Source organism: Lolium rigidum, chromosome 3, assembly GCF_022539505.1.
Source record: "Lolium rigidum isolate FL_2022 chromosome 3, APGP_CSIRO_Lrig_0.1, whole genome shotgun sequence".
Classification (NCBI taxonomy): Eukaryota; Viridiplantae; Streptophyta; class Magnoliopsida; order Poales; family Poaceae; genus Lolium; species Lolium rigidum.
The window spans coordinates 138,109,490-138,181,578 of NC_061510.1; the positions used below are offsets into that span (position 1 = coordinate 138,109,490).

The 72,089-nt window shown below is 46.1% G+C and overlaps 2 protein-coding genes across 2 annotated transcripts; both read right to left on the reverse strand.

Moving 5' to 3' along the window:
- Nucleotides 1–2,224: 2,224 nt before the first annotated feature.
- On the reverse strand, nucleotides 2,225–15,158 carry LOC124702384 (ABC transporter B family member 25, mitochondrial-like). The gene is made up of 20 exons (XM_047234523.1): nucleotides 14,880–15,158; nucleotides 14,061–14,273; nucleotides 13,323–13,509; nucleotides 13,091–13,152; nucleotides 12,717–12,760; nucleotides 11,682–11,784; nucleotides 11,421–11,528; nucleotides 11,197–11,280; nucleotides 11,040–11,100; nucleotides 10,534–10,679; nucleotides 10,219–10,335; nucleotides 10,019–10,104; nucleotides 5,351–5,439; nucleotides 4,410–4,465; nucleotides 4,195–4,275; nucleotides 3,854–3,919; nucleotides 3,666–3,758; nucleotides 3,499–3,563; nucleotides 2,873–3,008; nucleotides 2,225–2,647 (listed from the first exon to the last, which is right to left on the reverse strand). Exons 1-20 carry the CDS (start codon nucleotides 15,141–15,143, stop codon nucleotides 2,504–2,506), a joined length of 2,205 nt encoding a protein of 734 aa, XP_047090479.1. The 5' UTR covers nucleotides 15,144–15,158; the 3' UTR covers nucleotides 2,225–2,503.
- A 22,239-nt stretch (nucleotides 15,159–37,397) lies between these two features.
- LOC124698280 (protein PIN-LIKES 6-like) lies at nucleotides 37,398–40,012 on the reverse strand. Its single transcript, XM_047230779.1, has 11 exons — nucleotides 39,992–40,012; nucleotides 39,698–39,882; nucleotides 39,354–39,433; nucleotides 39,036–39,160; nucleotides 38,826–38,947; nucleotides 38,550–38,741; nucleotides 38,356–38,430; nucleotides 38,126–38,226; nucleotides 37,965–38,017; nucleotides 37,655–37,849; nucleotides 37,398–37,559 (listed from the first exon to the last, which is right to left on the reverse strand). The coding sequence occupies exons 2-11, from the start codon at nucleotides 39,869–39,871 to the stop codon at nucleotides 37,438–37,440; spliced, it is 1,239 nt and encodes a 412-aa protein (XP_047086735.1). The 5' UTR covers nucleotides 39,872–39,882; nucleotides 39,992–40,012; the 3' UTR covers nucleotides 37,398–37,437.
- Nucleotides 40,013–72,089: the final 32,077 nt, after the last annotated feature.

A 72,089-nucleotide genomic window follows, 5' to 3' on the forward strand; every position in this document is an offset into this window, starting at 1 on the left:
CCACACAATCCCTAGTTTGGGTGCGAGGGAAGTTTCAGCTCCTCCCAACCGCCACCGCCAACGATCTGCGTGCCCTCACCTTCCTCTGCGCCGCTGTCGTCCGATTTCTCCATGATGAGTCTCGAATCGACCTAGCCGGCCGCCGTTGCTAGCTCGCAGGCGCCGCCACCCTCTCCCGCGGTCGCCGGAGCTTCCGTTGCTCCACCAACGACCCCGGTGACCCCTACGACCCCAGCAGAGGTAGCTACCACGGTCTCATCGACGAGCGTGGTGAAACGGTGGCGCACGGGAACGGATGTGGTCCCGCAATCCGGTGCCGCGGCGGCCACCGGTGATGTCCCGGCGGTGGCAACGAAGCCGAAGGCATCCCGTGCCAGACCGATGAATTCGGCGCCCAAAAGGATGAAAGTGAAGGCGTCGACGAGCCGTGGTGCCCTGTCTCTGTTCCCCTCCCCGCCAATGCCGCCGCCACCACCGGAAGCCACCGCGAACGTCGCCCAGGACGTGCTCAACGACGGGTCAACAAGGTACACATCAACTCTTCCTCGGTTTTTTATTGCGAGTAGATATTGAGGTCGCGTACTGTTAGGAACGAGAACACCTCGTACATGGAGATGTTGGACGAGGTGAACATGAACCCACTCCCTCCGTTCGACGCTGGGATGGGCGGAGATGAGGACGACGGCGGGGACGAATGGGAAGAAGGGGAAGAAGATGAAGGGGACGAGGGTGTGGTCGAGGTGGAGGCCGATGGAAATAGGAGGAAGAGGCGGCCCAACAACTACACGGAAATTGAAGACGCCACCTTGTGTCGAGCTTGGGCCGCCGGGGATGGATGCAGTCTCCGACACCGATCAAATAGGGAAGCGCTATTGGCAACACATCGAGGATAAGTTCCATAAACTGATGCCGCGCGTTCGCCATCCTATCGATCGCATGTACCGATCCCTCCAAGAACGTTGTGACGCGATCAAACCGGCCTGCAGCTAGTGGGCAGCAGCAATGGACCAAGTGGTGTCCAATCCTCCTAGCGGCGCAACTGCGGACGAATATGTGAGTGCATAATTGGTTTGTACAATTGTAGTTTCGCTTTGGTGACATATTGACGATTTGTTGTTTGGTTTTGCAATTGTAGGACCGCATTGCCGATGCGAGGTACAAACATGGCCGACAGCAAGGGAAAGAGCTTCACCATGCGTCATTGCTTTGATGTGCTTCAACACCTCCCCAAGTGGCAATTGAGGGACGAAGAAGTTGCACCTAAGAAAGCTGCAATGGTTACGCTCGACAACACCGAGGACGAGAAGGAGGGCCCGAACGCTGACAAGCCGGAGGGAAACAAGAAGGCCAAGGAGAGGCTCAAACTCGAGGGGGGGCTGCATTGTTGAGGGACAAGTTTGATCAAATGATGAAGTACAAGGAGGTGATAGCGGCCAAGACTTTGAAGACCAAGCTTGTCATCATCGATAGGAAGAAGGAGGTGAGCCTTGCCAAGGTTGAAGCCAACCGAGAGGAAGCAAGGAACAAGGCCAAGTTGGAGGAGATGAGGATCAATGTGAAGAAGGCGAAAGCAATGAAACAACTATTGGCCGAAGAGAGGGAGAGCATGATGATGAATACCAAGGACATGAATGAGCAACAACTGGAGTGGTGGAAGGAGGCCTCGGCGGAGATCACGGCAAGACGAAGACTAGCTCGTGAAGAGGCAACTGGTGGTGGCTCGGTGACTCCTGGAGGTGGTGGCAATGATGGTCACGGCGGGCCAACCTCGGTTTGATGCTGGCGGTGAGAGGAAATGGTGAACTATGAACTATTTGCTTTGATTGTATCATTTGATGTCTGCACTATAAACTATGCATGAATTGTTTGCATTTGATTGTGTCATTTGTTTGATCATATGTAAAGTTTTTAATAAACCTTATTTTTACGGGTTCGAAAGCCGCTGACGCAGAACAGAGTGTAAACCAAAACTGTAAATTCTATTTTACAGTTTTGGCTATCTAGCTTGCCATCTTCCATAACTGCAATGAAGTCAAACCAAACAAAATGGGAAACGTCTGTTATGTTTTCCATTAGGTCGTTTACCATCTAGCTGGCCAACTACCATCACTGCAATGAAATCAAACCAAACAAAATAGTAAACAACGCTATACGCAAGTTTTAGAGGTCCCTAACTGAAGTAATTGAGCACTACATTTAGCTGCCTGCCAGCCTGATGCACCAGTGGAAACAATGAATATTTACTAGGATTATTCCACGTGCCAAAAATGTTGCTACATTGACATGGACATATGCCAGGATTGTTAGGTATTTCTATAGGAAAATTTTGCTTTTCGATCTCTCAGAAATGGAAGAATTTTCCCGTCGACTGTTAATCTCTGTTCCATCATATCTAAAATCTTCAGGACTCATTTACAAAAAGCAGATCAGAAGAAAACAACTTTTCATTCTAATACGGCTGTATATTTTCCCATGGGAAAGGAAAAAAACATATGGGGGTCTATCAAACTTCTAAGCTGACAGCAGCAGCATCATTAACTTCACTGTTGTTCTGCTGTGACCACAGTTCGGCATATCGGCCACCCTTTGACAGAAGAAAATCATGTGGTCCCTGTTCCACTACTGTTCCATTCTCCAAGACGATGATCTGAAAATCAATCGAAACATTACTTATGTACGAATTACGCAAGTGATGATTTCCAGTATATCAATTCAAAGCACACGGAGTTTAGCCCATAACATTAAGAAAATCAATTTCACATTCAGTTGCAACAGCGTCCTTGGGCTGTCAACCTGGCTTGTCATTACGATATATTCACGTTATTTTTACCAATAGATATATGAGTTCATCTATGTACACAAATGTGAATACCTCGTCGCATAGCGATGCAGTTGTGAGTCGGTGAGCGATAAAAATTGAGGTACGGTCGATGGATAAAGACATCAGAGAATTCAAAATTGATGCTTCAGTAGTGCTATCAAGTGCGCTTGTAGCTTCATCACATAACCTGGTAAAAATCAGACAAGAAAATCAAGTCAATAAGGGGAAGGGGAACTGGATAAACCCATTATTTGCACATGAAATCTCGTTTCATAAGTATCTGAAATCAGTTCAAACTTCAAAACGATTTAGCAGGCCTAACTTTGACTCATACAGTATTAGCTTTAATACCGCATGAAAGCTCAGAGCTGCAGTTTATTATGCATGCGCAAGCTCAGGTTGAAAGCAATTAACTAATAATACTAGCAAATTACTCTGTCTACATAATTAGGTTGGCTTTCGCATGATCCATTTAAGGTATTTCCTATAACGCGCAAATTAATTATTCTTAAAAGTAAAGATAAACCCGCGCAAATTAATTATGCTTCAGTCCCATCACGGAACCCGACACTGCTGACAAGAAGCTACTAGTACTACCTATTATCTCGATACTGACAACCTTTAGTAAGGCAAGTTCTCAGGCAAAACTGAAATACAAATGTGTGAGAGAAACTCACAGAATGGAAGGCTCCTTCAAGAATACACGAGCAATCGACACTCGTTGTTTCTCACCACCACTTAACTGCAAAAACCCCAAAACCATAGTTTTTGAAATATGCTGAGCTGTTGTATATAGAATAACAGGTTAAGACCTGATTTTGCACAAAACAAGACCTTGTCTTACCTTCAATCCACGCTCTCCGACAACTGTGTCATACTTGTCAGGAAAGTTCATGATTGTATCATGGATAGAAGCACGTCGAGCAGCATCATAAACCTGTATGGAAAATTGGAAGAAGAAAAACATTAATTTTCCCCAACAACACATATGACTGTGCTATAACTCCCCTATGCATTGGAAGAAAACCTTACCTCTTCATCATTTGCTGATAACCGCCCATATTGTATATTATGCTTAATTGTGTCATTGAAAAGTACCTGCAATGGCAATTAATGGTATAAGCTTGGTTCTGTTTGAAAACCAAATTCAATCTACTACAAGATTTTATGACACTGAGGAAAATTAGCATATTTGGTTGAATCATCTATTAGAACTTTTATTGTGTTAAATAAATTCCTTGTCACACATGTAGTAAAATACAGTTTGTTTCCTCCTTCTAAGGTAAACCATATAGGAAAACATATCCTATAGCACGATTTATCCTGTGGTGCAATGTAAAGTGTTGACAGAGAATAGAGAATCAGGACGTAACCGTATCCTGTGGTACAACACCAAGAGATTTCCGAAGACTCTCCAGTGTGACACCCTGGATGTCTTGCCCATCAACTCGTATCTGCCAGGAAGAAAGAACAGAAGGCATCACAAGAATGAAAACATTTGAAGTACATCAGAATGTTGAGACCATAACATAGGCATCAATTCATCAGCAACACATAAAAAGGGAGTTTGATGATTCTCTGTTCTTACAGATCCCGAAGTTGTATCAAAAAATCTGAAGAGAAGTCTAAGTATGGTTGACTTTCCTGCAGAAGAAAGGGCTGGTTAATGAACTGTCACTTACCAAGAAGTAACAGCTCTTTATGGCTCATATTAAAGCAAGATTAAAGAACATGTGCTGTCAATCCAGTAGACAAGATATGGACCACATACAATGCAGAAGCAAAAGCTACAACAATGATAGCTTTCAACTTTCATCTTGTAAACCTTACAAGACACTTAGTACGTACCAAAAAGAACATACTGGCTTCAGCGCGCCATTTTATTGGAGAGGCTTACAGGCCCTAAGAAAAATGTGCACCCATTACTGGAAAACTTGATACCCTTTGTTCAAGACTTTTCTTCCTATTTGCCAATGACTACATGCCATGTTAAAAAATTAAGCATTGGCCAATGTCTACGCTTTCATTACTGATGTTGATATGCGAAGACCTTACACTGAAAAGATAGTGATATTGATGTTGTCTGCCCTACTACGAGTTCTTGCTAGTGTACTTACAAGTACAAAATCACTAAACGCTCTTGCTAATCACACCTGACCTGAGACATATCTCGCATTTGCACGTCTAGAGAAGTACTGCAGAAATAGACAATCCAGTTAACCCTACACAGAAGTTATGTTGATGGTAACAACTAACAATTAGTATCAACCCGTATATATCATCTAGAGGAGTAGAGGTGTATAAGGGGACTCGAGAGGAGCTTCTAATTCCAAGAACTTCAATAGATTCACGAACTAATCTCTATTATTCAAAAGAGGCCAAAATTATTATGGTATCCAACAAAAAGAGCTACAGATCTACAAAAATGGGATGCTAACAACTTTACATCACACCACACAACGAATGAGGTCCATGACTTCGAATGATATATTTTGGTAACATAACGTAAATAAGAAGATTTATTTTTACCGCTGCCACTAGTTCCAACAATTGCCACACTTTTTCCTGCCGGTACAGAGAAAGAGACCCCGTCAAGAATCTTCCTTTCTGGTACATACCTGGAAGAAATCAAATCTTTGAGCTACTAATAAATATGACCTTGAATCATATTGTTCAACAGCCTATAGTGCATTCCAGATCTGATTTAAATGTACTGATTTCTGTTAGTTAAGGTACATCCTAATATGCATAGTACCTGTTTTTCAGAATTTAGGTAATTAAAATATGTTAGAATTAGTAGCTGTGTATGTTCAAATCCTTAACAAACCAGAACCCGAACAGCAACGTTTAACCAGATGACATGAAACAAGAGTTACTTGTCAGATGATCCAAGTTGTTAATATATCACCTGTTTGAGATCTTTGGAGATGGCAGCTGAGGTGATTAGAGGAATTCAAATATTATATAGATCATAGATAAAGGAAATCACTAAATTTAGATGGCCTAGAACCACTTCATTGCTACGGCCTCCTCAAACGCGCCGCCGCCCACAGCTGAACGACGGGCGCACGTGCAGGTTCTCCGCACGCTCGGCATCGTGGGCACCAACCAGGTGATCACTGCGGCTGAGATGAAGGCCTTCGACGACGTCTTCGCCGCTCCGATCCCACTCGCCGTCCTCACGGCCATTGCCGCTCTGGTCGACAGGCAGCTCCCTGCTTCCCTGGGCTCCCCCATGCCGTCCGATGCGCCGATCACGGCTTAGTTGTGCTACACATTCCCTGTCGATCTCGTCTTAATGGATTTAGGCCTTAAGATTGTTGTTTGGAATGTCCGTGGTCTCAACGCCCGCGCACGCAGAATCGCGATCCGCACTCTCCTCGCCACCACCGATGCATCCATCGTGTGCTTCCAGGAGACGAAAATGGAGTTGATTCATAGGAACATTGTACTCGAGACGCTTGGCTCCGAGTTCGACGACTACGTCTACCTGCCGGCGGAGGGCACCCGTGGGGGCATCTTGCTCGCCTGGAGGACCAGAGAGGTGACCGTCACCGATCCGATGTTCACAGCGAACGCGCTGAGCGCCAAGGTCCGCACGCCCACGACCACGGCAGCCCCCTGGTGGATCACCGTAGTTTACGGACCACAGGACGATGCCGCCAAGATTACATTCCTTCAGGAACTGCGTGACATCCGCGCCGACTGTACCGGGCCATGGATGCTCTGTGGAGACTTTAACCTCATCTACAAGGACGATGACAAGAGCAATGGGAACCTTGACAGGCGCATGATGGGGCGCTTTCGCCGGCTGTTAAACGATCTCTCTCTCAAAGAGGTTTACCTCAATGGGAGGCGATACACATGGTCAAACGAGCAATCTCCGCCGACCCTTGTCCACCTCGACCGCGTGCTTTGCACCGTCGACTGGGAGGAGCAGCACAGCCACTGCCACCTGCGTTGCATTGCATCTGTGGTCTCTGATCATAGCCCGCTACTCCTCGACTGCTCCCCCTTACCGCCAACCCACCGCCGATTCCACTTCGAGGACTTTTGGACTAGCCTTGATGGATTCGAGACCACTGTCGCGATGGCATGGCAGTCCGTCGAGGATAGAGATCCCTTCCGACGCTTGGTCTTGCGCTTGCAGGCCACGGCGCGATGCCTCACGAGCTGGAGTGCCCGCTCCGTTGGCAGCATAAGAGATAAACTCGCCATCTCCAGGGTGTTGCTGCTCAAATTTGACAAAGCCCAGGAGGACCGGCAGCTTACCGCGCAGGAGGAGTGGCTGCGCAATGCGATTAAGCGAGGTTATTTGGGCCTGGCTTCCCTGGAACGGACGGTCGCGCGTCAGCGTGCCCGGATTGCGGCCCTGAAGGACGGCGATGCCAATACCTCGTTTTTCCATCGGCAGTGCTCTTACCGCAGGCAGAAGAACAGGATACACGCCCTGGACGTCAATGGCACGGTGCTCACCGACCCAGCTCACATGGCAGAGGCTGCGTTCCAACACTTCGACGGGCTTCTGGGCACGGACATGAGCCGCGATTGCACTCTTCACCTCCAGGACCTGATCGAGCCTGACGCCACCCTGGATTGCCTCGAGGCCCCCTTCGGCGAGGAGGAAATCTGGCAGGCCGTTAAACGCCTGCCCGCGCGCAAGGCACCTGGCCCAGACGGATTTACGGCCGAGTTCCTGCGCGCTTGCTGGACCATTGTTAAGCATGACATTGTCGCTGCATTCCAACAGCTCTACGAGATGCGCGGGCGCGGGTTTGCCCAGCTGAACCAGGCATTGCTCACGTTGCTGCCCAAACATGCCGGCGCCAGCACGCTACGCAACTACCGGCCCATCAGCCTCATACACCTCGTGGCCAAGCTCTTCGCCAAAGTCCTCGCCCTGCGCCTCGCCCCCAAGCTCGACCAGCTCGTCAGCCCCATCCAGAACGCGTTCATCGCCGGCAGAGCCTACACGACAACTTCGTCCCGGTTCGCCGCAGCGCTCGCCCGCCGCACCAACCGAGCCCACGTCTGCTCATCAAGCTTGACCTGGCCCGCGCCTTCGACTCCCCGTCATGGCCCTTCCTCTTCGAGGCGCTTCGGCAATATGGCTTCGGTGATCGCTTCTTGGAGTGGCTGGCCGTGCTCCTAGCCTCCGCCGACACCGCAGTCTTGATCAACGGCGACCCCGGTCCGCCAATCCGGCACCGCCGTGGCTTACGCCAGGGAGACCCGCCGTCCCCACGCCTGTTCGTCCTCGCTGTTGATACCCTCGGACGGCTATTCCGCCGCGCCACCGAGCTCGGAGTGCTACGCCGGCTACACCCACGCCGCGTGCTACCATCGATATCGCTCTACGCCGACGACGTCATTCTGTTCTGCCACCCGCTTCGGGAGGAGATCGAGGCCGTCAAGGCCATGCTCGAGCTCTTTGGCCGCGCGTCGGGTCTGCACGTCAATTACGGCAAGAGCACGGCCACACTCATACGCTGTGCCCCAGAGGAGGCGGCGCCGGCCATCGCCCTGCTGGACTGCCCTGTCGCCGAGCTGCCCATCACCTACCTAGGCATTCCGCTCACCATCCGCAAGCCCACGAGTGGACAACTGCAGCCCATGGTGGACAAGGTGGCAAGCAGATTACCCACTTGGAAGGCCGGCCTCATGGGCAAGGCTGGCCGCCTCGCCTTGGTGAAATCCGTCCTGGGTGCGATCCCTATTCACCAGCTGCTTGTCCTGGCTCCATCCAAGAAGATCCTCAAGCTCATCGTCAAGATTGAGCGAGGCTTCCTCTGGTCGGGACGCGCGGCCGCCAATGGCGGGCACCGCCATGTCAATTGGCAGCGCGTCGCCCGTCCCTCGCCTACGGTGGCCTGGGGGTCCATGACCTGGAGAGAACCAGCATGTCCCTGCGCTTACGCTAGCTATGGCTGAGCAGAACGGACGGCCGGCGTGCCTGGCATGGCCTGGAGCTTCAATTCTCCGACCAAGAACAGGCCCTGTTCTTCGCTTCCACGACTATGATCCTCGGCAATGGCCGCGACGCCAAGTTTTGGGATGACCGATGGATTGAGGGCTCGGTGCGTGAGATCGCGTCATCGCTGTTCAAGTGCATACCAAAAAGACGCCGCAAATCCCGCACCGTCGCCGATGGACTGCAGGGAAACACTTGGGCCACAGACATACACGGCAACCTGGGTATCCAAGAGATCGGCGAATACCTACTCCTTTGGCGAAGGATCGAGGGCACGATGCTCAGGCGGTGAGCCGGATCGGCTCAACTGGAAGTGGACTGCCTCGGGAGTATATTCTGCCAAATCAGCCTACATGGCCACTTTCCACGGGTCCACGGCGTGCCCCGCGGCCAATTTCATCTGGCGCACCTGGGCGCCCCAGAAGGTCAAATTCTTCCTCTGGCTGGCCCTCCAAGATCGCTGCTGGACCGCGGAAAGGCTTGCTCGAAGAGGGCTGCAGCACCACCCCAGATGCCTGCTTTGCGACCAGCTGCCTGAGACTATGCATCATCTTCTGCTGGAGTGCCCGTTTGCCAAGCAAGTTTGGCATGAGGTGCTCTCCTGGCTTAGGATGACATGTAGGATCCCTGGCGCCGAGGACGCTTCGCTCAGTGACTGGATGGCAAAGGTCAAGCCTGCACTCCCAAAGCCGCTTCGGAAAGGGTTCGCATCAGCCTCCTTGCTCATACCATGGATGCTCTGGAAGCACAGAAACGACTGCGTGTTTGACAGGGCCCAGCCATCGACGCAGACACTGCTCGCCAACATCAAGGAAGAAGCTTGTCTCTGGGCAAGGGCAGGTGCTCTAGGACTGAGAGCCGTCCTTCCAACCAGCTGGGATGTGCACTAGGCATACCATCCCCTACCCTGTATCACCGTCTCCTAGGAGATTTGTAATTACAACTCTTTCTTTTCAATGAAATGAAGCGCAAAGGTCCTTTGCGTTTTCTCGAAAAAAAAATATATTCACTGCTGAAAGAAGCTTAAGGAAAGGAAAAAAAATACTCTACAGAATATATCTGAGAGCTCTCCCATTTTTCCAAAGGAAACAAAATTGTACTAGAAAAAATAGTACAAGCTAATTGTCTGTCAGTGGTGTAAAAATAAGCTCCTTGGTGCTCAGCTGCTTTGAAATTGGTACTTGTTGGCTTCCTTTTGGAAATTTATAACAGAGGACAAAACTTACCCAAAATGCACGTTCTCAAATTCAATGCATCCTCCCTTGAACTGCAAAGGTTTTGCATGAGGCTCATCCTTTATTCCAGGTTTTTCCTAAAAAGACGCAAAGAATAGTTCTGAGATTTCCGATACCATGATTTAAGGATAAATTAAAACTACATTCCATTAGGCACTAGGCAGTATGAGTCTATGACTACAAAGTTTTACCTCGAGCAACTGAAACATATTCTTCATGTCAATAAGGCTTTGTCTAGATTCTCGATAGACACTACCAAGGAAGTTCAGAGGCAGTGAGAGCTGGAATAGAAGTCCATTAACCATGACCTGAAAAGCAGAAAACCAAAAAGAACTGTAGGTTCATATCAAGTCATTGGTAAATTAATTTTATTTTCCAGTGAAACATTTTCACTTCTAACAATTTTTTCCTATCAATAACCTGAGGTAATATTGTCCCAATGTGTAGTGATCTAAGAATGAAACGGCAGAAAATACAAAACGCTAATGGTTGGCATGGAAAATTACCAAATCACCAACAGTCAGAGCACCACTCATCACACCATATGAGCTCAAAACCATTGCTGTGGATAATGCTGAGCTAAATATAACACTTTGCCCAAAATTCAGGTAGGCAAGGCTACTTTGGGTTTTCAGTGCAGCATCCTCATAATCTGAGTACATTGTAAAACGGAGTAGTTAATACATCAAACATATCTAATAAAATTAACTTGCCAACGTTAATAGCCAGTTAAGATTCACTTCACATTGGAGCATAACTTGATATTTTGTTCTGACACATTGTAAGTATTAATCTTATTTCAAAAAATCAACATACACAGATGCAAACCATAGACATCACAATTTTTCCATATGTATCAAACTGTAATGTTCAGTGTTTGTAGTTTTTGTATGAAAGGTGATCACATATTTAACGCCAGGTTATCAAATAGGTGAACAAAAAACATATACAGCTGTGCACTTCAAGTCTATGATAACACTTGTCACAAGAATGAATCGATATATGTTCTCACTCTTTAAATATTTGTCGTACTTCTGAACTTCAAATTTCTCATTGTTGAAGTATTTGACAGTCTGTACACAAGCAAATTAAGATTGGTAAGAAGATGCTAGAATTAATGGGTAAAAAAGCGGACCAGACACCAGTGTAATGGACAACCATGGGATGACCTCATAATTCAGAAGGGAGTCAACTGACACTGTACTAGAAGCATTATCAGCTTTATTCATGGCTTGCCTGAACTTAGTCCGCCACTGTCATAATGAAAACATACAGCAATGAGGAATCCGGTAATGTATGATAGGAAAGACATCATTACATAGATAGATTGACATATTTGAAAGCAAGAAGATCCTAAGATTGCAGATGTGATGACAGAGTACAGCGTTCACACCTGTGTTATAGCCAAAGTGAAAGCAATATAAGTAGCAACTGAAACTGAAGTAATCCAAGCAAAACTGGAACCATAGCTGTAGGCAAGTATACTTGACACCATACCAATCTGTAAATAAGAAGCAGAAACATAAGGAAAACAGAGCTCACACGAAGGCCCAGAGAATATGTGACATAAATTACCAAAGCAACTGACAACAATATTATGGGCAATATGCGCAACTGATGAACAGTAACAGCTGGGGGCAGTAATTGCGAGCACCTCTATTATTGTGGGAACAATATTGAACACCATCACTGTAAGAATGTAACTTATTGCGCGGCTGCCTCGGTCAATTATGCGATTTAGAGCTCCAGTTTCCCGGCTGAAACACATAAACAGGGAAGGAAACATAAAAAAATATACTTAAAATGATCTCCATCTGGTAAGCATCCAATCTCAGCAACTATATAACAACAACAAGTGTTGACATCTAATAGCTTGTTTTCGGCACTGATTTACAGGATGTAATACAAGCAGCTGCTGGACCTTAGGCCCGATTAACAGCTGGAAGGGAGGCACCTTACTGGTGTGGGTGCACAGCTAACCAGGAAAGGTAGCATGGGTACGGAAAGAGGAGGGTTAAGAGACTTCTTATTGGCTGTTTGATTGTATTACAAAATGAGTGCAGCTTATATAGAGGATAGAGCAGGCTTCTACAAGACAAAGCAGGATTTAACCTGCTAGTTAAACTACAAAATACAAGGAAAAATCTAATATGCTTAAACTAATTTGGAAGGAAATGGGCAGTGGACTGATCTCCTACAGCGACTCTCTTTTATGCCTGAGCTCCCCATGTGCCATCCTGGCCCACAGCTTATATGGAAGTTCCCACATAACAGTACCACTTGAGTTGATAGCTCTGAAAAGAGTACAGTCCTAAGGAAACTAGATCGATGGGGGAGGAGCCACATGGCATTTCATTAAGGAGAATGGTGCAACATCACCGAAAGTGCGTGTACCAGCACTCGAACTCGGGTGGCCCGGATGGGTGGGAAGGCATCAGCCCCTCCCCCACCACTAGGCTCATAAGAGTACAGTTCTAAGAGTATCATCATCCCATACACGTCTAAATTATATACCAAGTCAAAGCAGTCAAGCCATCTAATGCATTGTTTAACCATCTACATTACTTGTAATGCTTTTGCCATAAAATGTATATTGTGTGTCAGCTAAATAGGTAATGTACTCAATCAATGAAACAGAGAAAACATCAAAGCAGGCATGATGGCATGAATACGAGCATTTCCAGAGTACCTTAGATGATAACGCAGATCAAGCTCGTGCAAGTGAAAAAATACCTGCAACACAGAGTTAAGGAACTAAGTTAATATTTGAAGTGCCTGCAGATTAACATCGTAACAGTTGCACAGCATCACGCAACCAACAACTGGAAGTGGATACAAATATCCAAATGCTACTTACAGTAACCTTCTATTCTTATTAACGGATTTATGAAGATATATAGGAGAACAACAACGTTGCGAGCAAAAAAAAAAAAAACTGTACTCCATTCAACATACATTCATACTGTGTTGAAATATCTGAAACTGTGGATAGTTTCAACCAGAAAATAACTAAACAACCTCACCACAAAGTGGTATGATGGAAATTAAAGGTCCAACATTTACCGTTCTGGAGACTGACCGGATGGCTCTCAAGGTCACTTTAGAAAATAAAGCATTGCGCAGTTCTGAAAACAGAGAATTTACCTCGATGAATAAATCATAGTTGTATATGTTTTAACATGAGAGCAGAAAAAGAATCTCGGAAATGCATATCTCATGCTCATTAAATGAGTTTCTTTCAGCAGTTTTCAGGCATAAAAGAACGTTGATATACAACTTTTGTAACAAAATTTACCTGTACAAGCTGAGACTCCTGACCGTGCAATACCATATCCAATCAGAACTGCTGCTGGGCTTGCAAAGAGAGCCAACAGGGTTGCATTAGCATTTGTAAACGATGCCAGTGAGGCTTCAGCGCCGCCAATGGCTGCAAGCCAATCGATAGCAAGCTTAAACAAGAAAGGCACTTGAACATTTATAACCTGGTGTTCATTACAAACAGAAACGGTCAGGTGACAAAGTCAAAAGCTTCATGTAATTATGGCATATATCATAATACCATGGGCAATATTCTTCCTTTGATTTCAGAGAGATTATAGTTAACTGTTTGAGGCTTTGTTGAGCTATTAAACAAGAATAAAACTCCTAGGTTGTATTTTGTTTTAGAAAGAAATACACATCCAAAAAATATATTCTATCTGGATTTATTAAATTACATCAGAATAGATCAAAAGTGTCACTTGTGCAAATAAAACAGGAGAATATCAGTTCATTATGAGTTATGCAAATGCTCTGCATTCCAAAAGAAGCGATGTAAGGAGATTACCAATCATGTGCCTACGTCAAGATTGACAATGATAGCTTCTATGGAAAAAGCTTTAGCCCAAATAGGAATGCAAAACATACTGCAGATTACTAGTCCTTGATGGGTATAACAGATAACAAAATACTTTGCCAGTAAAAGTAGGTTGCATGATCTTCCTTAGCTCAAACGGTAGCTGTATAGGTTACAAATTTTACAAGTAGCATTTACCTTTGCGCCAACTAAGAGGCCCAATGACAACACAAGCCTGAAGCGGAAATCAGGGCTATCATTCAGCATCAGGTACTTCCAAAGGCTTCGAAGGATCTGTGAGTCTGCTATCTGATCGTCGATGTCCTTCTTCGGGGTATCTTTACGCACGTTGCCATCAGCCGGCTTCCCAACTGTCGCAGCATTGGCAGATGTGGAGAATGCATGCCCTCTCTACAAACTTATTAAGAGTCACAAACCATATTTGACAAAGAAAAAACTTCTATTAAGAAAAGTAACAGAATAAACATATCAAACATTTTGTTATTTCTATAATCACTGACGTTATGAACCAGCCACAATAACACTTTCACAGAAATATCAGAATAAGTGAAAAGAGACAATACTTTCACCACACTTGTACTTCATTTTGTGCTTTGATAGATTATTAAACCAGAAACAGAGTTTCTCAAGTAATTTTCTTTTCTCTTAAAGGAGTGTAGCTCCCGATTACATTGATGAAATCAACAAAACAACATAATATAGATATAAGGCTAGATTAGAATGGTGTTTCTAAATTCTTCCCTGTGCAACCACTAGACTAATGAACAGCTCACAGTGATTATATCAGCTGCGATTCATTATTTCAGAGTACAGGTGCTTCATTTTTTATGTGTTAAAGCAGTAAAGCTATTGACCAATCACCGACTGTTTTACTAGGAAATTCTCACTTGTTTCAGTAAAACAAGCGATATCGCAGAAAGCAAGACACTAGCATCCACTACATTTCCTATGCATCTCAGCACCGAAACTAACACGGCCGAGGTGAGAGCACGTTACCGGGTCGCGGGGAGACCGCGGCGGGTAGGTGGAGTCCGGCAGCAGGCAGTTGAGGCGGCCGAAGGGGGCGCCTCTCCCAGTCCCAGGGATACAGTTTGGTCCGGGGCCTCCGAGGTGAGGACTAGTGAGAGGCTTCGGGACGGGCGGCCCGTTGGTTCCGTCGAGCCGCCGCAATAGACAAGAGGCGGCGGCCGCCGTGGAGGGTTGGAGGCGGGAGCCGCGTAGGAGGTGCCTCGCGGCGAGTATGCGGGAGGAAGGCCGCATGGCGCTCACCGGCGACGGCGTCGGCGACGCTTATGGATGGAGGAGGAGGAGCAGTCAAGCGTGGAGGCGGGGTTGGAGTTGGACTCCCTGTCCCTGACCCCTGTGGCGAGAAAGGGAGAGAAGGGTCTTTTCCCCCTTTCTCTGTGTTGTTCGTTTATACCCTTTTATTTCTCATCGTTTCGCCCCTCTTTCTGTGTGCCAGAGTGTGTTAAAACCTTGAAATGCCATGATTCAACGCACCTGGACGGATGAACTTTTTTTTTCTTATAAAAAAATATGTTAATATAGTATTAAGAACGGCGGTAACATAATACTACCTGTGTCGTCTATAAAAGGATGTTGAAAATTTATCTAAATTTTAAATTTATCTAGATATTTTTTGGTGTATATTTACATTCGAAGTTGGACAAATCTTCAATATATCTTTATGGATGAAGGAAATAGAAGTAATCAAAACATCGATGATGCACACAATAAAAAAGAAATCAAAAGAAAAGGTCGGATGAAGTGATTAACAACTTGAAGCAACATCTTTTTTTTAGAGAGCGACTTGAAGCAGCATCAAACAACCACCACTAATAACAACACTAAAATTGCGAAAGTGGTTATCCACTGGCAACGCCTCAAGAAAAGAAACAATGGTCAAGTATCGTCGCGCTCGATCTAACCACCACCGGTCCCCCCCCCCCCCCCCCCCCCAAAAAAAAGGTAGTGGCTAGAAGCCCACCATTAGCAGGTACAACCAATGAACATTCAGACCTAGGGATTTCACCCCAAAGACTAAGAAATGGTAAGCGCCACCAAAAGCAAAGGCATCATGTGTTGTCGATCACACTGCTACAAAGCACTAATCAGTAGGCACATATTCATTGTGCACACGATCACGTGGACATCGCCGGGAAAGCGAAAGAGTGTTCGCACAATGTTGTTGTCTAGCATCCCTTCACCTCATCCTTTGTGAACACGTCCAGGGAGGCTTGCAGCCGTGGTCTTTACACGAACATCAACACATGAACGAAGAACGACTATGTTGGTTTAAAGGAATTTCATAAAAACAAATTGGAGAGTCTATTTTTCATAGAAAATTTGCATGTAGAGTTTATTTTGTTTTGTAAGATTAATACTTAATATTTTTTATGGTCTACTTTGTATAAAACTTTATAGAAAAATATTCTTATGTCCAAACCCATGAAAAAATGTCCTTTATTTCAAGAAACACGCAATCCTTCAGAATCACGCATGTGTTTAATTTCCCTCCATGGCACACGTATTGAACTCATCTGTGTTTGAAAATACTATGAACCAAACATGCCCTCGATATTGTTAATGAAATAGCTAAAGTGTACCAAATTCCAAATTCAGTCAAACAAATTATCATATTTTGATAGCATTATGCTTTGTGTGAGCAAGGATTCACTAGTAGCAAGGGTGGATGACAGTATTGGCGCCTCCAAGTGAAAAAACATGGTTATCCCTTTTGGCCTTAGATGGACTTTGGAAATCCGCAACTTCTAGTGGCCTATGTGACCATTGTTACAAACCTACGAAGAACTTGTGACGTCAACAGACATGGTTACAATCTATGCATGGTACATGCTATCCTACCCAGTAGTCAAGCGGTGTTCTTGCTTTGGGTAGTACCATGAAAAGAAAAAAATGATTCTTATCATCCGACAATTCCATCTAATGGTTTGCGCAAGAAAAGTAGGGCTTCTCCACTCCTCCTTCTCCCTTTTTGTCATGATGTCTATGACCTCGACCTCTCCCCTTCCGCTAGTCCAACAAGTTCGGTCATTTCTCTTCTAGTCGGCCACACAACCACCTCCTATTTCTCCTTCGTGATATGTACATTTGCCCCTTTGCTGCATATAGATGCATGAAAGACCACCTATATCGACTAGAGGAGTGGACATGCGATTATCAAATATTTAGGTGAAACTTGACACTTTTTATCAATTTTTTTGCATGGCTGTCTAAAACACCCTATGCATGCACAACTACAAGTCTAAAACTTGCAAAAAAAAAGTAGATTATAAAAAACTAAAAGAGCTAGGGAGAAATCGCCAACCCAAAGATGTATCCCAGCATTTCAGATAGTTAGCGCTATTGTACGTCCTTGTTGAAGAAGGCTATAACAATATAATCCTTGATAAAGAGACGAACCTATTGTCCTTAAGCTAGGACACCAAGTCCATGATCAACCACTAAGATGTGGTTTTTAAACGTAGTAGGTGATCACCGATACTACGTCTCGAACGTATCTATAATTTTTGATGCTCCATGCTTGTTTTACACCAATTCATATGTGTTTTGTTTACACTTCATTGCACTTTCACATGATTTTTGGCACTAACCTATTAACAAGATGTCAAAGTGTCAGTTCCATGTGTTTCTGCTGTTTTTGTATTTCAGAAAAGTTGTGCATGAAATATTCTTGGAATTGGACGAAATAAAAGCCGAAGTCAATATTTTACCGAAACGAAGACGAAGTCCGGAGGGGGGACGAAGAGGCGCACCAGGGCGCCCACACCACCCCTAGGCGTGACCTAGGACTAGCCCGCGCCTAGGGCAGGTGTGGGGCCCACAGTCGCCCCACCGACCTGAATCCTCCACCTATTTATACATCTTCTCGGGAAAACCCTGGATACCTGAGCCTCCATCCACGAAAAGTTTTGTCGCAGCCGCCATTGCCGAACCCAACTTGGGGGGTTCTCAAGCTCTTCCCGGCACCCTACCGGAGGGGGAAATCATCGCCGAAGGCATCTACATCGCCATGCCCGCCTCCGAAGTGATGCATGAGTAGTTCATCCCTGGACTATGGGTCCATATCAGTAGCTAGATGGTTGTCTTCTCCACCTTGTGCTTCATGTATCGACTTCTGAGCTGCTCTACATGATCAAGATCATCTTTATGTAATCCTCTATGTTTGGTTTGCTGGGATCCGATGAATGTTGAATATTATGTTAAGATTGATTATATATTCATGTCATATGTTATTTGTGATCTTGCATGCTCTCTGTTGCTAGTAGAAACTATGGCCAAGTGGATACTTGTAACTCCAAGAGGGGGTATTTATGCTCGATAGTAGGTTCATGTCTCTAGTTTTCTGGGAGAGTGACTTATAACTTCTAAGGTTGTAGATGTGCTATTGCTACTAGGGATAACCCAATAATGTTTTATCCGAGGGTAACTCTATTGTTTACTTTACACACATTGCTTAATTCGATAGTCTGTTGCTTGCAACTTTATACTTGAAGGGGTGCGGACGCTAACCTGAAAGTGGATTATTAGTCATAGACGCAGTTAGATTATGGTCTATGTATTATGTTGTGATGCCCAATACCAAATTATCATAATAATCATCTTGTCATGTATCGATCGATATTCTGTCAATTGCCCAGCTGTAATTTGTTCATCCAACATGCTATTTCTTTATGGAGAGACACCTCTAGTGAACTGTGGACCCCGGTCCTATTTCCTTTACTGATAAATTCAACTGCAATCATGTTCTGTTTACTTTCCGCAAGCATCTTCTTCCATTCGATACGTCTAATCCTTTGTGTTCAGCAAACCGGTGAGATTGACAACCTCACTATAAGTTGGGGCAAAGTATTTCGGTTGTGTTGTGTGTAGGTTTCACGTTGTTGCTGACGCCGGTAGTGCGTCCTGCCACTAGTCAGCCAGCAACACCTTCAGAAGTCACGCCTTTCTCATACTGATCGACTAAACCTTGGTTTCGTATTGAGGGAAAACTTGCTGATGTGCTCTTCACACCTTCCTCTTAGGGTTTCCCAACAGCGTGTCTACGTACTACGAGTGCACGCCAGCAAGACTTTTTCTGGTGCCGCTGCCGGGGAGAAAGAGAATTTCTGCAAGGGGAGTCTCTCATCTCCAATCTCTTTACTTTGGTATAGTTTGCTTAGTTTACTTTATTTTGTTCTTGTTTGCTTTATTATATCAAAAACACAAATTATTTAGTTTACTTTTATAGTTTTCTTTTATATCTAAAACACAAAAAAATTATTTTCTATTATAGTTGTTATTTCTGTTGCTTAGTTTAATTTTGCTAAAATGTCTGCTCCTGTTATTATGTCGCCTGAGGAGATGATTTTCACTTTCAGACAAGGGAGTGAGGTGAGTTTCAAAGACGCTTGGTCTAGAATTAATAGTTCTTACATTAAAACTGAACCGAGAATGACTTCAAGTTTGCTCCTTAGTAGATTTTATTTCGGTCTTATTCTGCGTTATAGATATGCTTTGGATACAATAGCTGGAGGAGAATTCCTTCTCTGTGATGGATATCAAGATTTTAATGCCATAAAAAAATTAATTACAACATATAGCTCACCTAGTAATTTTTATTCATCCCTTGTGAGCATTTTTAATAAATTAAACACTCTTTAGACAAATACAACTAGACTTGACGAATGTTATAGCATGCTTAGGGAGAAGTGTGATCAAGTTCCAGTAAATTCTGAACCCACAAATTGGCTCCCTTCATTGAAAGTTGATATAGGTGGTGAAATTTTTTACGCTCGTTGTGATATTATGTTTGAATTTTGCCTTATGTCTAGAGATATTTACGAGTCTTTAAATCTCTGGGGACTTTCTAAGGGAGGAGAAGAAATATCTCTTACCAATAATTTTGGTATATTACCCCTTGGAATTGCTGATGGAGTGTGATGCGTGTAGTTGACACGTCCGTTGGGAACCCCAAGAGGAAGGTGTGATGCGCACAGCGGCAAGTTTCCCTCAGTAAGAAACCAAGGTTTAATCGAACCAGTAGGAGTCAAGAAGCACGTTGAAGGTTGATGGCGGCGAGATGTAGTGCGGCGCAACACCGAGATTCCGGCGCCAACGTGGAACCTGCACAACACAACCAAAGTACTTTGCCCCAACGAAACGAGTGAGGTTGTCAATCTCACCGGCTTGCCGTAACAAAGGATTAACCGTATTGTGTGGAAGATGATTGTTTGCGAGAGAAAACGGTAAAAGCAAGTATTGCGGCAGATTTGTATTTCGGTATTAAAGAATGGACCGGGGTCCACGGTTCACTAGAGGTGTCTCTCCCATAAGATAAAAGCATGTTGGGTGAACAAATTACGGTCGGGCAATTGACAAATAGAGAGAGCATAACAATGCACATACATGACATGATAAGTATAGTGAGATTTAATTGGGCATTACGACAAAGTACATAGACCGCCATCCAACTGCATCTATGCCTAAAAAGTCCACCTTCGAGGTTATCATCCGAACCCCTCCGGTATTAAGTTGCTAACAACGGACAATTGCATTAAGTATGGTGCGTAATGTAATCAACAACTACATCCTCGGACATAGCGCCAATGTTTTATCCCTAGTGGCAACGAGCACAACACAACCTTAGAACTTTACGTCACTTGTCCCGAGTGTCAATGCGGGCATGAACCCACTATCGAGCATAAGTACTCCCTCTTGGAGTTAAAAGTAAAAACTTGGCCGAGCCTCTACTAGAAACGGAGAGCATGCAAGATCATAAACAACACATGTATAATAACTTGATAATTAACATGACATAGTATTCTCTATCCATCGGATCCCGACAAACGCAACATATAGAATTACGGATAGATGATCTTGATCATGTTAGGCAGCTCACAAGATCCAACAATGAAGCACAATGAGGAGAAGACAACCATCTAGCTACTGCTATGGACCCATAGTCCGGGGGTGAACTACTCACTCATCACTCCGGAGGCGACCATGGCGGTGTAGAGTCCTCCGGGAGATGATTCCCCTCTCCGGCAGGGTGCCGGAGGCGATCTCCTGGATCCCCCGAGATGGGATCGGCGGCGGCGGCGTCTCAGTAAGGTTTTCCGTATCGTGGCTCTCGGTACTGGGGGTTTTGTAGGATAACGTTGCATAGAAAACAAAAAATTTCCTACCGCGAACACGCAATCCAAGCCTAGATGCAATCTAGAAGACGGTAGCAACGAGGGGGTATCGAGTCTCACCCTTGAAGAGATTCCAAAGCCTACAAGATGAGGCTCTTGTTGCTGCGGTAGACGTTCACTTGCCGCTTGCAAAAGCGCGTAGAAGATCTTGATCACGATCGGTTCCGGCGCCACGAACGGGCGGCACCTCCGTACTCGGTCACACGTTCGGTTGTTGATGAAGACGACGTCCACCTCCCGTTCCGGCGGGCAGCGGAAGTAGTAGCTCCTCTTGAATCCGACGGCACGACGGCGTGGTGTCGGTGGCGGTGAAGAAGTCCGGCGGAGCTTCGCTAAACTACGCGGACTATATGGAGGAGAAGGGGCGGCTAGGGTTTGGGAGGGGTGGCCGGCCACTCTATGGGGGCGGCCAGCTTGTGGTCTTTGGGGTGGCCGGCCCCCTCCCTTGGCCCCTCATTATATAGGTGGATCCCAAGTGTTGGTGTCCAAGTCTTCGAATAAGACCCGAAACCAAAACCTTCCATAAGAGGGGAAACCTAGCCCAACTAGGACTCCCACCCAAAGGTGGGATTTCCACCTCCCATGTGGGGGTGGCCGGCCCCCTATGGTGGAGTCCACTTGGGACTCCACCCCATCTAGGGCTGGCCGGCCATGGAGGTGGAGTCCCATGTGGACTCCACCTTCCTTGGTGGTTTCTTCCGGACTTTTCTAGAACCTTCTAGAACCTTCCATAGAACCTTCCGCGACATTTTATTCACATAAAATGACATCCTATATATGAATCTTATTCTCCGGACCATTCCGGAACTCCTCGTGATGTCCGGGATCATATCCGGGACTTCGAACAAATATTCCAACTCCATTCCATATTCAAGAACTACCATTTCAACATCCAACTTTAAGTGTGTCACCCTACGGTTCGAGAACTATGCGGACATGGTTGAGTACTCACTCCGACCAATAACCAATAGCGGGATCTGGAGATCCATAATGGCTCCCACATATTCAACGATTACTTTAGTGATCGAATGAACCATTCACATACATTACCAATTCCCTTTGTCTCGCGATATTTTACTTGTCCGAGGTTTGATCTTCGGTATCTCTCTATACCTTGTTCAACCTCGTCTCCTGACAAGTACTCTTTACTCGTACCGTGGTATGTGGTCTCTTATGAACTCATTCATATGCTTGCAAGACATTAGACGACATTCCACCGAGAGGGCCCAGAGTATATCTATCCGTCATCGGGATGGACAAATCCCACTGTTGATCCATATGCCTCAACTCATACTTTCAAGATACTTAATCCCACCTTTATAGCCACCCATTTACGCGAGTGGTGTTTGGTGTAATCAAAGTACCTTTCCGGTATAAGTGATTTACATGATCTCATGGTCATAAGGACTAGGTAACTATGTATCGAAAGCTTATAGCAAATAACTTAATGACGAGATCTTATGCTACGCTTAAATGGGTGTGTCCATTACATCATTCATACAATGACATAACCTTGTTATCAATAACATCCAATGTTCATGATTATGAAACTAATCATCCATTAATCAACAAGCTAGTTAAGAGGCATACTAGGGACTTCTTTGTTTGTCTACATATCACACATGTACTAATGTTTCGGTCAATACAATTATAGCATGATATATAAACATTTATCATAAACATAAAGATATAAATAATAACCACTTTATTATTGCCTCTAGGGCATATCTCCTTCGAGTCTCCCACTTGCACTAGAGTCAATAATCTAGTTTACATTTGTAAAGATATAACACCTTGGCCTTCGGTGCTTTATCATGTTTCGCTCACGAGAGAGGTTTTAGTCAACGGATCCGACATGCTCGGAACCGTATGTATTTTGTAATTCATTTGCGTCTCAACGCATCACTCATTTCCAAATGAGTCGGCATTAAATATGTTTGGTCTTACGGTGGAACCTTAATTCCGCGGTCTGAAATATGTCATTAATATTGTCACACACAATATAACTTCAAAGTTCTGACTCTGTCGGAAATACACCAAGTTCTCAAAGAATCTCTTGACTTAACATCCTTTGTCATTGTCAAAACAATGACATACTCTGCCTTCTTTTGTAGATTCCATCACAATATTTAGAACTCTTCTAAATCTAGCATAGACAACTTCTAGCTCATTGTGCTACTTTTTAAACAACACTTAGTCTAATTTGAGATTGAAATTATATTTTATATGTGACAAAACCAATATCGGTGTAACACCTTACGGCGATTTGTTTGTCATTTCTTCATACAAAAATATATATATATATCCTTAGTTCTTCTAAAGTACTCAAGGATATTCTTACTCGTCGTCTAATGATCATCATATGAATCATTCGGTATATGCTCATAACACTTTATAGCACATGATATCTGATTGTGTACATATTATTCGTGATCTATAATCACTCATGTGTTTTTACTCATTGAGTGTCGAGATACACTCAAGTCTTGTTAAACCTTCACATGACAAGAACATTTTCTTAATATTTCTATATTGAACTACTTCAATATCCATCATATGTACTTTGACTTAAACTTATTTATGTGTTTCAATCTATCTTCATAGATCTTGACACTAAATTTGTTTCGAGTCCATATCCTTTCATTGAAGTTAATTCTCAATGAAACCTTTTTAATCAAGTATATAATTACATCATTTATAACCAACTATATGTCACCTACATAAAGTATTATAAATGTGTCTTAGCGCTCCCACTTAATTTCTTGCAAATGCAAGCTTCTTCATCGTCTCTGATGAAATCAAAAACTCTTTGACTATTTCATCTGGTGAAGATTCCAACTCCGTGATAATTACTTCATCCAATTGAAGCTTGTATACCTATCTAGTATTCCACGGACCAGACAAAACTCTTGGTTGTATCTTGTATACATACTTACGTTAAGTAGTGTATTTTGCCATCCTACTAGCATATCTCATAAAAGAAATATGTAGTGATTACTAGAATAATCCACATAGACTATAAGCATTGCTACGGAAGATCTAATCTTATCGTATTCAACTCTTTGAACTTTGTCGTAAACAATTTTTCGATAAGTCAAGCTTTCTTCAAGGATATTTCATCCAAGTCTATCAATTTCATAGATCCATTTACTTTCATAAAGTATTCATCTATCTTGGATTTCATGGCGCATGGCCATTTTAATGGAGTCGGGGCCCATCATAACTTCTTTGTTTTGTAGTTGGTTTATCATTGTTCAAAATCAATCCTTTGTCCACAAATCATTTATTTGATCACAAAGTAAACCATACCTACAAGGTTCAATATGTACTTCGATCTCCATGGCTAAAACACTTTGTAGTCATGAGAGCCATGATCGTCGTGGCCGCTTCCGAAACCAATTCCGATGCTTTGCGCTACTGCGATCATTATGCTCGGGTTCATAAACCTTATCAAATTATATTGTCCTCCCACTCAAATACTTCACTCGAAACAATTTCTCGGAAATAAGAAACATTGACAAACACTTTTGTCTTTGTCTCGTGGGAAGAATTCCCAATTAAATCTACGGGATAACCAACAAAGACATTCATCCGATTTTGGTTGACTATTAGGGTTTATACCCATACCATAACTTGTATGGTGTCATTTCAACGGATCATGATGATGCTCTATTCAGTGTAAAAGCGGTAGTCACTAAAGCATAATCCACAAAAATATAATGGCATCAATATTTTATCTCATCATTGATCCAACAAAGTTTGGATATATCTCTTGGATACTTCATCATCACTAAAACTCGTAATTCAAATATTTCCACCATGATCCAATCATAGATATTTGATTTCTATTACGATGATTTCCACTTCATGCTGAAATTTATTTGAATCCTATTCAAATGTTTCAAACTTTTCCTTATTGAATATATCCACATATATACTCAATTCATTGTTTGAAAGTTTTCATGAAGTAGAAGAATCTTCCGCACACAACTATGCCCGAGTGAACCACATATATCATTATGTATGTTTTCACTAAGTTAGTTGCCCGTTCAACTCTTCGGCCTATGAACGGTATTTCGGTCATTTCCTTTTAGAAAAGATTTTGCAAGTGCCAAACGATTTAACAAATCGAATGACTCCAAAAATCCATTTGCATGGAGTTCCTTCATGCGATCCTTTCTAACATGACCTAAATTGCGGTTCCACAAATAAGTGGAATTCAAATCATTTGCCTTATGGCATTTTTAGCGTCAGTGTTATGTATGTGTGTTTCACCATTAAGATTTATAATAACTTATCCATCATACATGGAGTAATGTCATAATTTGAACAACTCATTGTTTTCATTTGACCAGAGCAAAATAACAATTATTAAGTTCTTTATTATAAATTCTAAGGGCTAGATAGAATGCCAACGACGAACATAATAACACTTTATTTTGTTCTAGACGTGCATTCCTATCATATTCCTTGTCGAGTCACTTAGGCCATTGTATTCTTGTATTGCGTTGTTTTGTATGACACTTCATACCAACCAATATGGTATTAATACCCAAGAATTTCATTGTGTGACTTAACTAGGAATACAACCATAACATGTATATCATTTATATACACCTGAGCTAGACTTTCTAGTCTTTTCTTTTCTTTTGCCAAAATATCTTTTGCGGTTTCTCTTTTAGCTTTCCTCATTATTCAGAAAAACATTTCAACATCAATAACTTCTAGGTTTGTTGGTCAAATACCAATAACCTTGAGGTTCTTACTTTGAATTTGATCATCATATGACAAGTGTTTCAGATTTCACTATTAGTAAATTTGTAATACGATGAACAATTTCACTCATAATTTTATCCATCAATTCATGATAACTTTCTGAGACCATGTCTGTACATGCTAGGCTCATAAAGTTTAAACCTTAGTATTCGCATATGCAAAAGCGGCTTGCACCCGTTGGAAGCACACGTAGAATCTATAACACCCGATCATCACGTGATGCTTCGAAACGACGAGTCTTAGCAACGGTGCATACTAAGGACAATCACTTCATGGATATGCGAATATTGTTAGTGCCCCAATAGTTGGAGGATTGGGACGCCTTGCGTCTTCAACCTTCGTACATTCCCATAAAACTTATGAGTTTATGTAGTCTCACCAAATTTATATTCTATCATCTTGCAATAAGGTCTTAGATATCACATATATCTCGTACCTTGATTATTTACGAAAACTAAATTTTCAGCTCCTTACTTTTCAAACAGATTTGAACTTCAAGTTTCACGGAGACAAGATAACTTTAGGTACTAATTGAAACCATAGCTCTCGAATCAACAAAGTGAGTTTCACTAAATGTTTGCAATAGGACTTAATCATTTCTTGATTCATTAACAATACGGTACTAATCCGTAAAGTTTCTAGTCAGATTTTAACGGTATTTCTATCTCAATTATAAGACTAGCGCATAGTAGTAAACGGATGCCAATACTACAAAATTAATTCAAAATACTACTCAGACTATGTTTATGATAATTAGTTCATGTTTTAATCTAATTACTAATGAACTCCCACTTAATACAACATCCCTCATAGTTGTTAAGTGGTACACGATCCAAATCTACTACACCAAAACCGATCATCACGTGAGAGGATGTAGCTTCAATGGTGAACATCAACATGTTGATCATATCATCCATATGACTCGTGTTCAACCTTTCGGTTTCCGTTGTCCCGAGGCCATGTCCGTACATGCTAGGCTCGTCAAGCAAACCCAAGTATTCCGCGTGTGCAACATGGCTTACACCCGTTGTATGTGAACGTTGAATCTATGACATCCGATCATCACGAGATGCTTTGAAACGACGAACTGTACAACGGTGCATACGAGGGGAGAACACTTTATTATCTTGATATTAATGTGAGGGATCATCTTATAATGCTACCGTCGCGATCTAAGCAAAATAAGATGCATAAAGGATTAACATCACATGCGGTTCATATGTGATATGATATGGCCCTTTAGTCTTTGCGCCTTCGATCTTCATCTCCAAAGCACGGACATGATCTCCATCATCAACGGGCATGATCTCCATCATCGTCGGCGTAGCGTCAAGGTTCATGGTGCCGTCTTCATGGTTGTTCACCTCATGTAGCAACTATTACAACTACTTTGAAATACTACTCAACATGAAAATTAAAGACAACCATAAGGCTCCTGCACGGTTGCCACAATACAATAATGATCATCACATACATATTCATCATCATATTATGGCCATATCACATCACCAAACCACTGCAAAAACAAGTTAGACGCTCTCTAATTTGGTTTGCATATTTTACGTGGTTTAGGGTTTTCGATATAGATCTAATCTACCTACGAACATGAACCACAACGTTGATACTAATGTTGTCAATAGAAGAGTAAATTGAATCTTTACTATAGTAGGAGAGACGAGACACCCGCAAAGCCTCTTATGCAATACAAGTTGCATGTCGAACGAGGAACAAGTCTCATGAACGCGGTCATGTAAAGTTAGTCCGAGCCGCTTCATCCCACTATGCCATAAAGATGCAAAGTACTCAACTAAAGATAACAAGAGCATCAACGCCCACAAACCATTGTGTTCTACTCGTGCAACCATCTATGCATAGACACGGCTGCGATACCACTTGTAGGATAACGTTGCATAGAAAACAAAAATTTTCCTACCGCGAACACGCAATCCAAGCCAAGATGCAATCTAGAAGACGGTAGCAACGAGGGGGTATCGAGTCTCACCCTTGAAGAGATTCCAAAGCCTACAAGATGAGGCTCTTGTTGCTGCGGTAGACGTTCACTTGCCGCTTGCAAAGCGCGTAGAAGATCTTGATCACGATCGGTTCCGGCGCCACGAACGGGCAGCACCTCCGTACTCGGTCACACGTTCGGTTGTTGATGAAGACGACGTCCACCTCCCCGTTCCGGCGGGCAGCGGAAGTAGTAGCTCCTCTTGAATCCGACGAGCACGACGGCGTGGTGTCGGTGGCGGTGAAGAAGTCCGGCGGAGCTTCGCTAAACTACGCGGACTATATGGAGGAGAAGGGGCGGCTAGGGTTTGGGAGGGGTGGCCGGCCACTCTATGGGGGCGGCCAGCTTGTGGTCTTTGGGGTGGCCGGCCCCCTCCCTTGGCCCCTCATTATATAGGTGGATCCCAAGTGTTGGTGTCCAAGTCTTCGAATAAGACCCGAAACCAAAACCTTCCATAAGAGGGGAAACCTAGCCCAACTAGGACTCCCACCCAAAGGTGGGATTTCCACCTCCCATGTGGGGGGTGGCCGGCCCCCTATGGTGGAGTCCACTTGGGACTCCACCCCATCTAGGGCTGGCCGGCCGTGGAGGTGGAGTCCCATGTGGACTCCACCTTCCTTGGTGGTTTCTTCCGGACTTTTCTAGAACCTTCTAGAACCTTCCATAGAATCTTCCGCGACATTTTATTCACATAAAATGACATCCTATATATGAATCTTATTCTCCGGACCATTCCGGAACTCCTCGTGATGTCCGGGATCATATCCGGGACTTCGAACAAATATTCCAACTCCATTCCATATTCAAGAACTACCATTTCAACATCCAACTTTAAGTGTGTCACCCTACGGTTCGAGAACTATGCGGACATGGTTGAGTACTCACTCCGACCAATAACCAATAGCGGGATGCGGAGATCCATAATGGCTCCCACATATTCAACGATGACTTTAGTGATCGAATGAACCATTCACATACATTACCAATTCCCTTTGTCTCGCGATATTTTACTTGTCCGAGGTTTGATCTTCGGTATCTCTCTATACCTTGTTCAACCTCGTCTCCTGACAAGTACTCTTTACTCGTACCGTGGTATGTGGTCTCTTATGAACTCATTCATATGCTTGCAAGACATTAGACGACATTCCACCGAGAGGGCCCAGAGTATATCTATCTGTCATCGGGATGGACAAATCCCACTGTTGATCCATATGCCTCAACTCATGCTTTCAAGATACTTAATCCCACCTTTATAGCCACCCATTTACGCAGTGGTGTTTGGTGTAATCAAAGTACCTTTCCGGTATAAGTGATTTACATGATCTCATGGTCATAAGGACTAGGTAACTATGTATCGAAAGCTTATAGCAAATAACTTAATGACGAGATCTTATGCTACGCTTAAATGGGTGTGTCCATTACATCATTCATACAATGACATAACCTTGTTATCAATAACATCCAATGTTCATGATTATGAAACTAATCATCCATTAATCAACAAGCTAGTTAAGAGGCATACTAGGGACTTCTTTGTTTGTCTACATATCACACATGTACTAATGTTTCGGTCAATACAATTATAGCATGATATATAAACATTTATCATAAACATAAAGATATAAATAATAACCACTTTATTATTGCCTCTAGGGCATATCTCCTTCAGGTTTCGTCACGGAGGCTTTAAGTAGGCGGAAGGGCAAGTCAAGAGGCGGCACGGGGGGCCCACACCATAGGCCGGCGCGGCCAGGGGTGGGGCCGCGCCGCCCTAGGGTTTGGCCACCCCGTGGCCCCTCTTCGTCTCGTCTTCGGACTTCGGAAGCTTCGTGGAAAAATAGGCCCCTGGGCTTTGATTTCGTCCAATTCGAGAATATTTCGTTACTAGGATTTACGAAACCAAAAACAGACGAGAAACAGCAATCGGCACTTCGGCATCTTGTTAATAGGTTAGTTCCAGAAAATGCACGAATATGACATAAAGTGTGCATAAAACATGTAGGTATCATCAATAATATGGCATAGAACATAAGAAATTATCGATACGTCGGAGACGTATCAGAGTGCATACAAATTTTTTAGGAAAAATGGTATCCACTGATTATCTTGTCATTGAATGTGTAGGAAAAAGACAAATCACGCTTGGGCGATCAGTGTTACACTCCTGGGAGCAAGGATTGATGTTGGGGAAGGTATCATGATCTTCACCACCCCACAAGGTGGTTCTCATTCCCTATGAAAAAACTTAAGAAGAAGAGAGGTATGCGCAAGGCTTCCGCCATTTATAATGTTGATGCTTCTTCACTTGATAGTGCTTGATGCTAGCATTTTTACTGCGTCTAGCTGAAAGGCGTTAAAGAAAAGAGCTTATGGGAGACAACCCATGTTTTATTTACAGTATTTTTTTTGTTGATTCTTGGAAGTTATTACTACTGTAATGACCTCTCCTTGTCATTTTTATTTCATGTTTGTGCCAAGAATAGCCTCTAATAGGAAGAAAATAATGTTTGGGGAAGTTGCTGCCCTGAAAACTGATTCTGTGTTGTTACCATAAAAATTCGTAAAAAATAGCCGCGTAATTTTGAGCTGTCATTTTTTCTGCATATGCCCTAGGTTATTATGTAACTTTCGTTAGTTGACCACTTTCCAAAATAAGCAACAGAGAATTTTCGGAAATTTCGATCTTTACCTACTGTTCTGTTTTGACAGATTTCTGCACTATTTGCATTAGCCTCGTAAATCTCTTTCTTTTTGAGTTCTTTTGATCAAAGAGCTTTTCGAAAGGTTGCTACAGTATCTTATGCTTTAATATATGTTTGATATATGTTAGTACTTAACACAAGTGGATTCGTTTATTTTGATTGTACTAATGCTGCTAATGAAGAATTATGCGAAGTTTTTGTATGAAGGAAGTTTTCAAGTGTAGGGAGAGAAGACTGATATGATGAGATGAAAAATGGACAAAAACTCAAGCTTGGTATGCCCCTACATCTCAAGACATATTCAAGAGGTACAAGCGTCAAAACTTGGGGATGCCTGGCATCCCCTCTTCATCAACAAAGCAACAGGTCATCTCTCTATACGCTATATTTTCATTGCTTCATACGCTATGTGTTGTTCTTGGAGCATCTTTATTTTTGTTTTTTGTTTTGTTTTCTGTAGCATATGTTGGATCCCGACACATTTGTTTTGCAGAAAGACCCGCTCCATTTTAATTGCATAGAACGCTCTAGTTTTCGCTGTTATTGTTCTGTGAGTGTTCTAGTTTTCTGGTATTGCGTTTAGCTCTTGTTCTTTCACTTGAATTTTGTTCAGAGCACGTTAGTATTCTTTATTTATGTATGATTATCTCTCTGGTACATATTGTATTTCACCTCTGAGAGTTATTCCAAATAAGTTGATTGGTGTTGGATACGAGTAAAATGTTTCATGACTATAGTGATGCAAATGGAAGCTTGTCTAGACTGTGGCATAGACTTTGGCATGTCATGTTAGATGTTATTATTTTCATATGCTTAGTATTTATTGTTTTAGCATGACTTGTTTCAAATGGCTGAGAGTGCATAATGTGTCATTAAAAGAATCATGTGTTGTTTCTATCATAAAAGCATAGTATTGTGGTATTCTTCTTTAATGCTTTATTGGGTTAACTTGGCGGATGCTTATAACATGTTATGACTATAACCAGTCAACTAAAGCCTCTATGATCATTTAGTTTTTGATTTGTAATATCACTTTATGCTTTAACTTTTAATGTTTTGTCGATATGCATGATTATGGCCATTATTTCTCTCTTAGTTGGTCGCTTCCAGTTTTTTTGCTAGCCTTCACCTGTACTGAGTATGAGCTTTACTCGTGCATCCAACCACCCAAAACCAAAGTTGCCAATTGTGTCCACCATATCTACCTATATGTGGTATTTCACCGTCACTCCAAGGTAAATTGTTTGTGTGCTACCTTTAAACCTTCAAAATTAATCACCTGTTTTGTGTAAATTATAGCTCATGGGAAAGTCGTCTAAAAACTATTGTGGCAAGTCTTATATCATATGCATTTTTAGTTCTTATAAGTTGCTTTTTGTGTGAACCATGTTGTCATGGGGAACACCATCAATACGTCTTTGTTGAATATCATGTGAATTACTATGCATGCTCATCTTGTTTGAAGTAAGGGATATTTACCATGAGTTGCAAAGATTTGAGTATGCATATTGTTAGAGAGGAACATTGGGCCGCCAACTAAATCCATGTTCACATGGTGGAAGTTTCAGCTGGGCAAAAGTTCAAATATCTGTTGTCCTTGCTTTCCCGGTATGGATGTCCAAAAAAGTTGAGATTCATCAAAATTGAGAAATCAAATGAGATCCATCTCCTAAGGACATTTGTACAAGAGGCAAGGAGGTACCCCTTTGTGACACTTGGTTAAAACATATGTATGCGATGAAAATTCATGGAAGTCCAAACTAATTAGGACAAGGTGTGAGCACTATTGGTATATTATGCATGAGCCAAGCAAACTTATAGGAAGTAATTATGCATAAGTCATACTATTTATCACTACCGTTGACATAAGTAGCACCTCTCAAAATAAATATTTTCAACACTCTTATTGCTTTCAAAATAAAAAGCTCTAGCACATCGGTAATTCCTGCTTTCCTATGTGAACGGTCTTTCTTTTACTTTCATGTTGAGTATCGACCTTCTACTTTATGCACCGATTAAGAGAGCATAGTTGTTATTCTTAGTGCAATGTGCATAGTCCCAAAATTATTATTGATTGATTCATGATTGTGCTATTGTTTGCTCTTAAATTATTTGTATCTAGTCACCCTTTGAACTTTGAAGGTATCCTTGCATTTATGTTTTGCTATTCCATGAGGACATGTTGAGTACCACTTTATTATGTTTACTCTATGATCATAAACACACAGTTGCTTTCAATGCACTATTATTCATGATCTTTTGTTTGAGTTACTCTTCATGTTATAACATAGTTGCTAAGTTCTATTGAATTATATCTATCATGCTTATGTTAGAGTACTTAGATCCCAGCTCATAATGCTTTACATGCTTGATCAAGATTGTGTTGGCTTCATGTCACCTCAAAAATTATTTTGTTATCACTTACCTACTCGAGGACGAGCAAGAGTTAAGCTTGGGGATGCTGATACGTCTCAAACGTTTTCTATAATTTTTGATGTTCCATGCTTGTTTTACACCAATTCATATGTGTTTTGTTTACACTTCGTTGCACTTTTACATGATTTTCGTCACTAACCTATTAACAAGATGTCACAGTGCCAGTCCCTGTTTTCTGCTGTTTTTGTATTTCATAAAAGTTGTACATGAAATATTCTCGGAATTGGACGAAACAAAAGCCGAAGTCAATATTTTACCGAAACAAAGACGAAGTCCGGATGGGGGGATGAAGAGGCGCACCAGGGCGCCCACCCCACCCCTAGGCGCGGCCTAGGGCTGGCCCGCGCCTAGGACAGGTGTGGGGCCCACAGGTGCCCCACCGACCCGAATCCTCCGCCTATTTATACATTTTCTCGGGAAAACCCTGGATACCTTAGCCTCTATCCACAAAAATTTCTGTCGCGGCCGCCATCGCCGAGCCCATCTCGGGGGTTCTGAAGCTCTTCCCGGCACCTTGCTAGAGGGGGAAATCATCGTCGGAGGCATCTACAACGCCATGCCCGCCTCCCAAGTGATGCATGAGTAGTTCATTCCTGGACTATGGGTCCATAGCAGTAGCTAGATGGTTGTCTTCTCCACCTTGTGCTTCATGTATCGATCTTGTGAGCTGCCCTAGATGATCAAGATCATCTTTATGTAATCCTCTATGTTTGATTTGCTGGGATCCGATGAATGTTGAATACTATGTTAAGATTGATTATATATTCATGTCATATGTTATTTGTGATCTTGCATGCTCTCCGTAGCTAGTAGAAACCCTGGCCAAGTGGATACTTGTGACTCCAAGAGAGAGTATTTATGCTCGATAGTAGGTTCATGCCTTAGTTTTCTGGGAGAGTGACTTTATAACTTCTAAGGTTGTAGATGTGATGTTGCTACTAGGGATAACCCAACACTGTTTTATCCGAGGGTAACTCTATTGTTTACTTTACACACATTGCTTAATGCGATAGTCTGTTGCTTGCAACTTTATACTGGAAGGGGTGCGGACGCTAACCTGAAGGTGGATTATTAGTCATAGACGCAGTTAGATTACAGTCTATGTATTATCTTGTAATGCCCAATACCAAATTATCATAGTAATAATTTTGTCATGTATCGATCGATATTCTGTCAATTGCCCAGCTGTAATTTGTTCACCCAACATACTATTTCTTTATGGAGAGATACCTCTAGTGAACTCTGGACCCCGATCCTATTTCCTTTACTGATAAATTCAACTGCAATCATGTTCTGTTTACTTTCTGCAAACATCTCCTTCCATTCGGTACGTCTAATCCTTTGTGTTCAGCAAACCGGTGAGATTGGCAACATCACTGTAAGTTGGGACAAAGTATTTGGGTTGTGTTGTGCGCAGGTTCCACGTTGTTGCTGACGCCGGTAGTGCGCCCTGCCTAAGGCTGGACACGAGCTGGCTCGGTCCAGGCTCGGTCCGAGCCGCGTTTCAGCTCGCCATTTTTCAGCTCGGCTCGGTCCGGCTCGCTGGGTGAACGAGCTGAGAAAATGGGCTCGGCCCGAGCTTTGGAGAAACTCGGTGCAGCTCCGGTTGGCTCGCGAGCCGTGCTGACCATGTCACTGCCATGTGGGTCCGGTAATGGAGCAGCAGAGGGACGACGGTCGAGCACCAGGGGCAGGGGGCGACGAGCTCGACACCGGTGGAGCAGCAAGCGGACGGACGAGCTGGTGCGCGTCGGGCAAGGAAGTGAACCACCATCAGGACGAGCTGGTGCGCGTCGGTGCGGGGAGCAGAGCACCGGAAGGAGGAGAGGGGCTGGGAGGGGAGCAGCAGGGGGCGAGCGGCGGCGACATCGTTGGGCGGCGGTAGGTCGTGGGTGTGGCAGGACCGCAGGAGAACGATTGATGAAGATGTGCAAGTCTGACTCGATCCCTAGTCCCTCGTTTGGACCTAATGGGCTGCAACAACCCAATCTGTCTCCTTCTATCTTCTCTTATCAATCAGAAGAAAAAAAATGCCGAGCTAACGGGCTGGCCCGAGCCGAGCTGGACGAGCCAGAAGCTCGCTGCGGGCCGGATTTTTGGGCTCGAATCGGTCTACATATTCAACGGGCCGAGCCCAACTCGAGCCGAGCTGGGAAAAGCTCGGGCTGAGCTAAATAATCGGCCCGAACGTCCAGCCTTAGCCCTGCCACTAGTCAGCCAGCAACACCTTCAGAAGTCACGCCTTTCTCCTACTGGTTGATTAAACCTTGGTTTCGTACCGAGGGAAAACTTGCTTCTATGCTCTTCATACCTTCCTCTTGTGGTTTCCCAACAGCGTGGCTGCATACTACGAGTGCACGCCAGCAATCACCAACCTTCACAAACTTCTCAGTTCCTTCGCAAAGTACCACGAAGATTTTCAAGAAATAGTCTAGCCAACTAGGAGTCTCACACCCTCTAAAAGATAACGCCACTTGGCTAGCACATGGATCTTTAAGACCTCACAAAAATTGGCTTCTCAAAGCACCATGGATCTCAGAGATGTGAATGGAGGTTTAGATGCAAGTGCAAGAGAGACACAGAGATAGGTGTAGAACTAGGCTCAAAGCTCATGTTTTTTCCCTCTTAAAATCCTTAGTTTGCTTGGGGTGGGTAGATTTATTTATAGGAAAAAGCGGAAGTGCGACATCAACAAAATTAACTAGCACGGATATTACGGATGGTGAAACCCGAAGGTTTTGGACTCGTTCAAAAATTGAATGGTCGGTGCGGGAAACAACCGTAATACACAAAATCTGGGTGGCACCGATGGGACTAAAGAATTTAATTTAAGGGTCATAAATGTACTTACAGTGTCCCCTTCCACGACACTTCTTGACAAAGGGTTAACCTTGTCAATGCCCATGATGATGGACTTGGGTTTCTAGGAATGAGAACGCTGGCGAATCAACAAACCGGTCAGCTAAACTAGGCAGCCGACGAAAAGTATGATCAAGGGCGAATCACCGAGATTGTATTATATGAGAATTAGGGTTACATGGTGTTGCATATGGTTCTATCTATCCCCCCTCGGTGGCTCCTCCTAGCCCTTATATAGTGAGATAGATCTTAGAGTCCACCTCGCGATCGTTTACATGATGTATGTTGGTTTACCCGATATGGGCCTAGCATTGCTATTTTACATAGTATCTAGGCTTGGGCTTCATATAGATTTCTTCATGGGCTTTCCCCTATTCCTTTCCGAACTTTGCACCAGAGACGTCAATGTTGAGTACCCGATATGGTGTACCCATGTCACTCCCCTTCCACAGCTTCTCTTCCATTACCTCGGCTGGAGGTCGGGCCTGCTGCCATTATGGAGCTCAAGTTTAGCTCACAACGGTTCTTCTTTGTGGAGGTTAGAGAAGATGATTTCGGGAACTGGACTAGTTAGGCTTCACTCCTCCAATCCAACTCCGATGGGATCTGTTGAGCCGTATTTATGGTTGACGATCCGAATGGGAGAAATTGTTGCCTCTGTGATTGATGGTATGATGTTATTGATTTCAGATTATTTTATGGTGCACGCATTGTTTTTCAACACTATGGAAAGTGCGCATGTAGTAAATATTTATTTTCCATGTTACGTACACATCGACACTCTGCTATAGTGATTATGAACTTCTACCGCACATTGTTGTTTTCATTGTTGTCAGCATTGATTCTCTATGTTGTTTTTTTCTTTTGATGTTGCGTTTGCTGCGACAAATTAAACTGTTTTTGTTGTAAAAACCTGGGTTTACTGCATACCAGAAAGTTAAGTGTAGCCGTCATGGTATGTGATTTTGGTGGCTAATGAGAACAGATACATTGGTGGATGGGCGGGCAGTGTATCTGTCATGATACGTGATAGAATTTGTGTTTTTTCGATTGGCAAGTCTAAAACGTCGGTTGTAGCCCATGTTGTGTATTCTTACTGTACAAAACTCTGCAAATAGAATACATACCTTCTTGCAAAAGAAAGACAATTCCTACTACATTTCCGGCAGATATCCCTTCTTGCAAAAGAAAGACAAGACATACATTCTTGCAAATAAAATGCGTCCTCTGAATTTACATAAGCTTTTCTAGGTCCACACCTCTGCATGTTTGGCAGATATTTCTCTGCGTCACTTGTGAGCAGCTGCAGGGCATTTCCGGCAGCAAGAGTATCCTGCAGTCTCCGCTCCCCGTCACACAATCAAAAGGAGCCAGGCCCTTCAGGGAGCGGCTGAGTCTTCCGGGACACACGTTTTTCACCTATGGAGTAGGCACGAATGGAGATTGGAGAGCGACGCCAGCAAACTTTGTCCGCGTCCGAAAGGTTTATTGTCTACTACTAGCATCACCATCGTTGGCGCGTGTGAACTGTGGAACTGCCACGTACTGCAAGGATGGAAGTGTTCCGGCCGGCGTCAGAAGAGCATCCTGATGTAGAGCACCATCCATCCGGCGACGGAGAAGACGGCGCACACGTACATCCAGAACAGCACCGCCGCCGACTCCTCGCCGCACCCACGCAGGCTGGCCACGGCCCCTGCAGGTCGAAGCCAACGTGCAGAGCAGAGCTTCGTTAACTAATCATCATTCATCATCTCGTGCTACTTCGGTAGGACATGAGTTTGTTTGTACCGGAGAGCACGGAGGTGGGCATGGAGTGCTGCAGGAGGAGGACGAACTTGAACATGGTGTCACCCTTGGGGAACAACCCCAACCTCTCCGCCATGGTCACCACGCCCAGCCCCGCCGGAGGGACCAGTACCAGCCGCCCGATGATGATCGCCGCCGTCGTCCTCAGCCCCAGCTTCTTGCTTCCCGGACCTGGACCTGCATTGCATCGTTCCACACACATCAACATGTATACTTCAAGCACCCATTCGCATTGTTCACATTCGATTGTAATTAAGGTTACATGCATGTAAGAGAGCATAGCGGATCTAACCATCGACGAGATTGCCACCGAGCGCGAGCAGGATGCAGGGGATCATTGCCTCCCTGCAGGAATGCAGCAGATCGCCTCATGTATTTATTTTTATTTTTTTGGGAAAAGATCGGCTCATGTATGTTCTGTAAGTACGGATAGGCGAGGAGGGGGGACTGTACCCAAGAATCATGCAGGCATCGGTGAAGAAGAACAAGGGAGCGTCGTTTTCCAGGATGAAGTGCTTCAGGGATGGCGTCGCTCCAATGGCCATCGCCAGTGCCTGACGGAAGAAGTTCACAAGTGTTGAATTAATACCACACAGCAAACAAAACGAAATGCTGCTGCTAACGGCAAATTAGGATGTATCGTCAGGCACGTCGTTTGTCTCGGGATCAAAGGAATTACTCACTGAGGCAATCACTGGAGGTTTCATCACTTGCTTCAGCTTAAATTTCTCAATTAAGATGTGCAGAATGTCCATCGCCTGTCCAAGTTACAGTAGAAGTTTCAGAACCTTTATTTTCTTCTGAAACTTTCAGCTACCATGATCATAGGGTGTATGTACTCCGATCATGGCCCGACATGACTTCCAAATTATCTTACTTTGGAGCACTTGGAAGCATCTACGACGGCGTGTTCAGGTGGACGCGGAGTTAGCAGCGGAACTTGTTCAGGTGCGTTGCCATCTGCGGCAGCCTTGGCTGGGAGCTTCTTCTCTTTCCGTCCATCGAATGTTTCACCTGGCGGCGGTGCAAGCATCCGAAACACATAGCTGTACAAGATAATCGCCCCGACCTGCCACGAAAAACAACACATTGAGTGGTGGATTGTGTTACTGACCACTATTTACAGCAGATGGCATGGAAAACATGTATATACCCATTGCCCAAACGAGACGTAGGCGTTGCCGTCCTTCTTGCATTTGACAGGATCACCGAATGGGTTCGATGGGTCTCGGCAAAGAGCGGCGACCAGCACGAGGGGCATATTTCCATTATTGCCTACATGTAGCTATCGCAAGTTCATAACGACTGGAACATCATGCTGAATTGATGATGTTTTTGTAGGGAAGGGAGAGCATTGGCTTGCCTATGGCGATGTGAACAATGGTGAACTTGAAGTATGGCCGTGGTGGCCGTACGATTATCGCGACAATAAGGCCAACAAGAGAAGCAGACACTGTCCCCAGAACGATATTTACAGGAATGTACCACCTGCACAATGTGGACGATTAATTTATTATTTCTATGCAACATCTGAGGTTCAGTGTTTGCGGGATAATGCACTGAATTACACAGGAGGGATATCTAGATATCCACATTACAGAGTAGAACATTTCTTCCAATCCGTCCTACTAGTATTTATGCGTCAGAGTTAGTGCGTAGCTACTGACACAGTGACACTTACCAGTCTATCACTTTCTGCACTGTAATGGCTCGTCCAAGCTGGGTGAATATGAGGCACGGGAGTAGCAGGGAGAACACTAGCTGGAAACAACAGTAAAAATCATCATGAGAATTTCAGGAACAGTCGGTAGCGACACAACTCTACAAAGAGAATTAGCGCCAATGTTTCAGTTTTATCTTCAAATTGTAGCCCCGATTCAAATTCCTGCCAAGAAATGGTAATATTCTATGTATTGGGAATTTGAGATCAATCTTAAGGTGAACATTTTTACTTTTTGAGATGAACATTTGCGCAGTTTTATTTTCTAATCAGAGAGAACTATGCATGTGTCTCCGTTTGCTCACCCCGTTGAGGAGCTTGCGGCCGTTGGTGTTGAGGATGCCGATGTAGTTGGTGGCCATGAGGAAGCCCATGAAGCACATGGTGAACACCTTGGCGATTGGCCGCACCGCGAACTTCATCGTCGTGAGGACCGACCCCCCGCCGGCACCGCTCATCACCGCCTCCATCAGCGACATCTCCGCCGTATCTGTGCCCCCCGACCCGATCGAGCGAGTCACGACGCCGATCGAAATAAGAGGGGCAATGCCCAATGCGAGCATGCATGAAGTAAATATTGGCTTAAGTGTCGACTTTACCTCTCGTTTAATTCTTCGGCGGCCGTGCTTGTGTGCTTCTTTGAATCGACGATGGATTTCGCGAGACTCGGGATCGTATTCGGTAGGCGTGTCGGGGTTGATCGGGAAATTCGGGAGAGCGCGCGGTTCGACGTATGGAAGACCGATGCGTCCGCGCGCAGCGGAGATGACGGGCAGCGGACCCAGAAGCGGGTGTCACGTACTGGGTTTGCGGGAGGAGGGGCCATGCTGAATCCGGCCCGTAAGATCTGCGTCCAAGGATAAGATTGACGCCAGAGCATCTCTCTTTTCTTTCAGTTTTTTTTTCTCATTTCAGCCAACCTGAAATTAGCCAAACCCAATGAACTAAGAGCATCTCTAGCAAATACCCCATCCGAAAGCATCAGATGGAGTTAACTGCGTCAGCTAATTTCACGCAAAAACACAAGCGACTGTACATATACCCCATCGGCAAACCGCAAACACGATGTCATCAATTTTGGCGCCAGAAATTCAAACTCTTTCATCGAGTTCATCCGAGTTTTTACGAGATATTGCAAAAGAAGGAACTAAATGTTCCTAAAAACCTAGGTTAGCTAGCCGGGGATTTACTACCATCACCGGGGCTTGGGGCGGGGCGACCGGTGTTGGCGGTTCACTCCTCCTCCTCCACGATGTCGTCATCGAAGAGGTCGGACTCATCATCGGAGTAGTCGACGATGATGAAGCAGCGACTCGCCATCTTCGAGCACATGGACGCGCGCTACGCCCTGTGCACGTTCCGCTCCTCCTCGTCGCCGGTGTCGCGGTGTTTTGGGTATACTTTATGGGTATATCAACGGCATGGCCTAGATCCGGCAAGCCCGGGTGGCCCATAGTTGGTGATGAGGCATGTGGCCCATCGGGCGGCCCGATTCTTCGTAGATCCCGAAGGATGAAGTCTAGCCCGAGAACGGAAGCCGGATCTCTACCGACCTACGAAGGAGGCCGGATCCATGACGGCCCATGAAGTATCCGGATCCAACACGTACTTGGAGGAAGGCGGATCCTTGACGTACACGGCAAGACATTGTACTGTGGTTAGGCAACTTGTATTCCGGCTAGGACTCTCCATGTAAACCCTAGATCCGTGCGCCTTTATAAGCCGGATCTCGGGAGCCCTAGAGGCACAACCACAACTCATTGTAACAACGCGAAAGCGCCCGGATAATTCCGGACAAGCAGCAGTAGGCCCTGTCATCGTGCAGGTGTTCCGAAGCTGGGTAAATCGCGTACCACCGTCCCGTGAGCACTCCGCCCTATGGCCCCTACTTCTTCTCCCCCTCGTGAGGATCCCTCCTCCGAGGTACTGTCGATTAGGCAACGACAGTTGGCGCCCACTGACAAGGTATCAACTTGTCAATGCCTAAGGATTGTAGGCTAGGGTTTAGTTGGAAGTAGAGGGCAAGTAGATCTCGAAGGTTTCAACCGAAAAGTACTCGACGATTATGAAAACTAGGGTTTGTAAACAATGATTCGATGATCTCTGCGTCCCTCGACTCCCCCTTATATAGGAGGCGGAGCCGAGGGATTCGTGTTGTACAAGTTAAAAAGTCCGGGAAGGTTTCAAACTCATCCCGTAAGATTACAAATAAGACTTTCTATTACAACTCTAACTTCCCTTAATAACATCTTGGGCTTCCGAATCTTCTTATTCTTCGAGTAGTGGGCCTTCAATAAACCCCGGGTACTATCTTCGGCGAGGCCCATTAGGGATGCCTATGTCGAGTAGCCCCGAGATTTTGCTTGAATCGTAGAGTCAGGGAAAATCTCCACTGTTTATTTTTACTCGACATCTTAAGCCTTTCTATATTTCTTCATATAAATTTCTATATTGTACAGGGATAATGGTAGTTGGGGCTAGTTCATCTGACGGATCAGGTACTAGTTAACTGCTCTAGTGGCAATCCGCAAAAACCTACTTCAAAATCACGTCCCTGGACATGATTTCGGGATACTTGGTGTAAACTTCGACAGGTGCCGCTTAAGGTCTTACCATTCTGTCGAGTCCCGATCATATTTATCGGGTACCTAACGCGTCCGTTAGGATTTTTCTTCGTATCTGTTGATACGGATAAAAGTAGCAAACCGACGTCAGAGACGGCGCCACGCCTCACAGAATAGATCTGGGGTCTTACCTTCGCAAAGTTTTTGCGGCATTCAGAAATTGATCGCAACTTCGGCGTTCTGAGAATATATTGTCGAGTGCTTATTCGACTGATGAAATAGCACATTTTATTGAGTCACGGATGACTTATATTGCTCTCCCGATGGGAGTATATGCAGAGTTATTTATAACTCAAAATATACTCTCTTGCTGTTCTATGTTTCTTCTTTTCATTCTGACTTTCTTTCTTTTTTATAATTTCATCGGGCACGCGAACAGCGTTCCCGATGGGAGTAGCCCCCGAGGCTACAGCCAAGAACTTGTGCTTGGTTGTAGGCTCCACGCTATTATGCCGCTATATTTTCTTTCTTTCCCGAAGTTTTATAATTTCTAGGGTGCGCGAACAACGCTCCCGATGGAAGTAGCCCCCGAGGCTATGAACAAATATTTGTATTTGATCATAGGCTCACACCATTTCTATTTTGTCTTTCTTGATTTCTTCATTTTTCCAAAGTAGCCCCCGAGCATTTGTTCAAAAACTTGTATTTGATCAAAAGCTCTCCAATACTTTTTCATGTCGCCTTTTGATGCAGCTGTTAAGCCGAGTTTTTCTTCTGTCAAGGTGACGTTATTGCTGACGATAGCCACGATTACTAGTCAAAAATTTGCGACAAGTCTTTTCTCGCTGCCATGCGGGCCCAATTGATCCATTATCTTGACACGTCGTGCAAGTGGGGGACACACGTCCTCCGCTTTTTCTGGCGCACGTACCGTAACTTCTCCATTATTAAGTTACTTTTTTACCCTTGTTGCCACGTGGCTATCATCTATCACACATTTTCCTTATCCAACGGTCCGTCGTTTCACCGCACCCCTATATAAGATCATCTTCTTCCTCCTCGGACACTTCCGCTCACGCCGTCCTCCTTCTCTCATCTGCAAATTTCCTCCTGCGATTCACAACCTCTTGAACTCCTCACCTCCAGACTGCAAATCCTGCGCCATTGTTGATGCCGCCGCGCCGTTTGACGAGGCATAGCACACCGGATTCCTCCATGGCCGCTGCGGATCTTGGAGCGGCGGAGTGGGAAAGGTCGAAAATTTCCTCGCAAGACATCAACATGTTGAAGAAGCTGGGGATCAGCAAGAAATCCAAGGCGCTGTGCTTCCCCAGTGAGGAGAGCTACCCAACCCCTCCAATGGGGTACCGGGTATGTTTTGTCGATCACCTCATCCGCGGCCTGTCCGCCCCCATTCATCCTTTTCTTCGTGGATTGCTTTTTGTCTACGGTTTGCAACTCCACCACCTCACGCCAAACTCCATTCTTCACATCTCCATTTTCATTACACTTTGCGAGGCCTTCCTTGGCGTCCAGCCTAACTGGGCGCTATGGAAGCGCATTTTCTTTTGCCGCCGTAATGGCTCGCCCAATGTCGCCTATAATATAGGCGGCGTTGTAATTTCTGTTCGCCCCACTGTTGACTACTTCGACGTCAAGCTTCCTGACTCAGTTCAAGGATGGCGCAAGAAGTGGTTGTACATTCAGGAGGAAAACCATGGATGTGCGGAGGACAACATTCCTCCTTTTGATGGTGCCGAAAAAATCTTTCGCCGCCGTTCCTGGGACGCGGAGGCCACCGAAGAAGAAAGGGCGTCGACAGAAACCTTGATGACCCGTATCCGCGAGTTGCAAAATACTCGCGGCCAAGAATTATCGGGTATCCAAATCACTGCATACTTTCTTAGTACTAGGGTGCAGCCACTTCAAGCTCGCAAATATCCTCTCTGGAAATATGCTGGCGACGAAGACGTGGATTGGCTGTCGGTGAATTTGGAGGTCAAGGATTTAGAAAAACTTGTCCGAAAAATTTCATCTCTCGAGCAAAAAGATGTTGTCCCTTCTTCTTGCCGTGTGACGCCGTTCAGCCGCCGCCAATCCACTTCCCAAGGTAATCTTTGTCTATTTATCTTGTTGTTGTTGTGCTATCTTTTTGTTACTTCTTTCCTGATATCTTTCCCTGCTTTATTTTGCACAGGATCATCCAAAACTTGTCTCGCTTCCTCCTCTTCCTGAAGGTGGAGAAGTCGAAGAAAGGGCCATTGTCACTGATGACAATCAAGAAGCTCCGTCTTTTGTGAATGAACCCGTGGATTCTCGAAAATCTGCGGGATCTTCCGAAGGCACTACGTCGGCCCAATCTCCTCCTCCCGCTGTTTCTCCAAAAGGGAAAAGGAAGAGGAGTAACGCCAAAGATTCCGGCACTTCCAAAGCCGAAGAAGTTGATCCTTCACATCAGAAGGCAACTTATGATCCATATCTTGCATCCCTCGTCAGCTCGTAAGTCACCTTGATTTCCCCTTCTTTCTGTAGTCGAAGTTTTTTGTCCTATCTTGCTTTTTATGCTATCGATCCTCAATCGCAGTGATGACGAGGAACAAGTACCGACTCGTGACGTGGCTCCTCGGACGAGCGCGTCACATACTTTGCTTGTGTCGGAGACGCTAGTTGAAGGAGAAGAATCTTCGCCTCCTCAACAAAATCTCGTCACCACCACTCCTCCTTCAAGCCCCCTTGCTCCTTCACCAAAAAGGACAAGGGTTGAAACGATCGTCGAGCCTGCCCCTCAATTGGGTAGCTCTTCTCAAGCGCTCTTGGATGACGTAAGTTTTTGACTTGCCTGCCAGTATCTATATTTCCTCCGTTTACTTCTTTTTGTGCCTTCATTTTTTCTGTTACCGAAATTTTCTTTCTCTATTCTTCTTTGACAGCCCATGATCAAAGAGCTTGTTCGCATTGGGTCCCAATTCATTGGGTACCGTGAATATGCCAGCGGGATCGAAGGTAACAATTTTTTGTCGTCATTGTTTCCGATCTTCTTGCTTCTATTTTTGTCGCAATTTTGATTGTTCTTTTCTATTTTGGCGAGAGAAACTTGCAGAGGCCAATAGGCTTGCCGACACTCTTGCTCATAAATTGGAGCAAAGTGAAAAGGCTCGCCGTAAAGCCGAACTTGACGCTAGCCAAGCAAAAGTGGAGGCTCATGAAGCCAAAGCAAAAGCTGCTAGTGTCGAAGAACTGCAAAAGAAACTTGAAGATGCTGAAGCTGCTCTAAATGAGCACAAGGCTGCACAAGCTGCTCGTGAAAAGGGAATTCTCAAGCGCGTGAACACTCAAAATCGTCGCTTCCTCGGTAATTTTGTTGATCCCTTCTATTTTTCGTAAGACTTGCTTTCCTTTATTTTTACTTGGTGTCAACTAATATGTTATTTCTTTGGCAGGTCAAACGAGCCAAGATTTTGATCTTGAGAATCCCACCAATGATCCTCTGCTTGACGCGTTGTCTTATCTGGAGTTTCACGGCCAAGAAATTCGCAAAGGCGTGGTAAATGCTGACGCGGGATTGTCGAAGTTGTTCCGCTACTTCTTCCCGAAGAAAGAGGAGCCTAAGACTTTCCTCGCTCTTGCCAAGGACTTCAATCCGCCGGAGGATCTTGGACTGAAGATGCGCCAGGAAAACATGAAGGTTGCTTGTTGAGAGCACTATTGCCCCGGTCGCCGACGGTCAACAAACTATTGACTGGATGAAAGTAGGCGACACTGAGCCGATAGAACCATCAAGATGGAGGTCATTGATCAAGGCAGCCAAGCCCAACACGAAGACAATCCTGGCCTATCTCGGGATCAAGCCATCTTCGACTCCTAGCTCATCAAGGCCGGAGGTCTAGTTGAATGCCTTTGCTTTTTTCTTTCCTTTGCTTTCTCTATTCCTTTTGCCGTTGTCGCCATTTTAGTCTTGGCGACAATTACCCTGTTAGTCCCTCTGGAGAACTTCTTTTGTAATGTCCGTGTAAATTTTCTAGAAATTAATGAAATCCCTCTTCGTGCTTATCATTGATCCTGGGACTTTCTTTTCCAGTTAATATTTGATAATTATTCGACCAACCCTTGTTCTGCCGCTGCTTCACCTGCATCTTCCTTCTCGAAGAAAGTACTAGTCGATGATAATCCCCTCGAAGGTTCTTCATGCAAACATTTGTCGGAAGATTTGCAGGAACTTCGACAACAACTTCAATCCATGAAGAAACAAACTCTGGCAATGATGGAACAATCTCGGAAAGCATCCGAGCAAGAAAAACTTGCTCTCCAACAAGCCAAAGAGGCTACGGCTGCCAAGGATGCTGCTGTATTGGAAGCAAAGGAAGCCACGACCCGAGAAAATAGTATGCTCGAGCTAATGCTGGAAGCTAGCACAGATATGTTAGGTACGTTTTTCCGACCTCACAATGTCTCCTCTTTATTTTGTTGTGCCTTCCTTCAAATTTCTTGCCTTGTCGCTTAATAGGCTCGGTTCTTGATGTTGCTGCCGAAGATCGAAGAGTGAACGAGAGAACGAATCTTCTTGTCAATCTTTCCCTTAACCATGGCTGTTTGTTCTGGGCCACTCCTGAACGAACCCAACAAATTGTCGAGTTCCAAGATCGTGCTTGCCAAGTGCGCGAATTTCTCAATTTTTGCACGACAACATTAACCCTTGTTTATAGGACTTTATTTCCTCGAAATGAGGTTCCCAAAACTCTTCCTGAATTACCGGAGGTATTCGGAGATGGTCCCCGCATTCATAATTTTGTGCGAGCTCAACTCACTGCTGGAGCAAGGTTCGCCATGATTATGATAAATATTTGTCATCCAAAGTTAGACCTGACGAAGATTGTTGCTGATTGCCTGGCCAAGAAAACGCGGCGAAAAAATGATATTGACACCATCGATGATATGGTAGCTCCTGTGGCCGAGTCGATGATAGATGAGCTTCTTCGGATGGACTCAGAATTCTTCATCAAGGGGTCCTATGCTGAACATAAAACAACCAGAGGCTTGTCCGTAGATAGTATTTTGGGCTTTAACTGATTTGTATCATATGGGAAACCTTGTATCTCTATCTTTTTTGACTTCTTTTTTTATTTCCGAAGAATTTTGTTGTATGTTGCAAAGTGCTCCATATTGTTGGAGCCCCCGAGCCTTCTGGCTAGGGGTTGTACTGTTTTTTTTTCTATCTTGAGGATTGTTCCTTCTATTGTAATAAGACATCCTTTCTTTCATTGATGGATTGCAAATCTTCGAGTATCTTTAATATCGAAGTTCTATATTTTTGTTGCGAGGTTCTTGGACCAAAGCAATTAAGATTTTGGACGTGTACACTATATTTATAATTGTTGGCTTCCGATTTTTATATTTGGCGAGGTATTAGTGTACCAGGGCGAAATATTTCAGTAAATCTATGTTGTATGTATTTTGAGACTTAGGCGTTGAGCCCCCGAGCGTGTCGAAAAATAAGAAGTATATCTCCACTATCTTTATTATATTGCAGCACCGCGAGCCCGCCTCATTAAAAACCTTTCCGGCCCCACTCGGTGCCCCGAAAAGGAAAAGAGTGCGTCTGAAAACTCGCGGGCGTTTCAGTACATTGTATTTTTACAGAGAAGGACTATATTTCGGCTCTAGGCATAGAACCGCCTGAGCTGCGCCACGTTCCAGGGGTTTTTCTCAGGAACCCCTGTCTTCTTGTCCTTGATCCTGTATGCTCCTCCGTCGATGACTTCCGTGACGATGTAAGGCCCCAACCATGGTGACTCGAGCTTCTCTGTACTTTGCTGGTTGAGTCGCAGGACCAAATCACCGACCTGAAAAGATCTTGGCCGCAATCGTCGACCGTGGTAGTTCTTCAAGTCTTGTTGGTACTTGGTAACCCGTGACAGTACTTCATCTCGAGCTTCATCGAGTGCATCCAAATCATCCTCCCGAACTTTTCGTGATGTTTCTTCGTCGTACCTCGTTACTCTTGGAGAATCGTGCTCTATTTCAATTGGTAGTACGGCTTCAGCTCCGTGGACGAGAAAGAACGGGGTTTCTTGTGTCGCCGTGTTTGGTGTTGTTCGGATGCTCCACAAAACACTTGGCAGTTCTTCTGGCCAGGTGTGTCGAGCCTTTTCAAGCGGTCCTAGCAGACGTTTTTTAATGCCATTGCAGATGATGCCATTGGCTTTCTCGACTTGACCATTAGTTTGGGGATGCGCAACTGACGCGAAGTGCAATTTGATGCCCACTTCCGCACAGTATGCCTTGAACTCCTTCGACGTGAAGTTGCTGCCATTGTCTGTGACGATGCTCGTGAGGTACTCCAAATCGAAAAACGATGCCCTTCACGAACTTTATTGCTGATTGTGCATCCGGTGAATTTATTGGCTTCGCTTCTACCCACTTGGTGAATTTGTCGACAAGCAACCAACAGGTACTCGTATCCTCCCGGCGAAGCTTTGTGCAACTTGCCGACCATGTCAAGTCCCCACTGGGCAAAGGGCCATGACAATGGTATTGGCATTAGTTCTGCCGCCGGAGAGTGCGGTTTTGCGGCAAATCTCTGGCACGCGTCGCAAGTTCGTACTATCTCTTTTGCATCCTCGATTGCTGTCAGCCAGTAGAATCCTGCCCGAAAGACTTTGGCTGCAATAGCTCGACTGCTTGCGTGGTGACCACATATTCCCTCGTGCACATCTTTCAGGATTATTCTTCCTTCTTCTGGTGTGACACACCTTTGCAAGACGCCTGAAATACTTCGCTTATATAACTCCCCTTTGACCACTGTGAAAGCTTTGGATCGTCGAATAACTCGCCTTGCTTCAATTGGATCGTCGGGTATTTCCTTCCCGAGGATATACGATACGTACGCTTGCATCCAAGGAACCTCTATCATCATCACAAGTTCTTGGTCCTCTTCGTCCTCCATGGTTTCTTTGGGAGACGCCGAAGTTTTTCCTTCTTTTGCTTTTTTCTCCACCTTCTTCGGCTTCGTTGATCTCTCCGCTATTTCTTCCCAAAACACGCCTGGCGGGATTGGGAGGCACTGTGACCCGATGTTTGCGAGGACGTCGGCTTCATCATTGCTCGCTCATCGATATGATTTACCTCGCATCCATCAAACAGCTTTTCCAGCTCATTGTATACCTCCTTGTATGCTATCATGCTATCGTTGATCGCATCACATTGGTTCATAACTTGCTGAGCCACCAATTGTGAGTCGCCAAAGATTTTTAGTCGAGTTGCACCGCAAGCTTTCGCCATCTTCATCCCGTGTATAAGGGCTTCATATTCTGCTTCATTGTTGGATGCGTTTGGGAACGTCATCCGTAGGACATATTTCAACTTGTCGCCTTCAGGTGATATGAGTATCACTCCTGCGCCAACTCCTTCTACTCTCTTGGATCCGTCAAAGTTCATTGTCCAAGTTCTTGACAAATCTGGGGGTCCTGTGTTTTGCAGCTCCATCCACTCTGCGATGAAATCTGGCAAAACTTGCGACTTGATTGCTTTTCTTTTTTCATACGTGATGTCCCGAGGGGAAAGTTCTATTCCCCAAAGGGAGACACGCCCTGTAGCTTCGGATTGTTCAGTATATTTGAGAGAGGTGCTTCATTGACTACTATTATCGGGTGTGCCGAAAAATAGTGACACAACTTTCTTGCTGTTGTAATTACTCCATATGCTAGTTTCTGGTACCGCGGGTACCGCTGTTTGGAAGGCGATAAAACTTCACTAATGAAATATACCGGCCTTTGCACTCCATGGAGTTTTCCTTCTTCTTCTCTTTCGACAACTAGCACCGTGCTAACCACTTGGGGTGTGGCTGCGATGTACAGCAGGAGAGGTTCCTTTTCCTTCGGCGCCACCAAGATTGGTGGTGTCGAGATTTTGCGTTTTAAATCCTCGAAAGCTCTGTCGGCTTCTTCGTTCCACTGGAATTTCTCCCCTTGTTTTATCAAAGCGTAGAACGGTAGTGCTTTTTCTCCCAGCTCGGCGACGAATCTACTCAAAGCTGCGACTCGCCCAGTTAATTGCTGTATTTCTTTTAACTTGGTTGGCTTCCTCATCGTTACGATGGCTTGTATTTTGTCGGGGTTTGCCTCAATCCCTCTTGCTGAAACTAAGAACCCGAGGAGTTCTCCTGCTGGAACGCCGAAAGAGCATTTCGTCGGGTTCAGCTTGATGCAGAATTTGTCGAGGTTATCAAAAGTTTCCTTGAGATCTTCGATCAATGTTGTCCCCTTTTTTGACGTTATGACTACGTCATCAATGTATACTTGCACGTTTTTTCCAATCTGTGTTGCCAAACACTTCTGCATCATCCTCTCGATACGTTGCTCCCGCGTTTTTCAACCCGAAGGGCATTGTTTTATAACAAAATACGCCATACGGTGTGATGAACGCTGTTTTGGCTTCGTCGTCTTCTTTTAATCTGATCTGGTTATAACCGTAGTATGCGTCCGTAAAGGAAAGACGTTCACATCCTGCCGTGGAGTCGATAATCCGATCGATCCTTGGGAGGGGAAAGTGATCCTTTGGACAATGTTTATTGAGACACGTAAAGTCGACACACATGCGAAGGACTTTAGTGTTTTTCTTTGGCACCATCACTCGGGTTAGCTACCCAAGTGGCTTCGTGGATATCTCTTTGATGAAACCAGCTTCTCTGAGTCGATCAATTTCTGATAGCATAGCTTTGCGGTTTGGTTCCAAAAACGTCGCAAAGGTTGTTTGATTGGTCTCGCTAGTGGATCCAAGTTAAGGTGGTGCTCGGCAAGTTCCCTGGGTACTCCTGGCATGTCAGCTGGACACCATGCGAAGATTTTCCAGCTTCTCACGGAGGAACTTGACGAGCGCGCTTTCCTATGCGAGGTCCATGTCCTTTGCAATGGATGTCGTCTTTTTTGGATCCGTCGGGTGAATCCGCACCTCCTTAGAATTTTTCTCGGTGTTGAAAGTTGATTCTTTATTTGGCCTTGCAACGTCCGGAAGCACGTCGTAGTCGAGCCATGAGCCTTGATGCCAAATACTCAGCTTGCATCCCGAAAGTCTCTGATAGTCGATGAAAATCCTTGTCACATTTATCGGCTAGGGCGAAGCTTCCTTTGATTGTGATTGGTCCCTTGGGTCCGGGCATCCTCCACAATAGGTACGTGTAGTGTGGTACTGCCATAAATCTAGCATATGCTGGTCGTCCCAACAGAGCGTGGTATTGTGACGGGAAATCTACGACTTCAAACTCCAATTTCTCGATTCTGTAATTTTCTCGGGTCCCAAACTGAACGTCGAGATTTATCTTTCCCAACGGATAGCTTGGCTTCTCTGGTGTGATGCCGTGGAATCTCGTGTCTGTTGGTTTCAGGTTTGCTAGGGAGATGTTCATCTTCCTTAATGTATCTGCGTACATGAGGTTTAAGCTGCTGCCGCCATCTATAAACACGCGAGACACGTCAAATCCTGCGATGACCGCTGGTAGTATGAGTGCTGACTGCCCTGGTCGAGGAACTTGCTGCGGATGATCTGCTATGGTGAAGCCGATGTCTTGCCCTGACCAATTGAGGTACTCAACTGTTGGTGGAGGCATTTTCTCTGCCATGAACACCTGTCGCGAGATTACTTTCTGAGTTCTATTGGACGGCCTTCCCTTCTGAATCATCGAGACCGCTCCATTAGAATTGGGGTCAACGTAAGGTGGTGGTGCAGGCGCCGCCGCTATTCTTAGCTGATGTCGATTGTCATCTGTTATCGCGGGAGGAGGTGGCAGGTGGACCTCACTTCAGGGTTCTCGAGGGTTTCTTTGCGCTGCTCGAGCATTAGCATGCCCCGCATATCTCAAGCATTGCCCGGAAATTTCGACAATCCTTCCGCAGATGTCCCGACTGTCTTTTTCCGTTGTCGTCGAGGAAGAAGTGCATCCGACACGGCCCGTTCATCATTTCTTCGGGAGACACAAAAGGCCTCCGGAACCTTGGCCCGCTGTTTTGCCTATTTTGTCGAAATTCGTCTCTATTGTCACTTCGTTGCTCATTACTTCTCGGTAGTCCTCTCGATTATTTCCTCCTGCATCGGCTCGGAAACCGGCCAAAATTTGACCTGGAGCATCATAATTCGAGTATTGCCGAGGAAATCGTCGCCTTGATTGGTAATTTCGACCGCGGTCCTCCTCTGGCGACCTGTGCCGTTTGTTGTGGACAGCATCTTCTCCATCTGCCCATCTGTTCGCTATTTCCATTAATGCGTATATCGTTTTTGGATTGGTTCTTCCCAAATCTTCGACAAAGTCTCCACGCCTCGATCCCCGCGACAAATGCATCTATTGCCCTCTCGTCAGATATATTTTCTGCCGAGTTTTTTATGATGTTCCACCTCTGGATATATTTTCTCATTGGCTCGTCTGGCTTCTGTCGACACGCCCGTAACTCCTCTAGAGACGCGGGTTTCTTGCAGGTGGATCGGAAATTCTTGACGAATATGTCCTCAAAGCTATCCCAGACTGTCGATAGACCCTGGAGGAAGCTTTTTGATCCAAGATCGTGCAGCTCCACTTAAATGCACCCGAATACTTTGCATGGCCGTTGCCCCGGTCCCTCCAGCTAACTTCACCGTCTCGAGGTAATCAACTAGCCAATCCTCTGGATCTTGCAGGCCGTCGAATTTTTTGAAATGATCAGGCAACTTAAATCCCGAAGGAACTCGAGTTTTTCGTACTCTCCTTGTGAAACACGGCAAACCGCACATATCCTCGTCGTTTAATTCCGGGGAATACCGATGTTCCCTTCTGCCTTGCCGTGCTCTGTCCACCCTTGCTTGTGCTACCGTGTCTCTTGCTCCACTTGTTCCTTCGACATTTGCTGCTGCTGCTGCCGTAGGTCGTGGACTATTTTGCCTTGCAGCTCCTTCTGGCGGTGTTGATACAAACGCCGTTCCCATGGCTTCAGCTCCTGCTATTGCCATGTTGTACAAAGCCTCCTTGGATCTCCGGATGGCCTGGATGCAAGGATAAAGGCTTGTGTCGCCATATACCCAGCTTTCTGGTGTCTTGGGGATAATATTCCCTCTTGTGTCTATCGACATAAAAGACATGTCGAGATTTTGAACCAGGTACTCTCTTTCTCCTTCAGGTATGTGTTGTAACCTTGACCTTGCTCTGTTTCGAGCTTCTCTGTGGCTATCTCCCGAGGTTCCAGATTGGCGACTTAACTCTGCCCTTCGTCTGCTTGACGCGGAGGTTGCCTCCTTTCTTCTGTTTAAAGCTTCTGTCTGTTTTTCTAGTTCTCTTCCAGCTCGGGCGAGTCTATATTGATAAGCTTGCAGCTTCTTGGACTGTAGCAGCTTGTCGTCATTGGTTCCGAGCCATCTAAAGCTTTCGCAGCTCTATCCCAGTGCTGTTTGTGGAAGTTGAACTCGACGCGTGGTGTGGGCCCAACATATTTAGTGCCCATACCTCTCCTTAGATCTGAGGGATCGACATAGGGATTGCCCAAATCGTCGAAAGCCTCCGATGTTTCCTCTTGATCGCGACTTGCATCTCCAATGGCAAAAACTTGATGATATTTTGGAGTTTTCACTTTGCTTGGTTCGGTGATACCGCCATAGAGTTTGGTGAAGACCTTCCCAATAGAGGCGGATTTCTCAATGAAGTCGAAGCTATCAGTGTCGCTTGAATCATCGCTTATATAAGAGTCCGCCGATGATTCAAAGGACATGTCGCTGAAGATTCTGGCGAGTTTTTCACTTGCCCTGCTGTCGATGAAGCGTGTCGACGAAATCTCCTTATCGCTGGACTCGACGGATGATACTGAGTTTGAGAGATCAGAACCACCCGACGAAAATCCCGACAAGATCGGAACTTCGAGACGATACACTCCTTCTTTCTCGACGCGGAAATCGAACTTCCCAAACGTCATCTTCATTGGCTCCTCCAGATACGCATATGCATACAAACGGGAGGGCGGGTGAGGAACAAAATCAACAAGACCAGTTTCGATCTGTTTACCTCCGTCCATGATGTTGCTTGCTACTGATGAAGTCGACGATCTTGAACGTGCCATCGAGATCAGCTCCTTGTCGCCTCTAATTCCCACAGACGGCGCCAATTGACAAGGTATCAACTTGTCAATGCCTAAGGATTGTAGGCTAGGGTTTAGTTGGAAGTAGAGGGCAAGTAGATCTCGAAGGTTTCAGCCGAAAAGTACTCGACGATTATGAAAACTAGGGTTTGTAAACAATGATTCGATGATCTCTGCGTCCCTCGACTCCCCCTTATATAGGAGGCGGAGCCGAGGGATTCGTGCTGTACAAGTTACAAAGTCCGGGAAGGTTTCAAACTCATCCCGTAAGTTTACAAATAAGACTTTATATTACAACTCTAACTTCCCTTAATAACATCTTGGGCTTCCGAATCTTCTTATTCTTCGAGTAGTGGGCCTTCAATAAACCCCGGGTACTATCTTCGGCAGGCCCATTAGGGATGCCTATGTCACCCACCGTGGGGCCTGCGGCGTCTGGAGGCCGGAACCGGGAGGGTTCCGCCATGGGAAGCTACGACGACACCATCGCTGTGGGGCGTGTCCTTTACGCCGGAAATCTGCCGATCGTCCCTCCGGATGAGTGCTCGGATCCCGGCTAAAACCGACCCCGTCAAGCTCTCCATCGTCCCAGTTGGCGGCATACACATCTTCATCGGGGAAACCGTCGATTCCGACGGAAACCCACTGGTAAGTAGCGCTGACGCGACCACCGCTGAGCAGGACGCAGTCGCGAAGATCCGATCTAAGACGCAGGAACTTCCAAGCGAAGATTCCGCCTTAGATCTGAAAAAATCAAAACCCACCCAATCCGCCCCTGAGCAGGAAATAAAGGTGGAAGACCAATGCAGATCCGCCTGGGTCTCCCAGGTGTTAGAGAAGCAAAGGTGTCACTTCGTGCACTTCTTGGCCCATACCGCCGGAACCGCCCCTCAAGAAGTCGGAGCTGGTCCGAGCAGGTCGCGGCCCCGGAAAACAACGCTGCTCCGGATCAGCAAGAGGCTGTTGGAGAAAGCGGAGATCCGGTTGAAGAGTCGATTCTGGGCAACCTAAGCCCAATTTCCGGAGATACCCAATCCATGGACACTGAAGAGTTCAATCGCAAGGTAAAGGAATATGGATACGGTGGTCAGCCTGAAGTTGACTCCGCCCAGCCAAAGCAGGTACTCGGGACTGTAGCGGCGCTGGGAGAACATGGATCAGAAGAGGCTGGCACCCAATCCGACCCCCAGCCATCCCATCAGGGATCTCCAATGTCGCGGGAGCGACCCCGTAGGGATTCTTCCTCGGAGAACCTCCTGTCGCCTGAAGAGATGGTCGCACAAGCAGGCATGGATGCGGTTTATCGCTCGGATATTCTCAACAAACCCATCACTCCCGAAGACGTAGAAGCATTAGAAGCTAAGAGAGTGGAGCTGCTGGCCACAGCCAAGAAGTTTAAGGACACCGCATCCGCCATGCTCGGAGGAAAGGAAGCACGCCGCAGCTTTTGTGGAAGACTTCATCCGAGCGTGAGCCAGGAGGTGGACGAAGCACTGGCAAAGGTCAAGGAACTCCGAAAGCATTGGGAGGACAAGATCGTTGAAGCTTATCAGGAGGTCGAAAAGGTCCGGCGTGAGTTGATAGCTCCCCGTAGGATCACCTTCGCAACTCCAACGGAGCAGCAGCCGTTCGCAACCCCAAAGGACAATATGACGAAAGCTGCAGAGATCTTGAAGAAAAGTAACGAGGAGATTGACATCGACTACGTTCGCACGCTCGTCGCTTCAGCGGTGAAGCAGCAGAGCAAGGCAGACACTTCGCGCAAATTGGAGTCTAACCCAGAGCATTGCATCTCCACTGCGCAGAAGGACGCCCACGACAATCGCCATCGAGATGACGAATCGCGGACCGGATCCTCGGAACGAAGAAGGAAAGCCAGGGAACACCCAAATCCGATCCCCGTACCATCAAAGACGTCACCGTCAGATCCAAGAAAGGGAAAGGATGCAATGTACTCTGGACGGGACAAGTACCGCAACCCCCTCTCCTCCGCCCAATGGTTACCCGCGTCCCTCTCGCCGCCGTAGTCCAGCCGGAAACACCAGGCCTCGGGGGCATGGTGGAATTGTTATCCGCGACAACGTGCTGCCTTCAAGAAACGAAACAGGGAACGCACGCCGGAACCTCGCCGGAACCAGAACAACGATCGTGAGCCCGAGCCTAGGAGGAGTCGGGATGAGGAGCGCGATCCGGAACCTCGCCGGAGCCGGAACGACCGAGGCAGCCAGCGCCACGGCGAAGGCAGCCGCAGGAGCCGGAGCCAGCACCGGGAAGGCCGGGGAGAATCTGAAGGCGGAAGCAAGAGGTCGGATCGGCCCCCTCGCAGATCTCCCTCACCACCACCTAGCGGTGGCGGCGGAGGTGGCGGCCGGAGATCTCGCTCTCGCTCACAGTCTCCCCGCCACGGCTCGCGCGACGCACGGGAACGCCTCAACGAATACAGAACCGACTACATCGGACCGAAGTGCTTTGGCAGGATGATTCGAGAGGAACCAAAGCCAAGGATGAACCTCAAGCTACCCGGAAACCTCGAAGCATTATGATGGCACCGAAAGGCCGGATACCCGGATTGAGGATTACTACAATGCAAGTAACCTTTGCCGGAGGAACCCCTAATATCGCTCGCCGCATGCTCCAGCTTGTACCTTGTAGGTCCAGCCCGGATCCGGCTCAGCCGACCTCGAGAAGAACTCCATCTTTTGCTGGTTTGACCTCGAAGACCGCTTTCGAGAAACACTTCGCAGGCACCTACAAAAGACCTGCCACGGCAAGCGACTTACAAGCTTGTATCCGTAAGAAGGGAGAATCGTCAAGAAACTTCCTCACACGATGGTTGGCATGCAGGAACGAGTGCGAAAACGTCGACCACACAACCGCCATGTACGCCTTCATTGGTGGACTGCAGAGAGGAGGATTGCTGAGGCATAAGCTCACTTGTTTGGCTAACGCAAATAAATTGACTTTGGATGAAATGATCTCCATTGCCAGTGACCATACTGCCGCCGATGATGACGCAGGCGGTGATATCGCAGCTACAGCAATCCCCCTACACCAACAAAAGAAGAACCGTGATAACGGCAACCACAACAGCCATAAACGCAAAAACCCTGATGACCAGAAGAGTGGCGGATCCGAGATGGTCGCCATGGCGTTCCAACGCGGAGGTTCAGGAGGCGGAAGAGGACGCGGCCGTGGAGGCGGAGCCGGCAGGGGTCAGCAGCACAGCACTGAGGTGACAGCTGGCGGATCCCGCGCCCCGCAAACCTACGAGGAGTACAGAGACATGCCTCGCCCGGCCCACCCGGATCCGGTTACGTGGAAGTCCACTCACACCAACCGCAACTGCAAGTGGGTCAATGATCTAAAGAACGACCCGGAAGCAGGATACAAGCGAGCCCGGAAGCACCGCCCTCGTGGCAAAGGAGGCAAGGGCAAGAACAAAGACAAGGAGGAGGACAGTTCCGAGGCGATGGACGAGGATGATAACTCGCCGGATCCTAAAGCCGGATCCGCAGGTAAATCTAACCCCTTCGAGAAAAAGAGCGTGGGCGCGTATCACACCTTCCTCGGAACCCCAACAGTCCACGCTACCAAGTCAGCTACCCGGATCCTGAACGCCACAGTTCCGGCTGTGCCGCAGTATGTCAGGTGGTCGGAAGTCCCGTGCACGTTTGACAGGGAGGATCACCCCGCCATTGTGCCAAAAGAATGCTACGCCTTGGTTGTAAGTCCTCGCATAGACGGGTATGATTTCTCCAAGTGCCTCATGGATGGCGGAGCCAGCTTGAACATCATGTACCTGGAGACTCTAGAGCGGATGAACCTCACCAAGGAACAGCTCAAACACAGAAACACTGAGTTTCATGGCGTGGTTCCGGGTAAGAAGGCGAATTCCCTCGGCAGCATCACACTTCACGTGGCCTTCGGCGATGTTCACAATTTCCGCGAAGAGAAGATCACGTTTGAAGTTGTGCCCTTCAAGAGCTCCTACCACGTCATCTTCGGCAGGCCCACCTACCACAAGTTCCACGCAAGAGCGTGCTACATCTACAACAAGCTCAAGATTCCGGGTCCCAATGGTATGATTACCGTATCCGGAGACTACAAAAAGGCTCATGAGTGCGAGTTGGGCGAAGCCGCCTCGCGAGTCCGTGATATCCGGAGAAGAGCTAAAAGGCTACGTGAGCCGCAAGTGGATCCGACCGAAATGCAGACCACCAAGAAGCAGATCTCCGAACAGAAAAACTCCTTCGGGGCCGCGATAGAGACCAAGAAAGTCAACTTCAAGGAAGGCGACGATTCCAAGCAGGTCTCAGTCGGAGCCAACATGGACCCCAAATAGGAAGACGCGCTCGTCGAGTTCCTCCGCGCTAACATGGATATCTTCGCATGGCAGCCCTCTGACATGTCCGGAGTACCAAGGGAACTCGCCGAGCACTACCTCAACATAAATCCGGGGGCCAAACCGGTGAAGCAAGCTATGCGACGCTTTGGAGACAAGAAGCGCCGCGCCATAGGAATGGAATTAGCAAAGTTACTAGAGGCAGGTTTTGTAATAGAAGTAATCCATACTGATTGGGTCGCAAATCCCGTCCTTGTACCCAAAAAGAACACTGAAATACTAAGAATGTGCATCGATTACTCTGGCTTGAACAAACATTGCCCGAAAGATCCGTTTCCCCTGCCGCGCATTGACCAAGTCATCGATTCGACGGTGGGGGCGGAACTTTTGTGTTTTCTTGATGCGTATTCCGGGTATCACCAGATCCGGATGAAGGAGTCTGACCAAAAGGCGACCTCATTCATCACCCCGTTTGGCACTTACTGCTATGTTACTATGCCTTTTGGCTTGAAAAACGCAGGTGCCACCTACCAACGTACGATGCAGCGATGCTTGAAGGACCAGATTGGCCGGAACGTACACGCCTACGTCGACGACATCGCGGTCATGACTCGGAAAGGATCCGACTTGATCAGCGACCTTACAGAGACCTTTGAAAATCTCCAACGGTACAAGATGATGTTAAATCCGCTGAAGTGCGTCTTTGGCGTTCCAGCCGGAAAACTCCTTGGCTTCATCGTCTCTAACAGGGGCATCGAAGTTAACCCGGAGAAAATCAAGGCAATCCTGTGCATCAAGAGGCCAACTTGTCTCAAAGATGTGCAGCGACTAACTGGTTGTGTTGCAGCAATCAGCAGGTTCGTCAGCCGTCTTGGCGAGAAGGCACTACCCCTGTACAAGCTATTGAAGAAAACAGACAAATTTGTTTGGGACGAGGCAGCTGATGCAGCGCTTCAAGGGTTGAAGGAAATACTCACCTCCCCACCCATCTTAGCAGCACCAGGAGAGTCAGAGCCTATGCTCCTTTACCTGGCAGCTACCAACAGAGTCATCAGCCTCGTCATCGTGGTGGAGCGACAGGAAGAAGGACACGAGTACGGAGTCCAAAGACCAGTCTACTACATCAGCGAAGTTCTGACGGAATCCAAACAAAGATACCCTCACTTTCAGAAGCTAGCTTATGGAGTATTCCTGGGCAGCAGGAAGCTGAGACACTACTGTAACAGCCCAAATTTCAAAACAAAGAGAAAATGAATTTCCTTTTTCCAAAAATGAGAACCAACAAAAACTTTTCTTACTTTGGATGCTATGCATAGTGCTCATACCTAGTATTTGTGTTTTGCCATGATGAGTGTTATTATGCTTATGTGATAAACCCTAAAACCCTAAAGTAATCAAGTGAAGATCACAAACCCAATAAAATAAAAGAGAAAGAAATCAAATAAGAAAAAAACCTAAACCTTGGTCTTCTCAAAATACCAATGGATCTATTTTGAGAAACCAAAATAAAGAAAAAAGACATATATAGGCATATAGCCCTAATAGGTAAATCTTGAACCCTACCTTTTTTATTTTTGCTAAATGGTGGTGAACCATTGTGAACCCCACTAAACCCTAGACCTCATCTCTCTTGTCACAAATCTTTGAAAAATCAAAATAAGAAGAGGTGATCTTAAATAAGAAAAAGGGGCATATGCAAGCCCATGGCTACTTTGTGTAAAAACTAAAACTTTGTTTGCTTACCTTGTGTAGATGATTGGAAATACCTCAACACACTCAACCAAGTACTTACCAACCAATTCAAGTGAGAAGCAAAATAAAATCAAACATATGCATAGAGGCATATGTGGCACTTAGCCAAAATATCAAATCTTGACCTAGGCACCCCCATTGTCCTAAAATGGTTTGAACCTTTCACCCAACTAATTCTAACCCCAAATAAACCTCACTCTTGTCAAAGTGAAGCAAAGAAAAATAAAAGAATAAAAGTTAGAAATTCACAAAACCCTCACATATGGTTTATGCTATTTTTCTAAATCTTTGACCTAGACCATTTTTGGTCTTCACCATTAGTTGTTTTATGTTGCTAAACACTTATTACAACTTTTTGAATCAAAGAAACACAAATCAAATCAAATTCAAACTCAAAATTGGCTCACATACAATAATGGTCAAATCTGTCTTTTATAATCTGGTCACTACTTTGAGCCCTTGTATCTCAAGATTTTCAAACTAAACTTCCTCAATTCTTTGCATGTCATCTAAGAGTACATCAAGATGAACAACTTTTGTAAAAACCATCATGCCAAATTCATTTTGGATCACAAACTATGCTCATGCAAAGTTGAGACTTTTTATTATGTGCAACAATCTCACTTTGTCAAATCTTGCAATTCTTTGATTTTTAAATTTCCACCACCACACATAGTTGTCTCTGGTCATTTACCACTTACCCAAACTCACCACTTTCAAATGGTGCAACCATATGAGCTCAACCAAAATTTGCAAGAAATGGATTTGGGCAAATATGGAATAATTGCAAACTCTATTTAAATTGATGTTTTGGCCAAACCAACTGTCCCAAGCTACTCTACCCTGTCCCCTGGTTCCCCCTCTAACTCATGCATGTATAAGAACTCAAGGAGAAACCCTAAGGAGGCAAGGACATGGTCATGCCGACCATGTCACCACCATGCCGCACCACCTCTCTTCCCCTTCATCTCCAACCCTGGCCCTGGTGTCCAGTACCTCCACCTCACCTCCCTGGTCACGCCTAGCATCTCCATCGCCACGGACAACGTCGACAGCCGCCGCACGACGCGCGCCCAGGACGGCCAGGACATGCCGCTGACGTCGCAGCAGTGCACGTACGGGCACCACTGGACACGCGCCGCGCCACCACCTCGGCCACGCCCTGTACCTCCTGTCGACGCCTTGAGCATCACCATGCCACCACGGACACACCAGACACGCCCGCGACCACGACCCGTGCCCGCCGCCGCCGGAGACAAGGACGGAACCCCGCCGCATCCGCGCCAGTACACGCCATCGCCCGACCGTCGTACGCCTCGCCGTACCGTGCCATTAATGCCCCAAGGACCGCCGTGACGTCGCCTACCCCCTGCGCACCTTTCTCGCCCCTTCGTCGCCCTGGAACGACGACCTCGCCATTGACCTCGTCCGCGCCTCGCAGCACACTCGCCCCTCTATAAATACCGAGCTCCCCTCAGCCATCCAAGCACACCAGCAGCATCCCCACTCTTCCCTCGCCCTCCTCGACCACTTCCCCTTCTCGATTCATCACCGGAGCTCCCCAATTTAGCCGCCGGAGCCCGCCAGTACCTCATCTCGCCGGCGTCGATTCAGGCCACCTCAAGCGACGCCGTTGGTACCAGCGCACTCGCCGTCGACGACAACCTCGCCTCACGTCAACGCCGACCCTCGCCGGAGCCTCAGCTCGCCGCCGACCCCCTACCCCGCCGTTCCAGCACCTCCCTTCTCCCCGACAACGACGACGACGTGCGACCGTCGGATCACCATCTAATCCAACCGCTCACGATCACCGGTACCGTTTCGGTAAGAGTAAGTCGCTGACATGCGGGCCCCTTTGTCAGTTGGCCCGTGGCGCGTTGAAACGCTAACTGGGCCGGCCCACTTCCCTCTCTCCCTCGCTGGCCCGTTAACTTTCCCGCCAGAGCCCAAAGATTTGAATTGGTTTAATTCAGTTTAGTTTAAATGCAAATACTGGTCCTGTCTTAGAAATTAAATATTTTCAAATATACTCAACCAATTTTGATGAACTTTATATTGGTGGAAAGCTGGCAAAAAGATCTATCGAACCCCACTGGTCCCACTTCAAATTCTTGTGTAGAATTAATGTGACAAAAATAACAAGTCATAGACTTTTCAGTATTCAAATAATTATTAAAAATCAACCAAAATAGGTATTTAAGTAATTCCAACTCTCATAGCTCACTTTTGACTTACACTAATTGTTTCTGCAACAATATGCCATGCTTACTTTGAATGATCATGGCCTAGCTTAATTAAAGAACTATATGGCTATTTCTAGTCAAAGATATTGTCCAAAACTATTAATAAATCACATGGGAGTTTTTCTCTCACTTAAATCTTGTCTTGAACAATTTAAAATGAGGTAGAGACTCTGGTCATTTAGGTCTCATATGACTTGCTTAATGATATTAAATCTTTACCATATTAGGATTAAATTGTATGAGGTGCTTCACCTCCTTTAAATCATTTTCTTAAATGATGAGTATGAAGAGGTTGACTTAGTCAACCTAGGTCATACATTATTCATAAGAGAAATTAAATCTTAATAAGATAATGGGAGGAAATTATATCTCTAAATAATTAAAAGTAACACCTTAATTAGTATAAGAGGAAATTATTTTTCTTAAATAAGAAAACAACACATCTACCCACTTAATAGTAATGTGTGATGCTAGTTTAATTTGTGTAAAGCATATGAGGTGTTTCACTTCATTTAAATCTTGTCCCATGTACTTTCATATGAAGTTTGGACCCCTGGTCAAATGCTCTCATATGAAATATTTGGAGATTTTAAATCATTTGTAGAAGTGTTAAATGGTATGAGGTATCTCTGCCTCATTTAAATCATGTTCTCAAATGATGATTATGAATGATTGACTTAGGACAACCTGAATTCATGAGTAATTGTTTGAGAAAATTAAATCTTAAAGAAGATTCAATGAGAGGAAATTATTCCTCAAGAACTATATGGAAACTATCATTTACATATGAAATGAGAGGAAATTACTTTTCCTCAAGCAAGACCACCAATGCACCAAATTGTATTAATGGTGTGAATAGAATAGTTTGTGTGAATACATGTGATTTTAGAATAGCCAATGAATTGCTTGGTGATTGTACCCCGTATTCGTATTTTAGACGCTAGTACCGAGGAGTATCAAGAGGAGGAGGAAGTCTACTTTCAAGGAGAAGAAGACCACTTTGATCACCTCAACCACCAAGGCAAGCTATACTCTTGCAAGCTAACACCATTACAAGTTCTATTGTTGCAAGATAATACTCTTGCAAAGTGCAAAGCTCACCATGAGCAAGGCATTACCCCATTTACTTTATGCTTATGATCCTATTTCCCAGTTTTACCTTACAAGCTTTATTTACTTTTGTTTTATCAAAGTACTTCTGATTTATGATTTACTTGATTAGTATTGGATTAGTACAAGAGTATCAAGGTTAGCCTAGAAGCAAAGTAAAGTACTTAGCACCCCTCATACATAGATGCTAGTGCTAAATTAAAAGTGACTACTCTAGTTGGGAACTTGTGAAAAGAAATGACTTTGAAAACCTTGGAATGATGAGTCATTCTATTTGAAAGATTTTGAAGGTGAATATGATCTGTGAATGACTTGGTGAATTTTACCAAAACTGATGGTTGGGTTCGGATGCGATACCATTCCAATTTTACAAGTACCCCCACAATACCTGATATGGGTAGGGCTTAACTAGAAGTTTATGTATCTTAGTATGGGTTCCCTCTAAACAAGCGTCATCGGGGTTATGCCAAGGGCTGCCTCCAAAGAGATATGAAATGATGTGATATGACGTGAATATGAGGTGAATGTCCGGCCCAAGCCCTGTGCAGTTCCCAGTGCCGACAGTTTGTCTTCACCGGGAGGCCAAGCTCATGGGGAGAGGTGCCTATACTAGGGTATGTAGGTGAAAGGTTATGGTTGGTAGTCCGCACACGGAGTGTGATAAATCAGGGCCAGTTAACCCTGACGGATTATTGCAAATGTTGTGGCACAAGTGTACGACCTCTGCAGAGTGTAGAACTATTCGAATAGCCGCGTCCACGGTTATGGACGGTTGGAAAGGCCATACTGTTCCGTCATCAGAATTTTTCAAAAATGTGACATGTGAAGGGTGGCTTGTGATTTGAACTTGAAATGGCGACTTTGACTTGAAACACAATTGAGTTGTGGGAATGACACTAATGTTCCCACTTGAGTTAGTTAGCACATGAAGAGTTGTTTACTAAAATGTTTGTGAACTAAAATTGGCTTTATGCAAAAGAAACTAGAGCTTAGCATCCCCCTTACTAGAAATGTTAGTACTTACATTAGTATTAGTTTGCGAGTACTTTGAAGTACTCACGGCTTTGTCCCCGGCTATTCGAATGGCCGGACTATGAAGAGGAACAAGAAGTATGAAGAGGATGGACAGCAGGACGTCTACGACAACTAGGACTACTCCCGACGTCAAGCGTTGGCCTCGTGGACTAGAGAGTCCCTTATCTTTACGCTTCCGCTATGTATTTGTGATGTGTGTTGAAACAATAGTTCAACTATTATTGTAATATTGGATCATGTGATCTATTTGTAAGACGACTATGATATGTAATGAATGATGACTTATGATATTCAACTGTTATGTCTCGCAACAACAATATTCCTGGGATTGCGATGTATGGCATAACAGGCATCTGGACTTAAAAATCCGGGTGTTGACAACTACTTCCAGGAGCATCCAGTAACAGTCGTGAGCAAAGCTCCGCTGTCAACGATTCTCAATAACGCTGACGCAACAGGACGCACAACAAAATGGGGCATTGAATTATCCGCCTTCGACATCAACTACAAAGCCAGGACCGCGGTCAAATCCCAGGTCTTGGCAGATCTCGTCGCAGATTGGACAGAAGCTCCGGATGCAAGTCTGGAGCCGGAACCAGAAACATGGGTCATGCACTTCGATGGATCCAAGCAGCATCAAGGCTCAGGAGCCGGAGTCACCCTGAAGTCCCCTACCGGGAGAAGAACCGCGAGTATGTTACGCGAGATCCACTTCGAAGCCACAAACAATATGGCGGAATACGAGGCTCTATTACACGGATTGCGCATCGCTAAGGAAATAGGGATCATGCACATTATCTGCTGCGGAGATTCCGACCTGGTGGCACAGCAGGTAGCCGGAACCTGGAACGCCAGAAATTCCGTCATGGCGGCAGGAAGCTTTTCGGCTAGGTCACTCGTTGCAAAAGCTTTTCAGCTAGGCTTTTACTGGCTCACAGCTAAAGAAGATGCTGACAAGATAGTCAAAACCTGTCGAGGTTGTCAGTACTACGCTACTCAACCAAACGCTCCAGCCCAAGAGCTGAAGACCATACCTATCACCTGGCCGTTTGCGGGCTGGGGGCTCGATATGGTTGGTAAGTTAAAAAGATCATCTCCCGGCGGTTTTGAATACCTCTTGGTCGCCGTTGACAAGTTCAGCAAATGGATCGAGGCAAAGCCGATGAGAAAAGCCGACGGTGCTACGGCACTAAAATTTGTCTGCAGCCTCGTGATGAGATTCGGCATCCCACACAGCATAATCACAGATAATGGCACAAACTTCGCACAGGGAGAATTGAAGGATTATTGCGAGACACTAGGGATTCGACTGGACCTTGCATCGGTGGCTCACCCACAATCCAATGGTCAAGTTGAAAGGGCTAACGGTCTAATATTATCAGGAATTAAGCCACGCCTTGAAGAACCGCTGCGACGAGCAGCTGGAGCTTGGGCTGACGAGTTAGACGCTGTCTCGTGGAGCTTACGAACTACCCCTAACAGGTCAACAGGGTTTACCCCATTTTTCCTGGTATACGGATCCGAAGCCGTGATTCCCTCCGACATCATCCACGATTCACCGTGAGTTTCCGCCTACAATGAAGAAACAGCTGACGAGGCCAGACATCTATCTGTGGACCTGATCGAAGAAGCTCGAAATTTAGCTGACCAGCGCTCCGCCATCTACCAGCAGAAGCTCCGACGTTATCACGCGCCGTCGAGTTCGGAATCGCTCTTTCATGACAGGAGACTCGGTCCTCCGCCTTCGCAGGTGAAAGACCATAAGCTGCAGTCCCCATGGGAAGGACCCTTTGTTGTTAGCAAAGTGCTTCATAACGGATCGTACTACCTTGTCGATTTCCGGGAGCTGAGGGACAGACCTGCTAATTGGCACCGGAAACGCAAACGCGAGGATCCAGATGACATCTACGACGAGACAGATCGTCCTTGGAACATTGCACAGCTACGTCCTTTCCACACTTAGCATAGAATTACATACTTTGTAACAATATTATACATGATCAATGAAATAAAGCTTTTGGTTCACTCTATGAGTCATTTACCTCCTTTACTTGTTCATTTTTAGATCGTGTATGTTTTCCGACTAAAACCGCAGAGCTGGATATTTCCGCCTAGGCGTGTAAGAAAGTTGTGATTTTCAAAAATCGTCCCTCAAGACGTAAGCTTAAGTTTTCTCGGTCGAAATGTTTTCTCGTTGCGAATTCGTGGTTTCCTAGTAGCGATTTCCGGCACCTTGGTCGGGGGCTTGTTTCCGCGGTTATTGACGGATTGCCATTGGGCTTCGTCGCCGCTGGCGAGCGTTTCCGGCTAAAGGTCTTCCGGCTCGCGGAAGGTCAAGCGAGTAAGCCGGAAAACATCAAAATCAGCACTTGCTTTCCAACAAAAACGAAACATGCAAATACTATTAAAGGATAGCAGGATAAGTCTTTTCCGCCCATGCATAGTTGTTTCGTCCCTAGCTACTTAAGAATTTAAAGTCTTATTACAAACCCTCGCTGGGGCCAAAATGATGCATTGTTTTTTCCGCAGGAAGAAAGTTTTCACTCCCCCTTAGCTGGAGAAGCTTTGCCCTTCGGGTCACCTTCCTCGGCATCCTTTGCCGGAGACGACACGTCCTCGTCACTTTCTTCCGACGAAGCTGCAGCGCCATCCTTGGGTTCCTCTTGGGGAGCATCCTTGGAGCTGGTCCAGGTAAACTGGGTGCCGGATTCCGCAGGACGCGCCTCCGCGTCACGCTTCTCCTGAAATTTTGCTTCCAGGGGTTCGTCCGCAGGAAGCACGAACTTGTCGTAGAATTCTTCATGCCGGATCCTGCGCGCGATGCGGGTGTCGTAGCCGTTTACTACATCTAAGAGCGTATTGACATTCGCGTCCGGAGGAACACCGGTGGTCACCTGGTCAAGATCAAGCTCCGGGCTATGCGCCAAGCACATGGTCAAGGCCATCGCAGCTGCGCCTCGGGCTGATGATGCTTGAAGATCCGTCACCAGCTCCGGAAGAACGTCCATCTTTTGTATAAGCTTGCGAACATTGCAAGTACGACTCCTTTTGATGGATAAGTTGTAGCATATCTTCCGGGAGGCGGAGATGAGGTCTTTGCAATCATAGCCTGCAAGTTGAAGGAGATCGTCTCGGGGGAACAAATTCTGACGCTTTTCCGGATAACCAAGTGGTTCTGCACGAGATAATCGGATATAAATATGCAGTTTGAGCACACAAAAAAAGGTCGGAGCAAGCATTTATATAAGGTTCTAGCACAGTACCCAAGATGTTCTCACTGAGCAAGTCCCAGTGATGCTCCGCGGTTTCCATATATCTTTGGAGCCCAGTGAGTTCTTTCTGCTGCCTCTTGATGGTCTCGCTGTCAGCATTTCTTTTCAATACAAATTCGCCCTTCTCCCTGACGTGCTCGGAGTTTTTCTCCGCCAGCTGTTTCTCGGCCTACTCCTTTTTTAGTTCCGCCTCCTTTAGGTTCGTCTCCAATTCTTGGTACGAGGAGCGCAGGTTATCAAGTTCCGAGGAGGCTGTGGCAAGGGACGAGGATGCGCCTATAAAAACACAGGTTAAAATTGCAATACGAATTAAGTGATAAGCAAAGGGCGGAAACCAACCTTGGGCTTCCGCCAGTTGTTTGTTTAGTTCTGCATTCGCATCTTTCAGAGTCCGGATATTTTCCGCCTGGCTTAAGGTAACGCGGCGCTGAAGGGCAATGTTTTTGTGCAGCTCATAATGCAGCGCCTGCTGTTCCTGTAAAGTTAGACAGAGCAGGAGTAAAAATTCCGCCTGTTTTAGTGGATTCCTTTAAAGCATTATTGCCGGAACTTTTCCGCCATAATGCTTGGGGGCTACTGCATCAACTTAAAAATCTTTCCAGAAGTGATATTCGTCTAAGCATCTAAGCGCTAACGTGCATCTACGTTTCCGCTTACATGCTTGGGGGCTACTGGGGAGTACCTTTTGCTTGCAGAAGAGTTTGTCGAGGAACTGGCCGACGTTCTTCTTGAAGTCCTGAATCTCCGATGTGGCGACATCAGGTTTCCCCCAGGCGTTGTTCAGCATGGCGTTGAGCAAGTCTTGTTCAAGTTCCCATTTCTCCGCCTCAGTAAGTTTATTGAAAAACTTAGTTGCGTATGCCTTGGGGGTGGAAGTGAGGTCAGTCGGATCTCCAAAATTCTTCGGAAATACGACAACATCGCCAGCACCGGCACCGGTTCTTTCAGAAGAAGTAACCTCAGTTTCTCCTTGACCTTGTACTCTCGCTTCGTCTTGAGCAGGTCCTTTGTCTTTAGGATCTTCTCCGCCCACCTTTTCGCTGCTAATCGGAACAATTTCCGGTGGAGTATTGGCGGCAGGAGGGGGAGAACGATCAGCTTGAGAAGGGGACGCTTGAGGAGCAGTATGAGACGTGCTTGGCGGAGCTGGAGTAGGTGGGCCAACAGCCGGAGACTTTTTCATGTATTTGGTGATGGGCTCTTGGCTGGTGGTCCGGGTGGCGGCGATGCTTGGATTCCTACAAGCAAGCGAAGGTGTTCACGTCATAAACAGCTTCATCCAAATAGAGATGTACCATACTCGGAAACTTACGGGGCGCCGGGAATGATGGGGCGCGAGCGTTTGCCAGCTGTTGCCAGCATTTTCAAACGTGCTTGCTCCGCTCTCTTCGAATTTAGCGGAGGGGGCTTCACGGTTTTTGGCTTCTTGGCGGAGGCCTCGCCGCTGGCTCCGGCTTCTGAGCCGGATGCTTTGGCGCGGGGACGCTTCGTAGGTCGAGGGGCCGCCTTGCGGGGCGCCCGTTCCTCTTCTTCGTCATCCGGAACCTCCTCCGCCCCGTCGCCGCTGACAGGAACACGAAGAATGGTGCGAAAGTTTTCCTCCGCCAGAGTATCGAGCTGGAGGAAATAAGCATATAAGTTAAGATCAATATCCAAAAACTTGTGAAGTTTGAAGTGACAAAGGAAACTGAGCTTACCGGAGGACACTGGTCGTTTGTGTAGATATCCTTGATCAATTCCGGGACCGGTTGGCCCCGGCCTATCTTCACGAGCGTTTTGATTCTCCTTTTCAGAGAGTCAGCCGGAAGGTCGTGGCGGGTAGCCCGGAGCAGGTCGTCCGCCCCAGTGTATGCGGAGATTAATCGCGCATTATGCCGCAGTGGCTGGATCCGCCGGGTAAACCAGCTAAGTGTGAGTTGAGCTCCGGTTAGCCCGTCATGGACTAGCCAAGATATTCTCCGCGCCGCTTTCTCCAAGATCGGAGTTTGAGCGAGTGAGGGAACGAAGCTCCAACTCGCAAGTTCTTCCGGAGGCTCGTTGACGAATTTGGGCAGGTCGTCATGGACGTTCGGAACTGAAACGTTCTTTTCATAGAACCATCCGGCGTTCCAGTACCGGATGGATTCGTGCGAATCATGAGGTGGATACATGCGTCCAGGTCGGAGCATGAACGTCATGCTTCCACAGTTCACCATTGCTTTGTCCTTCGTTTCTTTCTTCACTCGGAAGAAGAACTGCCATAACTTGACATCCGGTCGGATTCCGAGATGCCCTTCGCAAAGTGTAACAAAGTTGGAGAGGAGGAGGTATGAGTTTGGGCAGATGTTGTGCGGCTGGAGCCCATATGTGCTGAGGATGGAGAGGAAAAACTTCGAGCAGGGGAGCGACAATCCGCGCTCCACCCAAGCTTTGGTCATAACCACTTCATCGGCTCCGGGCTTGGGGACGTCGGTGTCGCGTATGAAGCTCCAGTAGGCGGAGATCATACCCTCGTTCTGAAGCTCTCTGAGCTCCACATCGGTGGTTTCACAGGGCCACCATTGACCCCGTTCTCCTTCGCGGATCCGAGCTTTAGAAGCCCTCTTGTTTTCCGCTTCCTGCACCTTGGTTGCCATCCTAGCTTGACCTTCGAGTTCTTCTTGGAGTTCTTTAAGGGAAGGGATCCGGCCTGGAGTGGTGCTGGAAGATGCGGAAAATGGTTGAGCTAGCCGGATGTCGGAAACATATGGTGGTAGGAACGCAATGGGATCCGGGCAAATTGGTTCCACGGCACTGGGATCCGGGTTACTCGGAGAACTACCAGTGCAGTGAGGAGAACCGTGAGGCATGCTTCCGGCTGCACCCATGCGAGCTAAGTTGAGTAACCGGAAAATCTATACTACAGCTACTTCTTCTTCTACAAGGCCGGCGCACGTACCGTTAATGGCGCGGTGGCTCGACGGAGCTCCGGTGGAGACGAGGTCGCCGGACTTGCAGAGAATCGCCTCGCGTGACCACGAATCGGCGGCGGGAAGGATTTCCCGTTCAACCAAAGGGATCTTGGCGCGAGGAGAGGCTTGGGCCGGCGGCGCGTGAAGCTCACCGTGGCAAAGTTCGCCGGAGATGAGATCTGTCGGGCGGAGCGGCGCGAGGAGGAAGACGATGTGGGTGAGAAGGTGAAAGAATGAGAAGTTACCGCGGGCGAGGGATATATATAGACCCCGCGCGGAGATTCGTGTTTCGGATCTAACGGTAGAAACTGAACAGTCACGCCGTTGGATGATTGACACGTGTCTTAGGTCAAAGACGGTAAAGTGACGTGGAGGTGACTTAACTGTGCGCTCTCAAGATTTCCGGCTAAAAGATTCGCATCTCCAAAAATTTAGCGCGGGAAAAAAGGAAGTTGTGCGCAGGAAAAGTGGGATTTCCGTTACATTACCAAACCAGAAGAAAGGAAGATTTCCGAATAGATGATACCGGAAACAATAAAGATTTTGAAGCTCTTCAAGATTCTCTTCGGATCCGAGTTGAATGAATTCGGAGGAATGATGAATCTCGGAGAACTTCGGGGGCTACTGTTGTGGGTATACTTTATGGGTATATCAACGGCATGGCCTAGATCCGGCAAGCCCGGGTGGCCCATAGTTGGTGATGAGGCATGTGGCCCATCGGGCGGCCCAGTTGCTGTAGATCCTGAAGGATGAAGTCCAGCCCAGGAACAGGAAGCCGGATCTCTACCAACCTACGAAGGAGGCCGGATCCATGACGGCCCATGAAGTATCCGGATCCAGCACGTACTTGGAGGAAGGCGGATCCTTGACGTACACGGCAAGACATTGTACTGTGGTTAGGCAACTTGTATTCCGGCTAGGACTCTCCATGTAAACCCTAGATCCGTGCGCCTTTATAAGCCGGATCCCGGGAGCCCTAGAGGCACAACCACAACTCATTGTAACAACGCGAAAGCGCCCGGATAATTCCGGACAAGCAGCAGTAGGCCCTGTCATCGTGCAGGTGTTCCGAAGCTGGGTAAATCGCGTACCACCGTCCCGTGAGCACTCCGCCCTATGGCCCCTACTTCTTCTCCCCCTCGTGAGGATCCCTCCTCCGAGGTACCGTCGATTAGGCAACGACACGCGGGCCCGCTTGGCCTTCTCCCACACGTCGGTGATGACCGTGGTGAGGAAGTTCCGACGGGCCATGGCGATGTGGCGCACCTCCCACACAACATCGTCCTCGTCCTCGTCGCCGCCCGAGTCTAGATCGATCGCCGGGAGCGGAGGAAGCGCTCGCGCTGCCGCTGAGGACGAACCC

What these genes read in the sequence shown, in the direction of transcription:
- LOC124702384 (XM_047234523.1), bottom strand. Translation starts at nt 15,143, where the DNA reads ATGCGGCCTTCCTCCCGCATACTCGCCGCGAGGCACCTCCTACGCGGC. An exon ending in GCCTCTTAGTTGGCGCAAAG is followed by an intron (nt 13,510 to 14,060) that starts GTAAATGCTACT and finishes AATGAACACCAG; the next exon opens with GTTATAAATGTTCAAGTGCC. An exon ending in TTTGAGAACGTGCATTTTGG is followed by an intron (nt 5,440 to 10,018) that starts GTAAGTTTTGTC and finishes GATTTCTTCCAG; the next exon opens with GTATGTACCAGAAAGGAAGA.
- LOC124698280 (XM_047230779.1), bottom strand. Translation starts at nt 39,871, where the DNA reads ATGTCGCTGATGGAGGCGGTGATGAGCGGTGCCGGCGGGGGGTCGGTC. An exon ending in GTGCAGAAAGTGATAGACTG is followed by an intron (nt 39,161 to 39,353) that starts GTAAGTGTCACT and finishes CACATTGTGCAG; the next exon opens with GTGGTACATTCCTGTAAATA. An exon ending in GCCCACCTCCGTGCTCTCCG is followed by an intron (nt 37,560 to 37,654) that starts GTACAAACAAAC and finishes TTCGACCTGCAG; the next exon opens with GGGCCGTGGCCAGCCTGCGT.